General features: G+C 37.9%; 1 protein-coding gene and 1 long non-coding RNA gene across 2 annotated transcripts in view; one reads left to right on the top strand and one right to left on the bottom strand.

Moving 5' to 3' along the window:
* Positions 1-44,377: 44,377 nt before the first annotated feature.
* Positions 44,378-45,422, bottom strand: LOC142101458 (uncharacterized). The gene is made up of 3 exons (XR_012679020.1): positions 45,348-45,422; positions 45,083-45,145; positions 44,378-44,999 (listed from the first exon to the last, which is right to left on the bottom strand). It is a non-coding gene; the product is annotated as an uncharacterized LOC142101458 (long non-coding RNA).
* Positions 45,423-63,331: 17,909 nt separating this feature from the next.
* LOC142101487 (uncharacterized) overlaps positions 63,332-72,089 on the top strand; it is a 13,592-nt gene continuing 4,834 nt past the window's right edge. Inside the window, exons 1-2 of the mRNA XM_075185941.1 lie at positions 63,332-63,414; positions 71,525-71,608. Coding sequence (XP_075042042.1) covers positions 63,342-63,414; positions 71,525-71,608 — 157 coding nt within the window. The 5' untranslated portion in view covers positions 63,332-63,341. The remainder of the gene's footprint in view (positions 63,415-71,524; positions 71,609-72,089) is intronic.

Raw genomic sequence — 72,089 nt, forward strand, 5'->3', positions numbered from 1 at the left:
ACCACAGAAGGAAAAGCATTATCAATCACGGAAGGCACAACAGCAATTTCTACAGGAAGTAAAACTGCATCAAACACAGAAGGTATAATAGTATCAGCCATGGAAGATACAGCAGTAACAAAGGGAACAACAGTGCCAACTACAGTCCAATCAACAGATGCAACCTTTACATCACCAAACACTCCATTTATTAAACATGCTACAGTACAGAGTGTTGCTATCACACCTTTTAGAAAGACAGAAATGACATCAGAAGCAGCACATACAACACATAAAAGACTAGCAACTGCAAAAGAAACAGGTAATAATGCACTTATATATAGAGTATTTATTTTAGCAATGCATTTTGCTAAACTATTCTGAATCACATTATATATAAATTATTACTATGTGTCTATAAAAATGTAAGAAATAAGAACCTTAATATATATATATATATATATATATATATATATTATATATATATATATATATATATATATATATATATGATGCACACCCGAACTCAGCAGATCCGAGAATCTGAGAATTTCCCAGATCTCTGAACTTTCACGCGCCCTCGGATGTCTAAATAGACTTTGCTGCTGTTTCATCAGAATTGCACAAAGTGTTTGTAATCTGCACTTTACGTCAAAGGTACCTAACTATATTATAAATTTTTGTGAATTAGAGCTGATTCGAAGCTCAGTGATGAACTTGCGTTTTACTGTGAATTACAATGGCTCTTTTTAGTGCATTGTCTGGCACTCTGCATTGGACTTGGTCTGATAAAAGCACGCATCCCGAGGGGGAAGGGAGAGTCGGCGCTCGTTGCCATGTACTAACTGTAGAATTACCGTAGTTATCCAAGGAATGGGTGGAGCGATCAAATGAACCATAACTGATTTCATGATCCAAGAACAATTCCATCTTGCACCACTTTTCATTACTGACACTGTTGTGTGGCAATGTGTCCTAGATGTGCTAGGAACTGCTGTGTGTTTGCGTCATTGCTCTGTCGCTTAACATCCAGCCAGGTCGCTGCAGTCTTTGTTTAAAAGTGCATGAGAATAATATTGTGACCTGTGAGGTAGTCAAAATTGGCTGCAAATGACTTGAAATTAGTGTTATTGAGATTAATAATAATGTAGGGGGAAAAAAAGCAAAAATATGTAAATTTAGCAAAAAAAATAGGGATTTTAGAAAAAAAAATCGGGATCCAAACCCAAAACACGCGTGAGAAGTTTTGCCAAAACCAAAACCAAAACACGAAGTTAATCCAGATCCAAAACTAAAACCAAAACCAGAACACGGGGGTCAGTGAACCTCTCTAATATATATATCTTAAAGTTCATACTTAATATATATATAAGTTGCACAAATAAGTTTCAGAAATTAAATAAATGAAACCTGAGTCACTTACTTACTCGTTAAGATTTGGCGTGAGAGGAGTACACTTTGGGAGAGATGGCACACTTCAATCTAGATAGATTTCCTCAAAGAAATGAACAATTTTACTAGGTAAGGCAGCTGATTTAAACCTTTCTCACTTAGCTCTCACCCCCACCTTTGGGGTGGGGGTGAGAGCTCTCAATCAGGGCAGATTGACTCCCAGAATGACACAGGGCTTTCGAAGTGAGTAATCTAACCCTGAGATATGTCTGGCATCTCAGAGGGCATGATCATCCTCTGTATACATAAAATCCTCAGACATGCTTATCTGTCCCTGGGCCTGGCTCCTTTCAAAAGACTCTTTGTCAATTGCATAGGTCACTTAGGTCAGTCAGCAAAGCACACTTTGAATGGTTACATACAATATACACATTGTCATACATGAATATTAAGGGAAAACAACAATAATACATAATTGTCACATATATATTTGAAGATAATCTACTCAAATATATATGAATGAAATTTTAAGTACCTTGGTCATATTGGTCATTAAGGAGGTTAAGCCAATTCTGAAAAACTATTATATATCAGTTTAGTACAAATTGTGTGAACAGTTTCAACTTCACAGTTTATATACCATCATTTTTCTGGTGAAATGATTCATTGAAACCTTGAACTGAATTTTAGACCCAACTATGATTCTTTTATTCTATTTATGCACAGTTTCTATGACAAGTGCAACCAGACAATTTCTAATATTCTAAGTGCAGAGCTATACTATATGGACAAAAGTATGCGGATGCTTGACCATTATATATTTTATTATACCAACAGGGACTGTAATGACTTTGTATTGAAATACATATACTTTAATATGAAGTAGGTCCCCTTTTGCAGCGATAACAGCTTCCACTCTTCTTGGAAGACTTTCCACAAGATGTTGGAATGTTTCTGTGGGAATTTGTGCCCATTCATTCTGTAGAGCATTTATGAGGTCAGACACTGATGTTGGACGAGAACTCTTGGCTCTCAATTTCCGTTCCAGTTCATCCCAATGGTGTTCGATGGAGTTGAGGTCAGGTCTCTGTGCAGGTCAGTCAAATTCTTCCACACCAAACTCATCAAACCATGTATTTGTAGTTCTTGCTTTGTGCACTAGGGCACAGTCATGTTGGAATAGAAAAGGGCCTTCCCCAAATCGTTGCCACGAATTTGAAAGTATAGCATTGTCCAAAATGATTTGGAATGTTGAAGCATTTCCCTTCACTGGAGATAAGGGGCCTAGACCAAACCCTGAAAAACAGCCCCATGCAATTATCCCTCCTCCACCAAAATTCACAGTTGCTATAATGCAGGCAGACAGGTAACATTCTCCTGGCATCCACCAAACCCAGACTCACCCATCTGACTGCCAAACAGAGAAGCGTGATTTGTCAATCCACAGAACACTTTTCCACTGCTCCACAGTCCAGTGTTAGTGTGCTTTACACTATGCCATCTGATGCTTAGCATTGGTCTTGGTGATGTGAGGCTTGCATGCAGCTGCTCGGCCATGGAAACCCATTCTATTAAGCTCCTGACGCACAGTTTTTGTGCTTAAATAAATGCCAGTGGAAGTTTGGAACTCTTCAGCTATGGAACCATCAGAGCATTGGCGACTTTTGCGCACCATGTGCCTTAGCAGTCATTGACCCCGCTCTGTGGTTTTACATTGTATTTCGCTTCGTGGCTGAGTTGTTGTTGTTCCTAATCGCTTATATTTTCTGACAATATCACTTACAGTTGACCGTGGAATATCCAGCAGGGATGAAATTTCACAAACCTTCTTTTTGCAAAGGTGGCATCCTATCATATTACCATGCTTGAAGTCACTGAGCTCTTCAGAACGACCCATTTTGAATCACAAATGTTTGCAAATGGAGACTACATGGCTAGGTGCTTGATATTATACACCTCTGGATCTGATTGAAACACCACAATTAAATAATTTACAGGTGTGGCCAAATTATTTTGTCTATATAGTGTATCTTTAAATGGAGCACATCAAAAAGTGCAAATGAGAATTACAGACCTAAAAAAATGATGGTACTTCCCAAATATATACTTGATAAATAAAATGGTGTCCTCATGTGAAATTAATATGGTCATGGTATAGCCTTTCTAGCATAGCAAGCACATTATTTTTCACCGCTGTTATCTACACTAAATAGGGCAGCACATCAACAGTGTGCAGCATGCACTAACTTAAATAATGGGTTGCTTATATAGCTATCAGAATCAAAGGTTGATATATTTAATAGAATAAGGTTTGGTATATGAACTTGGACACCTCAATCTTTCTACATCATTAAGCAAGAGCCTCATATCACTGTAATGTGCTGTCGGAAGACCCTGGTCCTTCACTTTTCAGCCTGTGGCTTGTCGCTTGCCTCCATTCCCCTGTCCAAATCAAGAAAACTGTCCCTGTTACATATGACCCTGCCCTCACAAAAACACAGTAGTATATAGACTTGTTGCTCCTGAGATAAACATTGCATATATGCTAGTTTTATAGCTCTATGGAAAGGGTATTTCACTATCCACACAGGAGAGTTATAAACCTTAATGGACCTTCCTATATTTCAAGAATATAATTATCTTTTAACATGCCAGATAGGTGTCTATTCTTTTATTATTTAGATAAGGTGGTGCTCTCCCAGAGACAGAAGGTGTCATACTTGAGTGTTATTTTTAAAATGATCCAAATTACATTAACCTCACAAAATTTGAATGTGAAATAATAAAATTAGTGAGTACAGAAAAATAGAAAAGTAAATTAAAGTGATTGTAAAATAAAACACACACACACACACACACACACACACACACACACACACACACACACACACACACACACACACACACACTCTAGCAGGATTCAACAAATATTGTTATGTTTTTATTTACAATTTTGTAAAACTTGTAAAATTTCAGATCATGCTTATAGTGTAAGGCAAATGAGAGATATTAATATAAATGTCTTGGTGAATTATTAATCTAAATTGCAACATCAATCAATCATTTCTCGTTGCGGTCTCATAGGGCTGTGAGATGCGGCTGATTGAACATATGCACAATTTTCCATGCAGGCGTCTTTTCCTACTTGGGGGGATGCAAATGCATCCAACTCTGCATGAGCCCGATGGCCTGTACACATTTATAAACGTAATGAGGTCTGCATTAGCAGACATAAGGGGTAATTGGTAAACACAGTGGCTGGGGCATGAAGAATCTCCCAGGGCAATGCGATAGTTGGGGCCCATGAATAGTAGAAGTTAGAAGTACAACGGTGAGCTATAGTGGCACCAATTTAATTTCATTAATAGTTCATACGATAATAATTCAAATAAGGTTATATAAGTTTATATAAAAATAAAATTTTATATGTTATATATTTATCATACATATATATTATAAATTCTGTAAGGCTACAGAATACCCTTTGTTTCTCACATCGACTCCATATCTAAATCATGTTATGTACATCTAAAAAACATTTGCAGAATCCGCACATATCTTACAGAAGCCACTGCAAAAACCTGATCATCTCCCGCATTAACTATTGCAACTCCCTCCTTACTGGTCTTCCCTAAAACAGACTCAAACCCCTACAATCTTTTTTGCACGCAGCGGCAAGATTGATTTTCCATGCAAATCGTTATTCCTTTGCTGAATCACTCTGTATGTCTCTACACTGGCTGCCTATTTTCTACCGAATCCAATATAAAATACTCTTACTAACCTTCAAGGCCATCAACAAAGCTGCACCAACATACATCTCCTCTCTTGTCTCAATATATCTCCCAACTCGGCAACTCCGTTCTGCACAAGATCTGCGTCTCTCACCCACCCTCGTTACATTCTCCCATTCCCGATTACAGGACTTTTTTCGGGCTGCACCCACTCTATGGAATTCACTCCCTCGCACAATAAGACCCACCTTTGGTCTACAAACTTTCAAGCGTTCGCTGAAAACCCACCTCTTCAGAGAAGCTTATAATATTCCTCAACCACCCTCTTAACCTTACTAGAATACCCTATAACCACCCATTACACAATTTCACACAAGACAACTACCCCCTGATCAACATTGTTGTGTGACGGGATCATTTAGCTTACAAATCACTTTTACCTTTGCAGTCTGGCTGGACCGAAATGCAAAATGTAGACCTAACCAAATGATTGTAAGCTTGCGAGCAGGGCCTTCTCACCTCTTTGTCTGTTTTACCCAGTTTTGTTTATTAATTTACTATGTTTGACCCCAATTGTAAAACGCTACGGAATATGTTGGCGCTATATAAATAAATGATGAAGATGATGATTTTTAATCCTAAAAATATAAAATCAATATTATAATTATAATAGTAGTAATATATATATATATATATATATATATATATATATATATAAATACTGTAGGTCAGGAGGTCAGACTAGCTGACACGGGTATCAGGACTGAAGGTTTACCTGCTGGTATTGGTGTGGCTAAACTGAGAGGAGCGGACTCTAACACGCCTCCGGTCATCACCAGGTACCCCCGCAATGAGGTTTGGGTTTTGCTGCAAAGAGACGTGCAGGTCGCGGCCCTCCCAGTTAGCCACCAGCGATGTAATTGGTGAACAAGCGTGGTCGGTGCAATCCGAGGTCAAACCGTGCTGGCAAAGCAAGTACCAAAGGAGTAGACAAAAGCGGAGTCAGGAAGCCAGGAATCAAACCAGGAGATATGTATAAACCAGATGGAGATCCAAAAGCAGAGTGAGACAGAACCGGGTCAAAGTCAAAATAATCAGGTAGGATGCTTGGGAGCAAACAAGAGAGCTGGAGCATAGGGAAACCTACATACTTTGTCACTCTGTGTCAGAGGCCTCTTTAAATAGCGTAGGGAAGCCTCTGATTGGTGGCAGGAATTTGGCGGGCAGGACGCCAACAGAAGCATCCTGTTGCGTATGCGACAGAGAAGCGAGTGAACAGCACATGTGTCTGCTGACACCAGGCAAGGAGAATGGTCTCTAGATGACAGGACACGATTGCACAGAGAAGGAAGGTGATTGTCCTTGACACAGAGTGGAAGTGCGGGAACGGTGCTTGACACTAATGGCTGGCAGGGCTGAGTGGTGGCATTGGATGTTTGGCAGAAGGGAGGTGAAATGTGTAGGCAGGGCCAGCAACAGCATGAGTTGAATGAAAGCGGGGACCAGTGTGGAAGAAAAGAGGGTGTATAACGGTTTAGGTGTTTGGCAGCACAAAGAGGGGAGTGTGGCAGTTGTGGTGTCTAGAAGCAGAGAATGGGAGTTTGGTAGCAGCTCCAAGGATTTGTTCCTTTTTGATAGTGACCCCACCACTTTCTATCAGAATCAGTGCATTTACAATGGGAAAAAAAAATTGCATTTGAAAATCATAAATATGTTGTCCCTAAGGTAGAAGTAACCTTGTACCAACATAGAGTATTGATCAGATGTAAAGTGTGAGGGGAGCTGAAACGGCTGCATACTTGATCAAACAGTGTGAGCTGACAGGGAGTCTCTGTCATTCCAAATGATGGGGCAAGCTGGGTGGTCAGAGCAACCAGTGCTTAGCACTTCACATTGTTACAATCATAGAAGAGGTAGTTCCTTCAATCTTACGATGGTCCAGCAGGCTGGTGGGCATTCCTTTGGCTTTTCGGTGCATTGTTTGTAAATATGAAAGGGAAACATTAATAATTATAAGGAAAATTGTTGTTCTATGTAACATATTGAGATTATTTAACAAAGACACAAGGACACACACAGAAAATATGTACTAGTCACCAGCAAAACAGTTTTTCTTTAACCTTGTTCATATAGTAAGATATGCTTATCAATTATTATCTCTTAACTTGTTAAAGATATAAGTTACACAAACAGTTCAGAAGATTATGGACATTTTGCTTTTTTTAGCAATAATTTTTCTTTTCATTTTTAACAGAATTCAGTCCACTTAAAGGGCTCTCCAGTTGGTCTATTATTCTTATTGGCCTGGCATCAATGTGTGGGACAGTATTGACCTGTCTTACCTGCTTTGGGGTAAGTTCAATGATTTCCAGACATTTTCGTTTATTCAGTATTCTGTTCTGGAGGTAGAAGGATATCTGTTCACATTGCTGTGTCCTTAAAAACAAAATCGGACAGTAAGGGTTAAATATGTATGTGTCATATATTCAACCTGCTTTAAGATTTCACCGCAGTCCATTGCATGACCATAGCTGTGTCATTGGCTGGATAGCCTCTACAATATCCCGAAGAGGAAATACAGAAGGAAATTTTAACTACATGCCAACCCTGCCATGTTTAATCTCCCAGTCAGGGTTAAGGTGGGATACAGTGTATAATGAACAATAGAGACCCCCATCCCCAATGTTGTTGCTTACCTGTGGGAAGTTCTCACTGTCTGTTGTAAGTCAATGGAGCTGATATCAGCCTATGAAACAGAATGGGAATCCATAGGACGCTAGACTGGACTAGACTCCATATGACACCTGAGACTGGGCAATATATTGAACACTGCCCTCTTAAAGACAAGGCTAGAAAAGACACACTTGGCCTAGTAGCACCTATGAACTCTGTATGATACACAATATAAGAAGATCAGATTCTGAATTTGTTTTGGAACAAAAGTGGTTACAAATAGAGTGCATTTGTGTGGGGAAGGTTCTTTGCATTCTTTGTATGAAGGATCATACACCAGTAAATTAATTATAATTATTTTAGTTACTTGAACACAATGTTTTTCTTGTTTTCTTTACAGTGTACCTACCTTAAGGGACGATCTCCAACTATGTATTCTGTGAATGAGCCATGATTTTCGAAAGAACGGGTGAAATAGAGAGGAACATTAAGGAAATCTCTGAATTTAGGATGTGGCAGTACCTCCCAAGAACTTTTATTTCACTATGAAAGCATTTCACTTATTGCTGACTATGGGCCTAATTTAGAGCATACGACAATTTTTGCGGTGAAAATATATTAATTTCTGTACTGTTCATGCTTACCAAAATGTGTCTGTGTCTAGAATTCTGCATATCTTATACTTGTGGTCCCTAACGAATGGCGCATGAACGTGTAGCTTGCCCCCTGGACGTACGACCTAAATGGACTTGGGTGCATTCCCAGATACTCTTCGTAGGAGGTGTATCTTTTGTAGGTACTGGAGGACTGGTGTAAAATATGTAATAATAATGATGACACCAGCAGAACCACGTAGCCAGTTGTGATTGGCTAGTTGTATATACAACACAAATACATGATAATTTTTACAAATACATTTTGGCGCAAAAAACGCGTTAAACTCTAAATGAGGCCCTATGAGTACTTCTCAATCAATTTATAGCATACTTGCCAACTATTATAAAATGTCCTCTGAGATACAGGAGGTAGGAGTGGGCATGATGAAATTGTTGTGTCAACATAGCCCCACCCCCTACTATAAGATTCCAAAATCTGCAGCATTGTATAACAGGGGCGGGGCTTTATGACGCGATCGCACCATGAAGCCCCCCGCTATCCATTGCCGTGAATTTCGGCATTTTAAAGCAGGGGGCGGGGCTATGTTGAAGTAACAATGTCACCATGCCCCCCTACACAATGATCAGGGAGATTGCCTGCTCTTTTGGGAGCCCGGAAGGACTTCCCAAAACTTGGGAGCCTCCCACAAGTTCTGGGAGAGTAAGGAAGTATGCAAGTATGATTTATAGGTTCACAGCAAGTGCTTGAAAGGGTGAAGTTATCCAGAAAGGAGCAAATACAGAAAATAACGCCCATAGCACACTGATGTGAACCTGTAAAAGAGCTGTTAATCTACTTGTACACAAAATGCAGAAACCTCAGTTACAGACATTTGGTAACATAAGATGTAAACTTATGTGTGAACTCTTGTAAATAACAGCTGTATAAATGGTTAATTCTGATGCGATCACTAAGAATTAGTGAGTTCAGATTATCAGGGTTCATTAGGAAAACTTGTATAGTAAAAGAAATAGCACACCCCTACTGTAAATTATCACAAATATTATAAGTCACCTAAAACCAGTTTTCATGCAGCCTAATGTCTTTACAGAAATTCTCTTTATTATCTTTATAAATTTCAGTAGGGAGTGCATTATCCCATGTGTTAATTTATATTAACACATCAGCATAGGGCCTGAGTCATTAAGGAGAGCAAAGCAAAAAAAAAAAATTGCACCTGGACAAAACCATGTTGCATTGGAGGGGGAGGTAAATTTAAAATGTGGGAACACATTTTTAGTTGGGGTAGGGCATGTCCTAGATCAACTATAAATTTCACTGTAAAAATAAAGTTATCAAGTATTTGTGTATTTTTCTTATGTGCAAAATAAAAAAACTAATCTGCACCCCTTGCATTGCAACATGGTTTGTCAAGGAGCAAACTTACTCCTTTTTTTTTGCTTTACTCCCCATAAAGACTCAGGCCCATAGTATCTGAAGGCGTGTGCATGTGTGTATGTATGCCTGTGTGTTTATCTATGCATTAGAACATATATATATATTGTTGTATGCGTAATTAGTGGATAATGCATTGTATGTGCTGCAAGTGTTCAATATGTAAATATATGGATTTACAGATTTGTATATAGTTGATATAAGTGTGCTTGAACGGGGGATATTGAGAGCATTTAGAGGATTACAGGAGGCTGCAATCACAAATAGCAAAATAATCATTTGGGATTTTGATAGGCAAAATACAAAAAATTGTTCCATGGAATATTCTCCTCATTACACATTTGGATGAGGAATGCATATTACTCCAATGGGATTTGCTGCATTCCCCCTATCATTTTCTGTCCACTAGTAATTCCCCTAGTATCTTTGTCATGCCCAGACGTCTCCCTTATTATACACTAAGCACACCATAACTCAGAATTAATTGCTAACATTGCCTTCATCATCATCATCTATTTCTATAGTCCCACTAATTCTGCAGCGACATTGGAGCTTACAGTCTAAACTCCCTAACATACACGCACACAGACAGAGAGAGACTAAGGTCAATTTAATAGCAGCCATTCAACCTAATACTATGTTTTTGGCGTGCGGGAAGATGTCCATGCACACATGGGGAGAACATGCAAACTGCACACAGATAAGTCCATGGTGGGGAATTGAACTCATGACCCCTGTGGTGTGAGGCAGAAGTGCTAACCACTTAGCCACCATGCTGCATTCCCAGCTTTATTTATAGACAACAAATTCAGTTAACTGCATGAAGTGTGAAATGCAAAACTTACTAATACTGTGCATAAGGTCATTACTAGGTATCAACTTTACTAGTCTCTACCTGGGATGTTGTAGGAGTGAGAAAAGATCAGTTTCTGTAGTACCACTTACAGCCAGCAGATGACAGTGCAGTCCTTCTTTTTTCATCTATTTATTGGATTTGGGGGACTTGCTAAATAAAGTGTACAATTGCAATGTATGTATGGTGCTATACAGTATGTGCCTATTCCTTATGTGCATTGAAAATGTAAATAATGCCATTATGTTATATTTTGTAAATGCAACAGAAAATATTGTGTTCTGATATATTTCCATGTGTCTACATTTCTGCTTTATATTTATTTGATTTGTGTTGCTGTTATGAATAAAATTAGTGTTGACAGGAAAATACACCACGCTTTAAAGCTATTTTCAAAGAAATATACATTTTACAGCAATTTTTACCATTGGTTTAATAGAAACAGCAATGTATGATTTACTGACAGCCATCAGATCAACTCTACAGTGACTGTACATGTTTAAAATAAATACATAACTTAAAAGCGGTAATGTACAGGGGTGCACCTGAATCAGCTAAGACAGCAAATTCTGGGGAGCCACGGCATGAAGAGGGTTAACAAAAAGGATATATACAAACGTCTATGTTATTTATATATATATATATATATATATATATATGAGGCAGTAGACATACTTAGGTATACCAGATCTGCTACAACAAGGAACACAAATACCGGTATGTGCCACATTTTGTGTATAATTGCTCTGCGCATTTCCAGGACTAAAGCAGGGGCATGCAATTCATCTTTGAATACAAGGGACACATACAACAGCCTATGACTTAAAGGGCAGAACGAGGTAGGAAAGGGGAGTTTGATCATAGCCGAAGTACAGTAAAGGTGGCCCCAAGTGGGTATGGATGTTTCAAGTTCAGGTGCTCCTTGTCAGATGTAAGGTTTGCACCCGCTCCTGGTCAAGTGCAATTGACAGATGATAGTGAGGACTAATCATAAACACAAACACACACACACACACATTTTTGTCATGATTGTCAGTTCACCTACACACTTGACTCCATGCAGATAACATTATACCATCATGGCAGGTGGGTGTCATTGTGCCATTTATATTCTTAATAGGAAGCACATGAAAAGAATTTTCTGACTGTTTACTGAAATGAGCTTCTCTGTAGGATCAAAATTTTTCTCTTTCCAAAGCATGGTGTACGTTGTTAGTATGTGAGAAAGCTTTACATTGTCTAAGTTTTAAAATGTCGTTCAATGTGAGACTTAAAACAAGACATCAAATGAATTCTCATCTTTCATTATTTCAAATGTGTGGACAAAGATGCACACATTGTGCCATGCGGTTTTATATTTCAGAATGTTATAACTGTTGGCAATTTGAAGCAATTTTTGGGTAACCAAAAAAATGAAATATTTGGTATATTTGTATGGACCAAGCTATATTGGCTGGAAGTATGCTCCTTTCTATAATGTGCAGACCCCAAAACGAACCCCAAGATCTATAATGCAGAAGGAATGTTTTTCACAATATTGCCATCATTGGGTGGAAGAAGCTGAGGTTGCTGGCCAGGAGGAAGTAGATGTTGATCCTAGCCCTCCAGATTCACAAGGTGGATAGTTGCTGGTTGTCAGGGAGCAATCTATCCACCACCAGATGCACTAGAATTTCCACCTCATTTCTATGTGGAGTAAATACCAAGACAAAATACCAATATATCAGACAAAAAACAATATTCAGCCTGGATCACAAAATGGCAAAGCGTTATAATTGTTCCTTCAACTTTATATAGTGTTTGCTAAGGTGTCCTCTCCTACCATTGGTTGTGTTTGAACACCCAGGCATTGTAGCGGCCCTATTTGCCTGGGTACAGGCCACTAATGTGATTGAATAACATATAGTCATCGAATCCTCCAATGACAGGTGGGAGGAAATCAGCCATTTTTGATATGGTGTAGAAGGGATCTGTCACTAACATGTCTACACCCACACAGTGACTGAGAGCCAATCAGTGAGGAGAATGTTAAAAAGTCTAAATCACTTGCAAACTTGAGGGCTGCTACTTTCAACAGAGCAGAGTTGCGGGTCCTGGCCCTGACTTCTGTCCCGCTGCTCATTACCTAAGTAATGGAGCAGAAGATTTCAGCCTACAGGGCTGCAAGAGTGAATCTGAGGCATAGGTTTGGGAGCAGGCACACAATTGTGCAGCTGCAGTGTAGCTGGAGCAAGCTGCAAAGGCGCCAGCCACAGCTACTTTCAGAACTCAGGGATTAAATTGCAAAGCATAAGATCTCATATAAAAACAGAATGACGTTGACTCTACCTCCACCATCAGCGGTAGGAAAGGGAGGAAGCACCCCAGGATACGATTCTGTGCCCACACCTTCTGTCACCACCCTGAAAAGAGGCCCTGTCCTCAACCCTTCAGTTCCCTTCCCAGGAAAAGGCCCTGTTCTCTAGCCCTTCATTCCCCACCCTGGGAAAAGGTCCTGTCCCCAGCCCTGCTGTCCCCACCCTGGGAAGAGGTTCTGTCACCACCTATGGAGGACACTCCAAGGATGCCAAAGACTTCCTTAAATAGTGGTGTGCAGAACTAATTACCCACGCCGGTGACTTCATCAGCTGCCGCCAGGTTCCGGATCTCGTCCCGTTGCCTAGCATGCGCCGTGGAGCCGGCCGGTCAGAAATATCACGCCTGGTTGCGAAGCAACCAGAGACAGGGAAGCAAGAAGCAGGCGACCATTCTGAAGCGTGTGCGGAGGGACAGCAAGTATATCAAGTATTTTGGGGCTACATGAAAAAACAGTCAGCATTTAACTTATGTGCAAAACAGAATACTAATTTGCACCCCTTGCATTGTAACATGGTTTTGTCCAGGAGACTGAAATTCAAATAAGAAGATTCTTTTGTTAAGATCCTTAATGAATCAGCACCAATATTATTGTATAAAAAAATCATCTGATGCTCGGGCATGCAACCAGTGCATTTTCTAAGTGATGCTAAAGAATTAATCTTCAGCTTAATATAGAAATCCACTTTCCTAGCAAATGGAGAAAGTAGATAACAAAATTGTTCCCATGTACTGTTATTTCTTATCTGAATGAGGACACTGTCACCTGAGAAGCAGATCAGTAAGTTAACAAATACTCAGACTCTTTTTTTTTCATTCTGAAGTAATTCTAGAAGCTCCGTGAAAAATGAGCCGTGAGTGGCTCGGCCGCTCCCTGGGAGTGGTACTGAACCCCAGGCATTCAGGGGGAGCACGGCCAAATACTGCAGGGTTATTTATACCATTGTATGACAACATAATGAGAAGCAGCAGGTTTTATCAGGAATATACGAACAAGCATAAGAATAGAATGGAGAGAAAGAGATTTTAGCCAAAGCATCGCTCTCAGGGATGGGACCACTAAAGGGGTCCCAACATCTTGCACTCTGCTACAACACATACTGTGACACTAGTTGCTGCAATGCAATAATTTACATATTTTTTATAATCATTACATTTTGCATTAAGGAATAGATACAGTATGTATTGAATTTAGACAACACTGAAAGAAATTAAAGAGCTAGACAAAGGAGTTGGAGATATGAAATGAAATATCGCCCATACATTGTGGGATACAATTGTTCCAGGAAGTCATTATTTATTTATTTACTTATATTATTTCTATATACTTTGGGTTTGATGCTGAGTTGAACGTACACCGTTAGGCCGAGGATAGTAAGAGCAGGTTTACTGAAATGCAGTTAAGGCCATAGTTGCCTACTCTCCCGGAATGTCCGGGAGACTCCCGAATTTTTGGGAGTTCTCCCGGACTCCCAAGAGAGCAGGCAAAAATCCCGGAACCAGTTGTCGCCACTATTGGCGATGGCTTGGGGCGGGCCTAAACGCGCCATCTTGGCCCGCATCCCTTTTGGGATTGGCTAAAATGGGCTAAGATTGACAGGGGGCGTGGCCTAACGGTGCATCGCGCGTGGCCATGCCCCTCGATGGACCCACTCCCGGACAGCTGACACTAAAAGTAGGTAAGTATGGTTAAGGCAGACCAGCAGAGAGAAAAATTTACACTTGCACATTGCATAAAAGTCAGGAGTCATTGTTTTTGAAACCTGCCGGAGGGCAGGTGCAATACACGTTGATGATGATAATGGTCACCAGTGATAGCTAGCCACTTTGTATTGACTGATTGCAAATTCACCTCTGAAGCTGTCTTCATTGATCGTACATATATTATAGGATGTTTTTGGGTGTACTTAATGTATTTATTATATCATTTCAAGCCTAAATTTTTTTTGCTATCAAAAGAAATGTAAACAAACTTTTATTTTGCTTATGACCTGGTTGTGTGTATGTGTTTGTCGGTGTATGTAAAGTTGAAGAATATGATACAGGGTACATAGCTAAGCGCTTCTTGAGAAGCCTACGACTAAGTATATGGACGTGAATACGCTATTTTTACATGTAGCTTTTTTGTAGCGTAACTTACGTCCAACATGCATCCAACTCCACATCTGTCCTTTATGAACAAACTGGTCCTTCCGGTTTAGAATACTCTATGGTACTAAAGGGAAGGTATGCCTTTTTGCAGATGACACAAAGATATGCAACATGGTAGACACACCAGTAAAACAAATGATTGATGAACTAGGTAGACTAGAGGAATGGTCAAGAGAGTGGCAACTACAGTTTAATGCCAAAAAATGCAAAATCATGCACTTAGGTCTTAAAAACCCAAAGTTTAAAAAAACTATTAATGGCACTATAATGGAAACTACTGAGGGGAAAAGGGATCTAGGAGTCGCTATTTCAGGTGACTTTAAGGCAGATAAGCAATGTAACAAAGCAATGAGGAAGTCAAGTCAGATGCTTGGTTGCGCAGGGAGAGTAATCAGTAGCAGAAGTAATAATGTCGCTGTATAGGTCATTGGTACGGCCTCATCTAGAATACTGTGTCCAGTTCTGGAGGCCATATCTCCAGAAGGATATAAATACATTAGAGACTGTACAAAGAAGGGCAACTAAAATGGTGCATGGCCTACAGCACAAAACCTACCCAGAAAGACAGATATTAATATGTATAGTTTGGAGCAGAGAAGGTAACAAGGTACCGGAGGGAAACATTCTTTAAAGGAAGAGAAGTATTAGAACACGAGGACATGTACTGAGAGTGGAGGGAAGTGGGTTCAGAGGAGATTTGAGGACAAATTACTTCACATAAAGGGTAGTGGATGTGGAATAGCCTCCAATCAGAGGTGGTAGAGGCTAATACAGTAAAGCACTTAAAACATGCTTGGGATAGATATAAGGATATCCTTACAAAGAACTAAGAACCAAATAGGGTTTGAGGTTACCATAGGTTAAAAAATGTGCAGACTAGATGGGCCAACTGATTTTTAACAGCCGTCAAATTCTATCTTTCTATGTATGAATATTGATGGTCTGTATGACTTTGAAAAATGAACTACAGTACATTCAATTATTTATTCTTTAAAGCGGTCAGACAAAGGTCAGAGAACTTTATTGTATACAATTAACATCTCTTGATTGACTTGGACGTCCCCTTTTAATAGTTGATCAGATCATGGATTGTTCAGCAGCACAGAATTTTTCAGAAGATGAGTGTGCTGTTCTTCAGAGAGGCAGTGACCTGCACACACGTTGTTATGTTGGTGAGAACAGGGCTGCATGTGACAGGGCCAGAGTCATGAAATGTGGAGAGAATGTAGTCAAGCAGGAAGCCACAGACTGTGAGATAGTGGTCCTCAACAGCACTTAGTAGTATCCATCATCATCATCTTATTTATATTGCGCCTTAAACTTTGCAGCGCCACACATTCAAAAGTTGTCATAAAATTATTCTTTTACTATGACAACCAATAAAATAATATAAGAAGAAATAAAACAAAAAATGTGCTTTGAATCTATGGATAATAAAGTTGAGAAAGCATATACTTAATTTTTATGACCTCGAACACGGTATAATAAATTAGCAGGGATGAAGATGTCAGGAGGCATATTTTAAACCTCAAAGAGAGGGTGTTATCGTATTAGTCATAAAACACATGAGCCAGAAGACTAAAAATAAAAATAACACCAGTAATGTAAACATGATACTTTTAATAACTAACTACTGTATCGTAGATCATTGTGATATTTCAACACCATAATGTCCATTCCTGTAGGAGACAAGGCGGTTTAAGGATCTATTTACAAGAGATGATAGAGCTGTTTTTCTTATCACTAGAATTTAGTAAATATAAAATCAAATGAAATCTTAAAAAAATATAGAGAAACCTGGCGAAACTTTCCTCTGGCAAATTCTACCCATTATATCTATAGAGAGAAGCCTTAAATCTGACAAAAATGCCCATTTTTGCTGGATAACGATCTTTTTTCCCTATAATAAATAAGGACCTTATAGCCTTAAATAATGTAAAGCATAACATTTAAATGTCTTTTATATTGTTATTTGCAAAAGTACTGTACTTAAATATAAATGATATATTAAGCCTGAAAAGTGCGGTTTGATGACTTAATTCAGTCATCTCTATATACTCTTACACTTACAGTTTTGTCGGCCAATCTACATTCACTTGCATCCACTTATATTATACAGTACAATACACACATATTTTTTAGCTATTTAGGTAGCAATATATATATTGCACTGTTGAACCTATTACATTATTGAAATCACACTGACCTTTTCTATAATTTCCAACAGTAAATTTTCGGAAACGTAAGCAAGAAGATCTGGATGTTCCCACAAAACGTAGTGTTAACAGACCCCAGTAATTTCAACCAGTGCAGGCTTGTACTCTTATGAGTGTCTGGGGATCTTCTGGGTGATTTAACCTTTAATTTGCATTGATTATAGTTGAAGAGGTTATGTTTGGTGTTCTGTTGATGTACAGGCAGAGGTAGGTTGGGCTCAGCCCCCTCTAGGTCCTGGTACCAATTAGTCTGGGACAGAGGATCTCATATTTTAGTCTACCACTCTAATTGACTTCCAGGGATTGTGTCTGAGGTCTTGCGCCACCTCAGAACCAGCAATTTTGGATCCAGATCCCAGTCTGGGCAGCTGGAACTCTCTGAACCTTGCTGCAGCACTTTGCCTCCTTGGAACTCCCAGAAATAAACTGTCTGGTGCTATGGGAAGGGCCTCAGGTACTGCTGCCCTTTGGTTCCTAACTGAGGATTCAGACTGCAGCATCCCAACATTGATGCGCCCTCCGAATTAGAGCCCAATAAGTGGGGGATCTCCTGCGCTCTCATCCTCCAGTTTCTTAGATGGAAGACTAAAGACGTGGCATGAAACTTTCTGCAGATATATATTTCTCAAAGTGCTGCCTTTTGCTCCTGTCTCACCACAGCTAGATCGTTTCCTCCTGCATGTGCGAGGTGGGGTTTAGAGAAGACCGGCCATATATGCATAGTGTTAATAAACTTTCTGATAATATTGATACATGCTCATTTTATATGGCCTTAGTATGATTGGGTAAATTTTCAAACTGAAAATTGATAACATAGCTTTAAGCTTTTTACATTGGTTGATCCCACAGCTTGGCCCTAGCACCAGACAACATTCACATTTCCATTTTCAAGTTAGCCACACACACATAGATTACCAAATTAAACAATATGGCCGTTTGGCGCTCAGGCTGAATGAGCAGATCACGTGATGGTCTGCGAGTGTGGTTGACAGACAATAACACATACACACAGGTACGTACATAAATGGTCATCTGCAGGCTGGATTTAAGGACATTCCCAAAATTTAAATCTGGTGGTTTTTGCTTGGATTTTTCAGGCATGGCTATCATTTTGGGCAACACATTTGTTGGTATTGGGCCAGATAGCACAAGAGATATCTCAATGTTAGTGGTCAGTGGTTAGTGGCAACTAGTCTGAGTTGAGCATTAGAATCTGAATAACTCACTTTAACACAAGTAAATGATTCTCTGTTAAATTGTTAAATTAATCCAGCACTATTATAAGAGGGTACAACTTATCTAACAATAGGTCTTGTAGAACACACTTATATATACTGTATTTGTATATCTCTCTTCAACATAAACACAGCCCAGAAAACAATTCCATTAATTTAACCACATGTTTTTCTAGCATCGGATCTTGTTTCCTTTGACATTCTAACAACTGGCCTGGTTGTCAGCATGTCAATAAATCAGAGGGATAATTAGACTGCGTAATGAAGCCGTAGGGGGAACTTAATGAGGGTAGCGATAATCTTTAAATATCTAAACATCTCTGGATTGTGCCAGCTCCGTTCAGCCTCAGGGCTAGCGGCAGGAAAGTTGTGAAACAAAATTAATGAAAACTGGAGAAGGGTGGTGAAAATGGGAGAGTAGCTATAAGAAGAGGGGGGAGAGCATGAAAAAAAAACTAGAATATGTAGAATTTATATAACAAAAGGAGTAAGCTATGGAATGTTCAAGGGCAAAGTGCTAGCACTGTAGTCAAGAGCAAGAAGAGGGTCCTTTACAGCAAACAAATTGTATCTGTCAATGACACTTAAGGGGTAATTTAGGGTTTGAAGTAAGATCATTTTATTTAGTAAAATATACATTATCGTACTGTGCATGGACATAAAAAATGTGTATGTCCATATCAGCATTTTGCGTATTCCTGACTTGCGTCCCCTTAAACTTGGAGAGGCAGAATGAAGCAAGCATAGGCCGCGTTCAGTAAGGACGTATTCATATAAATATGCTCATAAGCATAGACGTTTGCAGTGTTAATATTGATAACTAAAAACATGTGTGCCCACTAAAAGTTTTTTTGTTTTTGTTTTTTTAAATATGCATTAAAATCAGTTATCATCATCTTCATAATCATCATCATTTCATTGTCACTGACACGATGATGATGTAAATACACTGACATATTTGTATCTAATTTTATTTTAATTTTCTTGCTGCATAAAAGACTGAAGAGTTTGTGTAAGAGTTTCTGGGAAATTAGCATCCTCTCAAGTATGGCAAAAACTTGCACCTGTTCCACTTGTATCATTTATCTAGCAAGGATGCGGTGAAATAATATTTTATTTTCTTGATATTTTCAATACATCTGTCGTTTTCATGCATAGCAGACTTCACAACCTACAAGAAAATATTCTATCTTTATTTAGTCATCAATAATCAATTCTTGACTCCCACCATCTATACCTATCTGACCATAAAAGTATGGGAGCCAATGGTGATGATTATGATGATGATGATGATGTTAGTGATGGTGAAGAACCTTTGGCTTCACCTTATTTTCAACATTAGAATCATCAATTCAATGGTGGATACAAACTATTAGCCATAAAACTTTAATTGAAACCTAATACTGACTAGAATTTGTCAAGTGAAAGGACTCATTTCTAAAGCTAACAATGCTGTTAATTGTACATTTAAGGATAGTGCTCTAGGATGCATTCTACTGTACTTTTTTGTTCTCACTCACATCAGTCCCTGCCCCATTGGAGCTTACAGTGTAAATTCTCTAATTCACTAATTCACACACACACACACACACACACACACACACACACACACACACACACACACACACACACACACATTGAGAGGTCAATTTAATAACAGCCAATTAACCTACTAGTATGTGTTTTGGAGTGTGGGAGGAAACTGGAGCACCTGGATGAAACCCACGCAAACACGGGGAGAACATACAAACTCCACACAGAGAAGGCCATGGTCGGGAATCAAACTCATGACCCAAGTGCTGTGAGGTTTTTCCATTTCTACGTCCTCCACTATGGTATTTCCTAACATAAAAACAGCAATTCGTGTCTTACAGAATAATAGGTTTAGATTTATAGATGCTTGCCAATACAATAGTTTTGAGGGGAACACAACAATGTATACTGTACTGCATCACGTGCATGGTGTTCTGAGCCTGGGGCAGTCTTACAGTGAGATATGCAATCATCTATTGCACATTGTTTATTTGGTGCATAGTAATATGGTTTGAATGTAGAACTTGTTTAACTTATATTTCGAAATAAACAATGGTAACCTCAAAGGACCAGGAAATTTCATTCACAGATTTGTCAAAGGGAACATTTTGAGAGGGCGAGGGATAGCTAAACATAGATTGTTGTTCTCAAAGAGGTTTCTAGAAAGAGTCAAGAGTCTCTTGTGTATATTACACTAGTAAAACATGAAAGTGCATGTTAAAAATTTGGCCTCCAATGAGGGACATATCAGTTCCTATATGACTTACTTTGCCATAATTTTATACTGAAGGTGAATCCAAATTAGCAGTATAATTTGAAATAGGTTCCTGTGATACTCTACTCTGATGTAAAATACATAGGTAATATTACTAAAGTCTGGATTCATTGAAGATGCTTTATTGTTCCAAGGCAATGTATAGCAAGGCAAAAGCAACTCCTGATGGTAGAGTCACTTACAACACACACCTCATAATGAGTAGATAAGTGTCTCTAATTTTCTAATATTTTAAGTGTGATGGCCTAGGATTAATGGTATGGACACAAGTGTTTAGGATAAGGTGTTTGATACCTTTGTGTAGCGTGGACCTACAGACTCTTCTTTCTCTGATTCTCGGCATCTGCGTTGACTTGTGGCTGAAATCAATTGGACCCGCACCACAGCAGAGAGGCAAGAGTTTCACCAGCAGTACACAGAGGGACAACTGAGAGTGTCACTATAAGGCTTAACAAATAGTTTTATTTAAAAGCCTGTGGACTCTAAGACTTGTCTCGGCTATAGGATTGAAAAAAAACCTAGCCCTTGGTTTGAATAGCATTCATATGTACATTTCGTAGTACTAAACCACACGCAATTATAAACAGAACAAAGCAGGTACAATAGGTATTCACTCTCTGCTTTTCCATGCAGAAAACTAAACTCCTCGTAAAATATTTTAAAATTTTCTTAAAGGGATATCCCTTTTAGAGGGGTCTCACATAAGCACACCTCTTGATCCTCACACTTTAAATTTCTTCAATATGGAAGTCTATAAAAAACAAGTCATAGTAATTTGCTGCAAAAAGTATTAATGAAGCACTAATTATTTGCCATATAAATTTGTTGCCTCATATGCTTTAACTTCTTGCTTTTAGTCCTTGGAATATTGATAAGTAAAGTAAAAGAATTATGGGTGCAGGCAACATTTTACCCAACCATGGACCACATGCCGTATCAACTATCGGTCACACTTCTCTTTCCTCCCCAAAACTTCTCATTCACCTTGTAATTCAAATCACTTCAATCATATCCATTTATCTCTGCTACCCTCCCTATTTTTTTCTTGTGCACTCTGTAACATGACATCTGTTTGTAATAAACCTGCAGCCGTCCTTGATGTATTCATCTCAAAATGCCTTGACCTCCTTGGTAAAACAGAAAGCTGACTTACCTCATCTGACACTTCTCCCCTGCGGCTCTCTTCTATGGTAGATGCACCATTAGCCACACTCCCAAACTCAGAGACAGACAAGGTGGCAAAGTATCCATCCATCTATTCTCACCGCTCCATGTTTGTGTTCTATCATTTTTCACATAGATCTCGTTCATCATCTCCCACCCTGACTACTAGAATCTCCTACTATCTTACCATCCTACTCACCTACAAAGTTCTTAACAACACCACCCTTTCATCAAATCTCACCTTCAAATATTCTTCCTAACACTCTCTTAAATTTGCCTCTGACCTGCATCCTGCCTCCAGTCTGATACGTTCTCTCACTCCCACCTACAAGAATTTTACTGTGAAGTCTAAGGCTCACTTATCCTTATACATCCTCCTGGACATCTCTGCTGCTTTCGACATTGTTGATTGTCCTTTAATCCTGAATACTCTGAACTCCTTTGGCCTGAATGATTCTTCACTTTCCTGGCTGACTTCCTACTTTTCCCTCTGCTCCTTCACTGTATTTTCCTCTGGAATATTCTCCCCTCCACTATATATATTGGGGCATTATGCTTTATTCCCTGTACAACACTTCTATTGATAAATCAATTTGTTTATACTATTTATTTGTACCACTTCCACGTTGATAATACCCAACTCTACACCTCCTTCCCTTACCTTTCTCCAGCTCTATTATCTTGTGTGACTGTCTCTCTGCTACGTAACAGAGTTTGACATCTTCCATCATTCCAGAATCCCCACCTACCTTTAAAACTTCCTCAGTCAAATACCACCACTCTTTCATCAAAACTTATCTTGAAATATTCTTCCTAACACTCCCTTAAATCTGTCTCTTACCCACAGTTGCCTCCAGTCTGATGCAACCACTCACTCCCACCTACAACAATTCTATTGTGAAGCTACCCACCTTTGGAATTCTCTACAATGCTTGATCAAACAATCACCCAGACTTCAAATCTTTAAGCACTCTATTGTAACCCACATCTCTATTAGAGCCTACCCTATTCCCACCAATACTACTCACAATGGCATACCCTCATTGCTGTCCCGATCTGCACTCTGAGCCACAGTCACTCTCCTTGTCTCAGTCTGCTATTTTCCCACTAAATTATAAGCTCTCTCATGTGCACCCTTACCATTTTTTTTTCACATCTGCATTTATGCTATGAGCGAAATGAAGATGGTTGTTTGCAGCGTTATACAACTTGTCCCAGCTGATGACATAGGTACATGTAATTTAAAGCTTGTTTTTCAGCTTTAATTAGCTAGACAGGTGGTCCACAGGGAAATTACTTCCCTTAAAATTGACAGTATCTTATGGTATTATCTGCTTTTATTTTTTTATCTTATGGTAGCTTAATGCTTTTCAAATTTATTTTGATGATTGATTTTAAATTTGCCCCCAGGGGAAAGATTAATGTGGTGAAAGGAATATGTGAATTGTTGCATGACATACTGAATTCATAATAAAATGAATAGGAAAATAAGAGCATAATCCTACTAAACACATTACCCGCCGCAGATAATCATCTAGTCATGTCATAATCATTCCAAACATAAACTTTAATCCGACATGCAAGTACACTGTCAACTGAACATACATTTCAGTGTCTACAGACATGGAAATGGTTCACAAATAGGTCCTTATCACTTATCAGAATGGAAACAAGTCAAATTAAAAATGCAAAGAAAAAAATAACATTACCTGAATCTAAATGTTGGCAATTAATGAATCCAATCTGCTTTTTGAGGGTTTGTTGCCATTAACTCACATTTAACTCATGTGGGCCAACAATTAACAAAAAATAGATAGATCATTTTCACACTTTTTCCATTTAAGTATATGTAATGAGTCTTAGGCTGATCCATTAAAGCAGAATTTGGTCTATAAAATTACATTTACTGGCTGTTTTAAAGAGATCCAAAAGAAAAAAAAATATGTTTTAAACTATGGTAGAAACCTATGAAATTATTAATTCCTTAGTATCAGAATAAACATATTGAGTTAATTAATTCATAGACCACACGACACATCCAGGAACAATCACAAAAATGAGCTATTATTAGTATAGAACACATCAACTATAATGTAAATACATTTATAATTATGCCGCACACATTCCGTTTACATTGCATCTTACCTACAGGAGTTGCCTTGACATTGGCAGGTTAGCTTATCCCAATATAGCTACATACCTCTCAACATTTGGGTAGATGGCATTGGAATGGGGGCATGGCTATGCTACAATGGGGTGTGGTCACATTACAATGGGGACATGGCAGTACCTCGGGGAGATGCCTAGCGCTTTTGATCTACCTCGTCCTCTCTTTCCCTCCAAACACCTTCTTTGCCCTGCACACTATGCAGAGCAACAGTGAACAGACAATACTTCCCAACTTTTTTATCCGCAGGATGGCGTCCCAAAAGATGGGACTGTCCTGCTTAAATTGGGACGGTTGGGAGGTCTGCAGTTACATTGTGCACACAAGTATTCTATCATCATCATCACCACCATTTATTTTTATAGCGACACTAATTCCACAGCGCTGTACAGAGAACTCACTCACTTCAGTAGCTGCCCCATTGAGGCTTACAGTCTAAATTCCCTAAAACACAGAGACTAGGGTCAATTTGTTAACAGCCAATTAACCTACTAGTATGTTTTTGGAGTGTGGGAGGAAACCGGAGCAACTGGAAGAAACCCACGCAAACATGGGGAGAACATACAAACTCCTTACCGATAAGGCCATGGTCGGGAATTGAACTCATGACCACAGGCTGCAAGGCAGAATTACTAACCACTTAGCCACTGTGCTGCCCATTTTACGTATGCATATGCTGACACATAGGGATTTATTTGTTGTTTGTTTATTTTATAACTCCAAACTATCTTTTCTTTTGTTCTCACATACACGGTGGTCTCAATTGTCCTGGCAGCACTTTCTCAAATAATTGTATTCATTTCTCAGAATAACTATAGTGAATAAATGATTTCATACACCACATCCAGGAGCAAGAGCAAAAAGGAGCTTTTAAGTCTAGAACACATCGCCTATAATCTAAATGCATATGTCATTATGCCACACACATTCAGTTTACATTGAAGTAATCTTTACCAAGAACAGTCTACTATTCATTATATGAGTCTACAAGGATGTAATAAATATGAACCTTATCATTAATACTAATATTATTTTCATTGCTTTTTAAGGCATCACAGTGTTCCACAATGCTACAGGCAAATAAAATACGGGGGATACAAAAAAAAGGTTGATAAATGAACATGATAAAAACATAGTATTGTCATTGTATAAGTCACTAGTTAAGCCGCATCTTGAATATGGGGTACAGTTTTTGGCACCTCGCTGTAACAAGTGCATAGGTACAATGGCAAAGAGAGTTTTGAAAATTAACTTAGAAAAACTCGGTTTGCTTAATTTTGAAAAAGGTGCCTTAGAATTGTCCTAATTAAAATGTATAAACATCTTCAAGTTCAATAGAAAGATTTGCCTAACTAACTTTTCATTCCAAGGACCACAGAGAGGACAAGAGGTCCGTATAACCAATGGAGGAAAGAGAGTTTCAACTTGACTATAGTAAGGGATTCTTTGCTATATGTATATATAGTAAATTTCACATTTCATCTACATCAATGTTTTTCAAACCCAGTTCTCAAGGATCCCTAACAGTGCAGGTTTTCCAGGTCACCAGTGAAATAAATGTGTCGATCAGTAATGAATTCACCTGTGCTCCAGCAAGGAGAGATAGAAAACATGCACTGCTAGAGGAACCTGAGGACTGGGTTTGAAAAACACTGAGCTACATCTACTTTATTGGAGCCTCAAATTACACTCTGTACTTTTGTTAAAATTTAGTTCCTTGGTTTGACTACATGCTGGCCTCAACCAACATGGAGTTATTTTGAAATACGCTGATTGTTGTAGGTAATTCCCTTGTGTATCCCTTGCTTTGATGCTAACAGTAGGTACCATCAACCTAGTTAAAGGCAACTAAAGATTTGTAAGAGGCATGAAATACATTTGACGTCTTTACCAATCACATGAAAACTACCTTTACTGCAGTGCCAGTAAACCAACGACTATTTGTACTGCCACCATGGTGATTGATTGAGACACTTCTTTCAGAAACAAAATGTTGAAATAATAAAGAGAACACTAAACACACAAAAATCATAAATGAATGTACATGTTCTACACCAACCTATTATGTCACAAAAGACACTTGAATAGTTGAGACGTCTTTAAAATTTAAAATGCAAGATCGATGGCTGTATGGTGCGGATTCTTTTCTTCTCTTACAGCCGTCTTAAGTTCGAGTCTCTGATCTTGCTACTAAGTCATAACACAAGAATTATGGCTTGAGATCTTGTCTCCGCAAATTCTGGCTTGAAGCCCAGATAGGACCTGCAGCAAAACTTACATTCGACTTATCAATTAATTGATGGCACCATCAGTTAATTACATGGTTCGTATGGCACTGTAAATGTGTATGAATGATGTGTTTTTATAATCTACTAAGATAGAACTGTGCAACAATTCTATGATATTAATTTAACCAGCACTCAGATATCTGGTCTCAGGTATATGAGAATGTTTTCCAAAAGACAGGAAATAACATAATCAGTGTCTATAAGGTAAGTACAACAGCAAAGGAGGAGCTAAAGAGAACGTTTGAGCTAAAATATTCTAAATATTCTCTATATGTAGTTGCCTCTTGGTAGCTGGTTTAAATAGAAGTTTTTGAGTATTTATTTTGATTATTTCATGTCCTATATGTGTGTAGAAACCTTCATCTTCTCTTATCTGTCATGTTCCTGCCTTTTAATCAGGAAAACTCAACGCTGGAAAATGCGAAAGTCTGAAATACACAAGATATTAGGGATGAGCAGCAGGGCCTCTATCAGGGAGGTACAGGGGCTACAGTTGTAAGGGGCACAGACTTAATATGGGGTCATTCATTTATTTATTGATGGTTCGCTACAGGAATATAGAGAAATACATGTCTATGCAATACCTCGCTCCAGTGCAGCGTCACTTATTAAACATGAGTCGGGTGACACCCCATCCCCTCCATTCCAGTCTAGGGTGATTATTAAATAATGTCATTAGATGCACTCACTGGCATTCGAGTATGTGCGTGATGTAGCATCATGCCCCAGCCCACCTGCTGGCACAGGGCACATGCTCACCTTGCCCACACTTCATGACACCCTGTGAGTATGTGACTAACATTTCCAAGCACCAGGAATCGCCCTACATCTCCAGATATACTTAAAATAAAACCTGTTGTGCTGCTATCTTAGAGCCATGGCCAATCACTTACATCAGTTCCTATTTCAATGGCTGTGGAATTTGTATACAAATACAGCAAGACATTTATCTAATGTTTACTATATACACTGTGGGCCTGATTCATTAATAAATGCAAAACAAACATAATGTGCTTTTTTAAAAAACAAAACAAAAACGCACATATATTGGATATACGCATGTCTGTATTCAATAAGGTGCGGATCTGAATATACTTCTGTTGGTGAATACAGGTCTAGGTCCACTCTGCTCTAACAGACAAGACACTGCAGGATACATCAAATACATATGTGGAATATCACAATTATCATCACTTGTTAATAATATAGGGCCTGATTCATTAAGGAACTTAGGCAAGAAGTTTTCTTACTTAGGTTTTCTGGACACAACCATGTTGCAATGCAAGGGGTGCAAATTAGTTTATTATTTTGAACATAAGTTAAATACTGACTTCTTTTTCATGTAGCACACAAATATCAACTTAAAATTTCAGTGTACAAATAAGCTATATTGTATTTGTGTGCTACATGAAAAAACAGCCAGTATTTTCCTTATGTGCAAAATTATACACTAATTTGCACCCCCTGCATTGCAACATGGTTTTGTCCAGAAAACTTTTGGCCCATCTTTGGCTGGAAAGCTGAGAGTGCAAACAAATGCTAGGATGTTGTAAAGCGAAGAGTGATCATCATCATCATTATCATCATCATCAACATTTATTTATATAGCGCCAACAAATGTCGTAGTGTTTTCAATTGGGAACTAACATTAATAAGACAATACTGGGTAATACATACAGACAGAGAGCAGCTAGAATGGAAAGGTAAAAGTATTGAGTTGGCTGTGTGTGTGACAATGTTGGTCAGAGGGTTGTTGTCTTGTGTTAGCTGTGTAGAGGGTGGTAATAGGGTAATCTAGGGAGATTAAGATGGTGGTTGAGGAATATCATAAGCTTGCCTGAAGAGGTGGGTTTTCAGAGAACGCTTGATGGTTCACATCTTGAACTTCACATTGCTGGATTTAACTGACAGAGTAATGCAAAATTAAAGTACAATCACAGGCTAAGCAAACACCATGGACTCATTCAAAGTAGAGATCTCCATCTCTGCCGCACTTCTTTTGGTCCAAAGACTGGGCTTACCAACCTTGCCAGCTGGAGATGGGCCCTCTGTTGCTGTGGAGTAATGTTACCAAGCATGTACAAAGGAGGAGAAGGGGTGACAGGAGTGTATATACATATATGATGATGGCTAGAGGAATATTCTTTTCTATGTTTTTTTATCTTTTAAGCTGTAAGAAGCCTTTCACATACTGTTCTTATGTGTGTTATAAAACTTTCTTTACATAAAGGGAAGACATATAATTTATTTAATTTGAATATGTTGGACAAAGGCCAGATAATTCATGTTTCTCTTCTTGTTGCTTGGCTGTAATATGAGCCCATATATGTCTTCTTCCTGGCTCCTTACTCTGATGGGCTTGGAGCCCAGATTTATCCCAAGGCAAAATTAAAATCCATTCTACAGCTAAACTCTACCCAACAAAAACAGATCGATCTATAGGTCCCCTCAAACATTTCACTCACAAATTAGCTACTGATATGCAGAAGAAACCGCAATTTAAGATCAGGGTCTCTGCATTCTGGACAATTTCCTGCTTAATTTTTTCTGCTGTCATATAAGTAATTAAGTTTTTTCCTTGGCTTCTTGTCCTTCAGTCATCAGATTCTGTCTAGCTGACTTCACCTAGGGGCCACTACCTGTGTGTGTCCAGTATTAGGGTCCATCACATTCTTGATGGGATAACAGATGAAGACCATTTAGAATCTATGCCTTTAATGAGCCAGCATCAACCAGTAGAACAGCTGTTCCCAAAGTGTGCGCCGCTGCTGCCTGGGGCAAAATACTTGTAAATATGGCGGCACCCAGGACCCAGCATCCTTCTCCCTTCTCATTCCTCCCTGTTCCCATCTCACTGATTGTTGGGTGTGACACCATCATGCCCAACATTTTCTGTGAGGAACGGCGCAGAGAGGAGTCTGAAGAATGAAGACAGGAAGAAAAAGAAGAAAGAAGGCCAAGTTAAAGTGGAAGTAAACCAACCGAGGGGCAAATGCACGATGGAGGGCACAGTGTGATCGTGAAGGGACACAATGTGATGATTTTTGTACATATTGTTGTTTTATTTTGTTCAATCTTATCCCTACTAATGAGTGCTCTAAATTGTTATTTGACAGAAATATAATTGAATGTATATATATATATATATATATATATATATATATATATATATATATATATATATATATATACACATTTTCCTTGGGATATATGTGTAATATTTTTGAAAACAACTTAAGTATTTGTGTCCTGACCAAAATAGAATATTTGAGACGACAAAACAATATTCACAAAGATCACTTCTTATTTGCATGTCTACCAACACATCTTTCTTATAACTCTAAGGAGAAGGGAGTAGAGAAAATAATACAGGGGAAAACGAGAACAGAGAAGGTAAGCCAAGAAAGGATAATCTGTCAGGAAACTGGAAGTGGAAACGGTGACCGCCTGGAGTCAATATGGTAGCTTGAAGCTTAGTCTGGAACCAATTGTTAGCTTAATTCTGAGGAGATAATATTTATTTGCTAGCCGTCCCCATTGAACCCAAATGACAGAGAATTTGTAGAGTTTGTCAGCCACTGCTAAGGTGATTTTATCCATAGACAGGTAGAATTCTATATGGCTAAACCATTCTTTAATGATAGGAGGTGAGGGGGACTTCCAATGCATTGGAATGGGTCCCTTAGCTCCATTATTTAGATGTTTGAGAAGGAAGTTCTTGTAATTAGAAAGGGATATATTAGGGAGAGAAATGAACCAAAATTGGGGATCTACTGGCACCTCTGTCCCCTGTGATTTCCTTTGGAGACTAAAAACCTTCTGCCAATCTGAAGTGAGTTTGGAACAATCCTACCACATATGAAGAAAAATCCCCATGCCGAATTGCATCTCCAGGAAGAAGGTACAGCAGATGAGAATTTGTGCAGTAAGCTATTTGTCTTGTACCACCTCTGTAAGATTTTAAACAATTTCTCCACAACTGATATACTAAGCAGACACACATGAGTCACTCAAAACTCATTTGTCCATTCATTGTCCGTTATGGATAAGACAGGTCTCTAGTCCAAGTATCAACAAATCGAGGTGTGGAGTGGAATAATTCTTCTTGGAGCAATTTATGCAAAATAGCAATAATATGTCAAGGTACTAGAGCAGTTGTGACAGGTTTGCAGATAGACCCAGTGTTCCTGTGGTGTAAGCTAAAATTCTTCACTGATCTCGGCTGGCTACCAGACACCCGCATAAGTGATGTGACTTTATATTGTACATACGCTTGTGTGTATACTGCACTCTGTTCTGTCTGTTAACATATGTTAAGTACCATTTATTCAGAGCGTGATTACACCCAATTGCAAATCAAAATGGATCTTGAGTTCCGCTTGGATTTGAATATGGTCGGACCTACACTTATGTTCTGTGATCTTTTTTAACCTGAAACTTGCATCTAGTTTGTGTTTCAGTTTGAATCAGGCCCACTATGTGACAGTTATGATACACCCAACAGTGCATGATGGCACATACAGTACATTACATTAGGCTCTGATATGCTTTGTATATGGTTTTTGTACATATGTTGGCAAGGGGTATCACCGAGCCCTCTGGCCCTTTAACCAATCCAGGTTAATTCACATATCGTGTATATGAATCAGCCTGGATGTTTTCACAGATTCTAACATTGTACTCAGTGAAAGGGGGGGGGTTCCCTCCCTAGTCCATGGTCTGTCAGAGTGAGGATGGTCTCATTGCCCACCTCCATCCTTTTGCCACTAATAAAAATTAATTTTAGGGAACCTGCTCCATGGTCTAGCTCCCCCCTCTGAGCCAAATTTGGATCCAGACCACTGGTGGCCAGAACCCAGGGTAGCAGCCTCCTTGTTACCACTGCAGGAGCCAATTATTCTGCTGCTGCAACCTCTCCACAGGACTACCACAGATGGAGGTCCACCTTGACACCACAGTGTTTTGCCACTGAAGCAAAACACTGCTAGAGGAGCCCAGATAACCACTAGACCACCAGGGTAATTTAAACTAGATTTTACTATTATTAAATATTTTTTTAAATTAAAATCAGCTTGAGAATGCATTTACACAATATTATTAGGTGACCAAAGCCAGGAGTTAACTCTTTAGAAACAGCGGCTCTGGACATGCCCTGCAGCATATGCAGGGTGAAGGGGGGACCCTTCCACAATAGTCCACATTTTCCCCAAACTCAGCCCCACTTTCAATTAAAAATCCCCCCCAGCATTAAATTCATTTTTCTTTCTCATCATTTTCTTACTCATCATAGAACTGGTTTACAAAATTTTACATTTCGAATGTTAAATTGATCTGATAGGGTGTTTCTGAGAGTATTATTTGCGCTGATTTCAAATCTGTTTACCAAATTTACATGGAGGGCTGGGTTTTTGGGTAACATGCTTTTTAAAATAATTTAAATTTGAATTTTTAATTAATATTTATAATAAAATACATATGCAGTTAATTCAAATAAAATGAACTTTTAGTGCTTTTTCTGCAGGATTTAGCTTGAGGAATACGTCTTTTTAGTGTCCAGCAGTAATCTGTAAGCATATTTGGATTGAATTTTCCTTGGTAGCGAGTTCCATCTTTGATATATCCTGGTGCAAGCATTCACCGTGTTCGTCACTTACATCTCCAAGATTTTCTGGGAAAAAGTTCAAGGGGTATATTTACTAAACTGTGGGTTTGAAAAAGTGGAGATGTTGCCTATAATGACCAATCAGTTTCTAGCTGTCATTTTGTAGGATGTACTAAATAAATGATAACTAGGAGCTTGATTCATTAAGGATCTTAAATGAAGAGGATCCTTATTTAAGTCTCCTGGACAAAACCATGTTACAATGAAAGGGGTGCAAATGAGTGTTCTGTTTTGCACATAAGTTAAATACTGACTGTTTTTTCATGTAACGACTATATCCAATTATTTGACTTTGACACCAACTATTAGGCAAACAAATATGAGGGACCCAAGATTTGTCCTAATCTCCAATTTTACATCCAAAGTAGAGCTCATACAATTTGTTTACCAAAGGAGTAATGTTTCTTCTTTGCGACTTGAAAGTTTTTTCCCCACACACGTAACAAAAATTGTTTAGATGCTATATACAACTACTACGAGGCATTTTGTGGAAGTATGCAACTGAAACTGCAAATGGAGGAGTGACTCATCCAGTTTCATCATATACGCAGCAGATTTATCTACTTTATTTTCTGCTTATACATAAATAAATGATTCATAGAAAATGGCTACAGCATTTACCATGATTGTTTACTCATTATGAAAGTTATGAAACAAAAATAAATCATTTTAAACATTTAAAAAAAATACCAATACACCAGGGGGTAAATGTATGAACATGCGGGTTCTTCAACACCCGCGTGTTCAGCGTTTTCGGCGTTTGTAAAGGGAAACTTCCCTGTACAATGCAGCGCCGCTTGAAATTTAATCGCCGAACACGCTGAACACGCGGGTGTTGAAGAACCCGCATGTTCATACATTTACCCCCAGATTGTTTTGAGCAAAATGTATAATTTTATAAAACAAATATGTCAGTTTAAAAAAAAAATGGAGACCTAGAACAAATTCTGACCTCATTTTTGTAATCAGCACCAGAAAATACATAACTATCAGTCAAAACTATTCATTTAACAAAACGATTGTTGACCAGAGTTATTAAACCCCTCCGTCACCCCAGCATTAAATTAAGAGCCCACGCACCCATCATTAAACTAAGAGCCCCTAAAGTCCTCCACACTTACCTCCTTCCATCCATCATTGGAGGAGGACTCTTCTGTCTTCGTTCCTTGCTGGCTGCACACATATGATGGTGCCCATGTGTGTCATGTTGCCAGCAGAGAAGTTGGACACACACATATTAGAAGGGAGCATCACAGAGAAGAGCGGTGGAGGGGAGATGACCAACAGACTGACAGCAGAGGAGATTAATATGGGGGATACTAGTGTAATGGTTAATACATTGGTAGAAGATGAGGCTTAGTTTCATGGAAGGGACAAATCAGATGGGAAAGATGTCTTAAGCAGTGAAGTCGCCTCCAGCATTTGACAATGAGAATACCAAGGACCAGCAAGAGAATTTGCAGTACATGAAGCATTGTGTGTAGTGGGGATAGAGAGGAGTGGAGAAGAGGATGTCTGGCCATACTGCTGTGCCATCCACACTAGACATATTGCTGGCCAGGGAGTAGGTCCGAAACTTCAGGACAGCTTTCTGTATGGGTCCTAGTGATGGTAATGGATGGTGAGTGAAGGGCAGCAGAGGTGACCTTTAACATCTTTACTGGTCCTTCAAGTGGGTGGTGATGTGATCCTGGTTACTGAACTGGATGGCAGCAGAGTTTTTGGGGTTATTTGGTGCATGGAAACCAGTGTAGGGAACTTTCCAAAGAAGCAACTGACTCCTAGGTCATTATTGACATTTATATGTTCCTTGCTCCTCAGCAGCACATTTGACTCTTTTTTTAAAATTTCACAATATTTTAGTCTGGAAATGATTGATGGATTGATGGTTCAATCTATGCCTTATCTCTAATGGGGCATAGTGAGAATAAAAACCAGGAGAGGATGAATACATTGATCAGCACTAAAATGGTTATGTTTTCTGAGGTCATACAGTAGGAGCACACGCTATTTGCATTTACGTAGTATTATATTGGCCAGATGGATGTGTAGATCTGTTTTAGCCTAAAATGATAAATCTCAAGTTTTTACCCAATATGTTGTTTAGCAGGTTCAAAATAAAAGAATTTGCTGGGAATGGATTTCAGTTTTTATATATGTGATGTGTGGAAAATAGGGTGATGAAGTCTGTTCAGAGAAGCAATTGGCTGTTTCTTAGTAGATGCATTTGTAGGCTGTTCACAGAAGAATATGGAGCACCTCATATATATGATTTATTCGCTGAAGACTTTGGTGTTCTATTTTTTGAACATGTTCAGAAACAGGAAAATGGTGAGGTGGCCATCTTGGAAAGTGTACATTCAATATATCACTGTGGACTGGGATAAATGTCAATATTTATATATATTTATACTATATGCCTACACAATTTGTGGCTTGAAATATATAGCATTGAATTTTATGGCTTTACACTTGAAGCGCTTGGAGACAGCACATATCAACATCCAGCCCTGACCAAATACATTATTATTTCAGTCCCTAGGCTCATTAGACTCAAGGACAGCAGTAATGTTATAAGGATAATTCATATACTTCCACCAAGAGATCACTGGAAGATTTCACACTACAGATACAAATAGGCAAATATGTTTGGCATTCCTAGATCTTGATAGCATTTGCTCAATCTCCTTTATAGTCAAGTTCTAAATGGTACTCTAGGGTTTCATAGCTCTTTTTAAAAAATGATAAATACAGTTTCTCCAGAGCTATTCTTGGACTTATAATTTCATTAACATAGATCCTTCTAATTTAAATCAAATTACTCAGGTAATAGAGGCTCAACATTTGGTGTGTCTACAAGACAGCGATGCTTCTCATGGGATTATTTTAACTCTGTGTAAGAGTCAATTAAAAAAGAATTAATAACAGATGCAATTAACATTCCCAGGAGGGGAGTTGATGACACAGATCATTGCTCTCAGTTTCATACTGGGAAAATGAATATTGCAATTTACTTGATGTAGAGAAACATAACATGTGGGGGCCCAGGGAGTGTTAACGGATGAGGTTAATATAGACTACAGTAAAGAGATGGGTTTTGAGAGAGTGCTTGAAATGTTGAAGGTTTGGGGAGAGTAGGATAGGGAGTTCCTTATGTGGGGAGAAGCATGGGAGAAGTCATGGAGGCAAGGGTGAGAAGTAATTATTAGGGAGGAGGCAAGGTGCATATCAGAGTCATATTTTAAAGGGTGTTGGGGAGAGCATCCTGTAACAAGGTCAGACATGATTGAAGGGGAGGAGTTGGTGGTGGCTTTGAAGGTGAGGAAAAGTTGCTTGAAATGGTTCCTGGAGGTAATGGGGAGCCAGTGTAAGGATTTGCAGACTTGCGCAGCAGATGTGGAGATGCATAGGAGGAATATCAGCCTTGCCACGGCATTTAGGACAAATTGTTGAGTCTAAAGAGAGGTGATAGTTACAGATTTCAATGTGATATATAATGAGAGAATGTATAAATGTTTTGGTAATGTCTAGAGTGAACAAAGTACATAATCTGGCAATATTTTGAAAGAAGAGACAACATGACAGCGTAAAGGACTGAATGTGTGCAATAAAGCTGAGGGTGGAGTTGAGTTTGACACTAAGGATGAAAAATTGGAGAACTGGGGAGAATGTGATGATTTTAACAATGAGAATGGCTAGAGGGGGTAATGACACTGGGTGAATATAATGAGCTCTGTATTGAATATGTTAAGCTTTCGGAAGCAATGGGACATTCAAGTGGAAATGGTGGAGAGGCAGATGAGCACATGGGATTGAAGAGAAGGAGAATAGTCAGGGGAGAAGAGGTAGATGTGGGTGTCCACTACATAGAGTGGAGTCTGAAAAAGCTTGTAAGTTCACTGAGAGGTGACAAATAAAGTAAGGGAGGGAGATATGTGGGTGAGTAGTTCCAGCTTTTGTAGGCTGGTGAGTTAGGAGAGTGCATGGAGCACAGTATTTGAAGGTACAGGCATGTGAGAAAGTGATTTGTTCAGGGCAATGTTGTGGAGTGTTGAGTTGAGAAATTGGACAGTTCATAAATAAAAAGAGGGTGGATTAATGTGTGCATTGAGGGGTGGTGAGAGGGAAGAATATATGTGATATGAGAGGGATGAAAACAGGTTGATTGGATAGGGCTAGTTGAATCAGCTAGAAAAGAGCAGTGGAGGAGAGCAATTGAAATTGGAAGATCACTAAGCACTTGTGGAAGAGGTGGCAAACGGTTACACACAACATTCAAAAGAAAGCGTAGAGGATATTAGAAAAGCATGGTAAATAACAGAAAATGTGCACCTGGGAGAGGGGGGAGTGAAATAGGGCATTATAATGGTATTAAGTTGAGGTCACAAAGGCTATCAAAAATAAAGTAGATTTAAGAAGCATGGCTTTAACAGTAGGGAATGTCTAGGCAGTTTACAAAACAATTGCATGAAGTGGAGTGTAACATGATGTCCCAGGGGAGGATCCTCTTGTAGCAGTATTTACAGGCACAATGTTCACCTCACCTTTACTCCCTGTTTAACTCCTGTATAACTTTAACTATACTATCATTCTAACACACTTGTGACAATAAAACACTGACATTCATATGTTGAGTTTGATGCACCTTAAGATGTGTGCCACTCAAAAACAGTAGTATGCTCATCTTCACTTTCCCAGATAGCGTAGAGATGTGGCTTGACAGTGTTAGTAGTAAATGGTAAAGTTGCATTACCATATTTGTACACAATAAAATAATGTAATGAAGAGCTATTAATACATTTGAAAGTCACCTTTTCCATATAAAATGTAATTAAATAAAAACACCCCCACATCTGTTGTTTAAAAATCAAATGGGAATCTTCTTTTCCGCAATAGTCCAAATGAAAATGTCAATTAATATGAATAGACAGCCACAATAATAATATAGCTGCAAAGCTAATGATTTAAGTATGACTGGGTCAATTTGCATTTGTGAATGGCTATATAGTGCTGTTAACAGTCACCATCAACATTGTTTATGATTGCACAGGTACTACAGCACCCACAAGAGATGAGTCCTAAATAGCATATCGGGGAATGCGTCCACATCTAAACATGTTGGAATTGAACACAGCTGTACTGTACTTAGCTTATGTTTGCACACCCCCGGAGTTAATGATAGTATTTTATTTAAGGTCCAATGTGCCATGTATGCAATTTACAGTAGTATATAATACATAGAAATCAACAATAAATAAATTCATTACATAATATATTACATTATTAAGCTAAACATAATTATCCAAAGACCAGACATCTACTAATTAACAGATTACACACAGATGACTTGGTAATGGAGACCATAATTATTATGGGACAGAGAGTAAGAGTGATGGCAATGTCCGGCATGAAGTAGGTCTGAGCTCAAGAAAACAGCGATAAGGAAGCATTCATAGAGGTACAGAGGGTGATGCAATGATAGGAGGAAGGAGGGCCCTACTCATGAGATCTTATGTCATAAAGGGAAGGGGAAGGCCAAATTGGGTGGCACAGAGTGGGGGGAGTGTAGGTGGTAGTAGAGGCAAAGGAGTTGACTGGCTTGAATAAATGAATTACTTTAAGAGCATGCTCTAAGCATTGGACAGTAGATGCTAATTTGATGTAGCATTTCTTTGTGCACATGGGTCATATGTAAATGTTGAACTGTAAAAGCACTCCTTGATCCGCACCCTACACTAGGCTTGTACATTACATTACAGAATACATTTGTAAGGGTTACAGAGACATGTGAGCAATGACTGGACTCACCGCCCATTAATCTCAGAATATAAAGACCTGAATAATGCTAAGACGGAAGTCCGTCTGTATGCCGTATCCTATGTGAAATAGCCCTACACATGCTCAGAACAGGGCCTTATGCCAATGAATGCAGTTTTATGCAATCCATGTCCAAATGCAAATGACACAACAGCCTACAACATGTAGTGCAGAACAGTGCTGGCCAAGGGCAGACAAACATAGGCGGTTTACAGAAAAGGTGTGCCTACACCGATTCAAATCTTGGGTTTGTCTTAAGTATGCCTGGTTATCATTTGCCCCAGCTACAGGGCAGGTGTAAGTGCCGACTGAGATTGATGACCAGCACAGCATAGACTTTGTTTGAAAAAGTGCTGCTAAACGTGTGCCACTAGCTGGCACAGAACATGCAACTGATATAGACCATAAAACGCATTGTATGCACAGTGCACATTGAGAACATCCCGATTTATGTATTTAAGATTGCATGCTTTCTAAGCTGACCTTATAATGTACATATGCTTGTGTGTAGGCTGATCTTTTTTAAACCGCAACTTGCATTACGATTTGATTCAGGCCCACAGTGCATAACAATCAGTATACCATTTAATTTAATACAAATTACATATCTGAATGCTGGCTATTGTACTTGTGCAGATATGGTATAATTGGTGTAAAGATAATTACCATTGAATGAATACAAATTGCACGTCTGAATACTGGTTAGTTTACTGGTGTAGGGCTAGTATAACTGCTGCACACTTTCAGCTGGATCCGTAACCACCGAAAATTAGGAGCAAATTGTGGTGTTGCATTTAGGATCTTGCACACTGTATGATATGCTGTAGTACAATGTCAGCTCCTTGTGATCTTGAGTAAATCACTTTGATGAGCGAACAAAACCAATTTTTGGCTTTGTTCCCAAAACCATTGTTGTGTTTGGCATTAGGTATGGCATTGGCAAAACCAAGCTGGTATTTTATTTTTGTTTTGTTTACATCTTTTACACTCATTTATAGATTATTTTATAATGATCACCTGACAATTAATAACATTATAAGCTGCAGTGAGCTAAGGAAAATGATTAGTATATGTCCTGTTGCAAGACCTCCAATGTCAAACTTTCTGCCAGTTTGGTGTGGAATTTTCCATTCTTCATCACACAGGAAAGTTCTGTAATTTTGAAATGAAAACACCTTACTAATCTGTTTTCCTGTTGTTTAAGGGGCTTGGTTACATCTTAAAGTGCTTTTCGTGTTAGGGTGGTAACAGAAGCCAAATTCAAATCTCAAAGGATTTGACTTTGGACAGTTTAGGTTATCTTGGGGTGTGATAGACTCTATCCATTTGGATCCATTTCTTGAAGAGATAGTTCAGTCTGAGATATCTGTTTTTTTTTTTTACTTCTTGATGCCATATTGTTTACAATCACTAAATGTTGAGCAATAATGGACCCAAATGTTGGTAAAGGTAACTTACATTTCTCCATCAGTGATTTTGGGCTCCAAAGTTTAAGTACAGATGAGGGGCCAGACAGGCATGATAGGGTGTAAGGCAAGATGTGCTCACTCACTGCAGCAGTGGTAGCTGGAGTAGCCCAGTGGCATGCTTGGCTCAGATGTAGGCTGTCCATCTTGTAAGATGAAAGAGGACATTCAGTAATGAAGGCTTTAATCCTTGAGGAGCCAGCTTGATTAAAAAGAATGAAGCCTAATGTTTTTCAGGCTGCGGTGGAATAACAGACTTCTGGTATCTCTCTTGCAAGGTGGCCTCAGTCTTTAGCTCTGAAAGTTCTGAGTGATATGGTGAGTAGTTACAAGCTGCACTGTCTTATTTAAGTCTTACTAGCTTAACATGTGTCAAAATATAACTGTAAGTGGACTGCAGCTGCCGTGAATCTTTTTTTCACAATACTTTTGTTTCTTGGGAGTCTAGTGCTGCTTGAAGAATATTTGTATGTTTGTAATTTAATATTAGGCAATTCTCCAAGTACATTCTTTTCTGTAACTTAGGTTTTCCGTCACCCTTTCCTGAGGGACTAGCTTTGTAGACATAGAGGATTTCTTACTATTCAGAGCCATGGATAATTTTGTAGATTTGGGATTTGCAACTAAGATGAAACTATCCCAGGGCAGTGTTCCCTCTAAGCTGAGCAGTCTGGAAATGATAGAGTTAAACCTGTATCTTACAAGGAAACATCCTGCAGATTATGAATACAAACTTTTCGGGTGGAGCCCTCATTAGAGTGACCTTTTAACTCTTTCCTTTCCAGATTGCTCAGCTTAGAGGGAACACTGCCCCTGGGTTCTGAAGATCAGGCCAATGACCATAGAAAGAGTGAAAAGTTAACCCATAATGGCAGCATCGGTAACCCATGAGATTATCTGGGTGCAGATGTGTGTCACTTCCAGGGAGCTGTCATTCAATTCCATCCACTCCCTGAAGTGTCCAATCACCCTGACTTACCTCTGACAGAGAAAATACCCCAGCACACTGCTATAACCAACAAAGGAGCTGACATTTCTACTTGTACATAAAAATGCAGAAGTCTCAGTTATGCACATTTACAAGTATATGGAAAGCCACTCGCCATTCCACTGCACTTCTGCTAATAAGATGGCCCTGACTCTACACAGTGAGAGTCCCTATATTGGGACATACATATGTGTGTTTTTAATTTGGGAGCTAACTTAACAAAAGGCACCCCAAAATCCTCCAAATGACAATAGAACACCAGCACTCCCCATCAGCTACTGATACCAACATGCCTCTCAAACAAACAATACAGAAGTGGAAGTTGCTCAATCAAATTTATAAGTTCATAGCAGGTGCTTGAAAGGGTGGGCTTATCCTGAAAGGAACAAATACAGAGAAAATCCCCCAGTACACTGCTATAATCAGCAAAGGAGCTGCCATTTCTACTTTTACATAAAAATACAGAAGTCTCAGTTGCATTCATTTGCAAATGTATTGGGAGCTAACTTATCAATCGGTACCCCAAAAGCCTCCAAATGACAATACAACAAGTTGGTAAGTTATCTCTCAATTTAAAAACACATATATGTATTGCCCAATATAGAGACCCTCACTGTTTATAGATAAGACCACCCTATTAGCAGATGCGCCGTGAAGTGGCGGGTTGCTCTCCATACATTTGCAAATGTGTGCAACTGAGACTTTTTAATAATGGCTGTTTTGAATTACTAACATGTGTCTTTAGCCATTACTTCTACACAGAAGACTGGAGCCATTACTTCCAAATAGGACTTGTTAACACATCGATTATGTCACTATTCTTGATTCAATTGTGATGCCTAGATCTTTCTACAGATATTAACGGCTTGTTTCAAATGTTCTAGATATTATCTCTACATTTATTATCTGTCACTTTCTCCTACCTGAGTGCATGGATGTCACATTTCCCAGAACTTAAAAGGAAGTCCTGTCACTTAATCTCTTTTAATCCTCAAGTATAACATTTCTGATCAGTTTACGAGTTGTACTCTCCGGCAGTATACACAATTACTATGGCTAGTTGAAGAGATCGGTGGAAAGTGCAACTTTACTCCATATGTTCTATGATTGCACAGAAATGTTGTTAAACTCATTAGCAATGTGGTGCAAGATAGAACTGATTTTTCACTTAATATTGAAGCATGAAGCACCATTCACCTCAATGGATTAAATCTGTGAGTCTGGTGCTTTATCATTTTATTATTTTTTTTGTACCCTTTGTGGAGATGTTGAACCTTTAAGGCAATCTGCCTAGAGACATTAGTGTAAATATAATAACACATTTTGGATTACTATTTATTTGATATCATCAGGTTTGCTAATTGTTCCATGTGAAGTTTTAGGGCAAGGAATGAATTGATTGTGGTGGTTTTTCATTAATGCTCTCTGATGATTCAAAGCATTCCCCTTGACCCAAGAAGCACCATTGCAGCCTAAGTAAGCGGCTCTACTCTTCTGCTGCAAGAAGCAATCCGTAGGCCTGGTTCGTCCAGGCGCCCTTTATGAGCGCCACCCGCGTTTACTATTAAACGCACATATTTTGGCTTTGAGCACTGAAAAAATCATCAAGGCGCGAATCTCAAGGTATGTGCGCTGTTGAAATTGGAGGCAGGTATGCAGTGCTTTACTACATAAAACACTGCAGGGTAAGTCCAATACCAATGTGGATCAAAAAATCGCCCAAAAATATATCGAATTCATGTCACCTGTTTATAATATAGGCATTAATGATAAAACAGTTTTAAAAATAATAATATTTTTTTCCCCCACTGTACATTGACTATGGCAAAACGCCCCTTCCTGGTCCCTTCAGAGATCCTGAAATTAGGAGCATCATTGAGAAAGCTCTAGGGTATGGGTAGAGAACAATGGAGATCTGCAGATAGAATATTAGGGACCATTGCTTGATACTAATGCCTCTCTTGTGTACATTGACTAACCCAGTGAAAGTGCCAATATTTATGGAAATTCTGAAAAACATTATTCAACCAATAACTGTTTCAATGAGTTGGAACATGCTGTTTAGCTGATGATTAATTCAGATTCTCTATTGAATTAAAAAAATACTGTTGTTTTCTAATATTGTTTCCAGATTATAAAAGAAAATGTACACTGATGTACTGATGTGAGTTTCCCCTTATCACCATTGGTAAAGTCAAGAATGAATGTAGCTAGTCTAAATAAGCCATTTGAGACAGTGTTCCAAAAAGGTTAACATATCACATATGTTAATAAATGCAATTGTGCAATGCAATTAAGTTGAAGTGACTCATGCCTATAAGTTGTATCAATCATTTATAATACAAATTTAACAAACTGATAATTACAGTCCGAGGATCAAACTTATCTACTCTCCTGGAAGGTTGTGGGGGAAAGGGGAGCGCTCTCAAATAAATACTGCAGCACCTCTAAAATTAAACTTGATATAAATTAAAGAAGGAGGGCGCAAAATGATTGACACAGACTAATGATGGTATGTTTGATTAAGTTTTTTCTCCTTTATGCTGATGGTTTTTTGGAATTTCCTATTCGAATTATCAAATTTTTTCTGGAAAGAGTTATAAACTTAATCAAACATACCATCATTAGTCTGTGTCAATCATTTTGCGCCCTCCTTCGTTAATTTATATCTCCTGGAAGGTTGTCAAATCTCTGGGAGTCCTCTCGGACTTCTGGAAGAGTAGGCACCCTCCCGGATTCCGAGGCATTGCTTAATGACTCGATTCAAGGAATCAGGCCCCGCCTCCCACTATGTAATGCCATGAAGCTCAGCAGTATTTAACAGGGGTGGGTGACATAAAAGTTGGCAAATATGCTTGCGGTAAATCTACTAAAGTCCGGTTTTGCCAAAACTGCACGTTTTTGGCGATATTTTGTGTGGCTTTGATAATATCAGATTTAATAAAGGTTCCCTGTACATAAATAGTATATTTTTAAACCACCATCAAAATGTTTTAAAATGGAATGTATATAACCTGTGTGATTTATGAACATGCATCTTGCAAAATTGCACCTGAAATCACAAGAAGACTGACAGCTTTTAAAGACCTGGTTCTGATACCCAAGATAGGTCAAACAGCATGGGGTTTCAGCTATGTTGCCATTCAGAACTTTAGAAGAAGCCACAGTAGAAGTATTAAAAATGCATGCAATCATTACTGAATAAGGGGGTAAAATGAATTATTAATAATCATTACCATTAATATTAGAGGGGAATATTTTTTTACATTATATTAAGACTGCAATATTAATATAACATTAAATTAAGTCGACCAGATTATTTTAACATTATTTTAAAAGGGCACTATTATTTGATTGCTTATGGGGGCAATATAAAATAATTTATGATGAGGACAACACTTATAATATCATGAAGGAGGCATTATTTATAGTATTTACCAGGATGTGACGTGGACAATATATAGCGGAAGGGGCATGTGAGAGAACAAGAAAATATTAATGGTATTCAAAAAGGTTTAATTATTAAAAGTGCAATTGACACATAGAGAATAAAACAAAATTGAAAAACATCACATATTTTTGTTTTTTAGAGGGTGACTGGTGCCCCATACGTTTTCATCACCCTATGTCAGTCCTCATGCATGTACTCCTTCTAGGTTATGTAGCATCTGACATGAATGTTCTTGGTGTGCTTACAGCACCACTGTCTGTAGATGTAGACCATACTTGACGACTTTTAGTTTATTAATTCCGGGAGATCCCGTAGGGGGGGAAGGTGGGCCTGATTGCTTCATGTTGGCCCCTCCCCCACCAGCAACATTGCCATTTTGTCAAGTGGGTAGGGGCAAAATGACGCGATTCCCTCGCAAATCGCATCGTGGAGGCTTACATCCTACCCACTTCCTAGTGAAGTGGACAGGAGTGGGAGAATTGTCTGCTCTCTCGGGAGTCCGGGAGACCTACCCAGAATTTGTGAGTCTCTCTGACATTCCGGGAGAATAAGCATGTATGATGCAGAGGTTACAGGAAGCTGTGACAACAAAGCATAAAGAAATTGACACTGCTCCAACATAGCTGTCATTCATTTCTCGAACTGCCACTTTCAGGGCATTTAATGCCCTAGTCATTGTGACAAATTGCTTTCCCTTCCCTCCAGTGCATTTGCTATTTTCATTTGTGCATTTCTTTGTTGTTTCTCATACCTTAAGCCATGTTTTAAACTTTAGACAATTTGTTCATCTGTCTGTTTTGGCCTTTCATAACATATTGGTGGAGGCAGTTTAAATCACCCACAGCATTGGCTATTTGAGTCACAGGTCTGTAGTTGGAATAGCAGTGGCTTCTTCAGCAGCCGCCTCACTTGTCTCCTTTTCATCCAGTGGAGCAGGTTGCGCTGATTCCATGTCAGCAAAATCCAGGATTATTATTATGTCCTCTTCGAGTGCCGAGGGGCTCTATCGAATCCTGGCCTCTTTGGTCATCATGATGCCATGAAGGTCCTGTAAATAGAACATATATATAAAGTACTTTTTGCGTCTCACGTGTTGGTGCCATAGTTTATTTTTTGGATAGGTGCACCGACCAGTTTCCTCCTTATCTGAAGGTGGCATCGTTGGAGTTTTTGGGGCTTATCTGCATGAGGGACCTGCAGAATAAAGCAACAGACAATAGCAGTATTATTTTATGACAACTCTTAGCAATGTATACCCTGTGAAATAAAAACATGTCATATTTCTGTACTTACATTTGGCAGCATGTTTGCATTAATTTGGACACATGCATAATTATAGATCTAAAGAAACATATACAGCACACACATTTATGTGTAAAATCATAGATATACTCACCAGCCTGTTGCTGTGCAGGATATTCATGTGCATGTACATTCATCCCATCAATCAATTCTGTTTGCAAGCACTAGGAAGTATGCTTCTCTACCACAAGTCTTTAATGAATGTAAATAAATTAGAACTGGAGTGTAAGAGGGGTGTGACCATATTGTGCAAACAAAAAAGTCTGATTCTCTGCACTCACCAAAGACACTATTATTGCTATTAATAGAATTTATACTTGATTACATTTTTAAACTGTATACAAATAGTGTAATGCGACCCAGCATTTATTACTAATACCACATCTCTACGCTATATTTACGCTATGATGGGGAGTAATTGTACACACTCATTACTTCTGATATACTCCTGTTGAAATTGCTACTGTCTTGTATCTGACTTCATCTTCGGATTCCTCCGACTAAACATATGCATGTATATACGCTTTTTTACATGGTTCTATTCCTACATATGTGTCCACCTTTAAATGAGCCCAATCAAAGTAGTTTATGCCCTGCATGTGATGAGATTTATTGTGCCAAAGCCACGTTTGCCCATTTTTCATGTCGTTGTGCCTTTTAAGTTCTGTCCCTGCATGCCATGATGGTTGTTGTGTCCACAGAGTTGATGGCTTTGTGATTATTTTGGCTGAAAAATTTGAATATTGCAGTGTTAGTCCTCAAAGGATACCCAGTGAGTGAGGGTAAAATTATGTTTGTGAGCAGAGGCAGGCTGGTCTAGGGGGGCAGGGAGGCATCTGCCACCTGTGCCGGTTCCATAGTGGGCTACCTTGGGCTGGGTCAATGGCCCACCAGCATTTTTTTTCTTTAAAATAGGCTGCTGAATCGAATCTTGCCCCACCCGGCAAAAAATATGCCAGGCCCCCCTTGTTTGTGAGCCTCATTACATCCATAATGGTGGCCCCCAAAGAAAGTGGATGACAGCGTTCTTGTCGGCACATCGTCTCGCCAGCAGCAACTCCTGAAGTGGAAGTGCATATATATATATATATATATATATATATATATATATATATATATATATATATATATATATATATATGCACTTAAAGGACTGGCACCACACACAGTTTTATTACTGTTGCTCCCACAATTTACATCTTGTGTGTGAATTGGGCTGATAGTCATAACTACATAGGCGCTGTTTTTAGCATGCTACAAAACAAAATGAGTATTTGGGGCTTGAGTAAACAAAGGGGAGATCACTGGCCAAATTTGGTGATATTCCGTTCTTGTGAATAGCTTTTCCAGACCCAAATTAACTTTTTATGCTGAATCATAAACTGTTGTTAAGTGGATATTCAATTCTCAGAACTGAAGACTCTAGGGTTATTGTCAGAAATTAAGCTAGAGGACTGAATTGTTATAAGAGCTGAATAGAGAAAGGGTTTGTGCTACATGGGTGCTTTGAGATTTTAAACGAAAGTAACTTTTATGAGAGAAAAAAGTCAGGAATAACTTTATGTTTTTGCAACCTGAAGAGTCTTACGCTCTATTGCAAGTAAATTGTAAATTTATCTAATGATATTATGCACATACATAATATACATAATATTATGTACATACATGGTCATTTAGTACTATTATATTAGCAAATGAAGAGGTCAATATTATGGCAGCAAATGGAGAAATAAAGTTTTACATATGTTCAATAGTTACAAAATTAAGTGCATATAAAAGCTGTTTACATACAGTATTTAGCGACCATATGCTTGTTGATCAGGAATATAGATGAGCATGATGATAGATACTGACAGTGACTTGAAAATCCAGTTTAATCAGATCTGCCTACAAACTATAAATATTTATACTTGTTATGTTTCCAAGCCAGGAAAACAACTTGGGTCAGTGTGAATCAAATATCTCTTTTTATGGACATGCTGTTCAGAACATTTATATGATGCTTTAAGTGTGTGTTTAATTAAGTGTTTCATTTTAAATATGTATGTACTTAAGCCTTTTCTTCTGATGTAGTTTTGGGCTTTTGCAGCACCTATGTAGACCCCATTACTGTGCCTTTATTGTCCAGCCTACCACATTTAACCACATCTTCCAAAATAAAAGACACAGGAACATGCTGTCATCTAACGCATGGGGATTTGCTCCAAAATAGTGTACTTTCTCATCAAAGTAAGCAAATGGTGTATTAATATGGTGTATTAATAATGATAGGAAATCTGCATTACTTTGCAAAGACAGTAGAAGTCAGACCTAAAGTTTGTGGTTTCTTTGAAGTTACAACACACTAGTGATTACGATGTATATACATGGCCACATTTCATGTATCATTAGCACATAAAAATGTCATTTCAGCACATGAAATGCTGTAGCTGAATATTGAAGACTGCAGTTAATTAATACATAAGTCAGTGTATTTTCATCATACTTATGAAATAACACTAAAGGTGTGGTGGGAAATTACCTCATTAAAATATAATTATTCCATGGTAGGAAATTATATAGACCATAATTTGTAAACATGAGTTGGATCAAAATGTCACTGAGTGCTAAAATCTAAAAGCAACCAAAAAGTTTGAAGTTGCTTTCAATAAAATTAGGTAATAAAAAACAAATTTGGGTGAATATTAATTGTCTACAAATTGTTTGAAAAAAATGGCCAACACATGTCAGCTCCTGTGCAGAAACTGGTAATCTGGTACAAAATCTGAAAAGGAAACAAGGCAGTATCTTGGGTAAGCTTGATTATATTAAGCTAGATGGATATAGTCTTTAGATGGTTTAAAGTTGTTTATCCAGTGACATGGGAAGCATACAAGTTAATTTCTATGCAAATCAACCCTTATAAGAGTAGCATGCTGCTTTCTGTCACTCTTGACAGATTGCTTTCTGCATCTCCAGCTTCGCACCAGACCTGTGCTTCTGCATTTACAAAACAGTGTTGCACACTCAGGGGCACAGTTTCCAGTCTCTGGATTTAGGTCGTCAAATCTGCACTGGAATGAAGTCACTCCAAAACGGATTTACCATTTACTGGAGATACTGCCTAATCCTGAACTCTACTCCATTCAGTGGAGATTCTTTGAAGTCATTCCTTGTGAAATGCCCTGTGGAATAAATATAATGTAATATATAAAAGGGTACATATAGGGAAATGAATATGGTTAATTTACTGTTCAATAACTGTTTTGAGTGGAGAACCTCAAATCAGATTGCTGCTGTTTCCGTTCCTTCATTTTAGAGCTGCAATAGTTATATCTGTAACTGTATTTTTTATTTCAGTATCTATGTATTGTCTCTCTTCATTGTGCCACAAAAAGCACTGTTTATTGCCAAGTTTGCTAGTAGAAGACCAGTCCTAAATGGGGTAATTAGACAAGAAACTGTCCATATTCCCACATGAATTTGACCTAAATTAGACCCCAAAAATACTTTAAAAAAATGTGATGTAAGCCTGTAGAATTATTTTGTTAAAATTAATCAGATGTTCCAGATAATTAGGTATAAACTTGAATAACCTTGCTCTAGACTCTAGAAAGGATAGATCAGTCTGGTGACTGTGATAGCAACATCGTTGTTAAAAAAACTTTAGCTTCAGCTAAGTCTTTGTCAGTCAGATAGTATAAAAATGGAGAAAATTCAACACCATCGTCTGCAGAACAGAAGCCCATGAAAGATCACTCAAAGAGCAAGGCCTACAATATTCTGGATGATCACAAATAATTAATTGGGATAATAATCTACATTTACAATTACTGTAAGGATTATTAGTGCTGTAAAAGGAGATTGCCCCTTTAACAGCACTAATAATACTGTCGCATTCACCAGTGACGTCATTCGTGGGCCGTCGGACACTTGGTGTGTGTAATTTCTTGCAGGTCAGCTTTTCCAACAGTCGGCCCGCTGAGGATGTCGGGATTGAGAGGTTCGTGATCACACTGTAAGGGTAAGTAGTGTCGTCTTTTTCACAATCTTAATTTAGTACCCAACCCATTGGGAAAATTATGAAAATTGAATGCAAGTACCCTTGCAGTGGTGGAACTACCATTGGTGCAGCAAGTGCCTTGTACCTGGGCCCATGCAGAAAATGGGGCCCGCTGCATGGCAGATGCAGAGGATCGGGGGCTCTGGTTCCCTCCTCCTCGCCTCCCTGCACATGGTCCCACAGTTCGCTAGTTCCGTCACTGCACCCAGGTATTTATTATTCTGCTCATCTGTATGTCTCTTGTCATGTTTGATTGCAAATTTTTATGTATGTCATGTAATCTGTTCTGTTAATTGCATCCATGCTTGTATTATTCTGCTGAATTATCTCCACATACCTGTGACCATGCTTACTGTTCTTATTTGTATAATTATGTCAGACACTATGGGATCTGTGTCACCATACAAATAAATGATGATGATGATACTTTATTTAAATGTGAAGTGTAATATTTGAGAAGAGCACTACATTCCAACAGAAAGCCACAATCAACAGTAAAGCACAAAGGAGATCTTTCTACAGTAAAAATGACCTACCTGTCTGCAACTCTCCTCTAGTTACATAATGCATTGAGTCCTGATAATGATTCTTTCATCTTCCCATGTCATTACCAGTTTACTAAAAACAACCATAGATACAGTATAGCTTGAATGACAATCCTCCTCCCTTCAAGGTTATATTGGTAATTGATCATTGATCAATTTTGCGCTATTGCAGTTCATTTGTTGATATTTTCAACCAAAGCTAGAGAATTGTAGGAAGGAGGCAATAAGTAATAACTTAATAAGCGGAAAGAGACATTTAGGAGGGCTTAATGCCATCTGTGACTACACAAAACTTTCAAGATTTGGATTTATTTTTTAATTTAATTAAAATATTATAGTGTGATCTGAAGTGAGCAGTTCACAAAAGACATCCCAAAATTAGTTATAAATTAAAACATAACTTGAACATTGAACCGTTCCTGTCCTACTCCACTCATACTATGATATTATAAGAACTTTTTAGTTGTGTTGTTTCCTATTCTTCTAGCATATCAGAATATATTGGTCTCCACTCTACAGTACGTTATCTGTTAGTGTTAATAAAAAAAGCAATATTACTATATCATATTACTTGTGAAATACCGATGATGCATGTTCCATGTCTATAATTTTCTCTTCTCATGTGTTGCTCTTGTATTTTTATTACCATAGTTGATTTATGTACGGTATTTACAATTAAAAGCCCTGGGCATAATGAGCTAACCAACATCATTTGAACAAAGCCCAACTAAAACAAATGCATTGCTTATTTAAAAAATTAAATGTATCAATCAATTGTGTACTATCATACGAACCATCAACATTAAACAAATTACCGCTCTATATGGTTAACAGCAAATTAAATCATAATGGTAAAGTGAGGGCAGCATGAATATTAGATTGTTCTCTTCTTTAAGTACTGTGAGTTGATAACTCATTTAGAAATGTTCTTTCTGCACCTATGAGTAAAGCAAGGTACACACTACAGAATTTTCCAACTTTTTATGCCGATCGATTTTGCATGCGATCAATGTTCTGATCGCTCGGTCCATGGACTGCATACACACTAGCCTTGTGTAGGACGGTAAAGGGAAGAGCGGACGTCCCTTTAGCGACTTTTTACAGCCATGTTGTCGTGAGCAATGACTGTAATTTCGTACTCACTGTTGTGGATCGGTCGGAAGTTTATACACACTACACAACGGAAACGACATTGGAACAAAAATATTAAACGGTACGACCAACCAAATGAGGCGACAATCGTCTATTTGGGCAGACTTTTGACCATCGTGTGACGACACACACTGACCCGACTTTTGAACAAGCGGTCGTATGTCGGCTGATTGAGCCGATTATTGGACGAAAACCGTGTAGTGTGTACCCAGCTTAACGTGGTGTGTTATGGTGCGCTAATGATTGTTTTCTGGTGTCAATGAATGGGCTGGCCATGGTGAGTTATCTTGACAATCTTCACAGTAAATATGTGATAATAAGAGATATCTTGAAAGGTATAATTTATCTAATATTCGAACAATAACTTTTCTAGAAGTATGATGTACTGTAGACTGCGAAAAATGATTATCATGCAAGAGTCGTTGATTAAAGATATTCACCGTTTACCATATTCACAGGAAACAGGCAAAATAAGATGGTGTCTAGTTAGTCTAGAAAGATTGATGTTATTCTCAGATGGTGCAAAAAGAAATGCTGTCACTGAGATACTATACTTAGCTTATCGCAATGTGTGGGTGTACTTCTATGGTGATGTAGATTCAGCTCTGTGGGTCCATGTGGTTGTTGTAATATACCTATACCATAAAGCATTTCTGTACTGCACTTAACATTGATATGTTTTTTTTCCAGCACTCTTCTCATGACTCATAACTTTTTCAGTATCACCCTACAACAATAATATGGATTCACAGCTCTGACTCAACATCACCATAGAAGTCCACCCAGAAGACAGCATCCTCCTCTTTCAGAGATGTCAGAAATATAATGAATCCAGTAAACTCATTAGAGATGTTAAAACAAAATGTTATAAGGTCTCGACATAGAATCTGACACCTTTATCCATTCTGACTAATTTATCTATTTTGTAATACGCATCACTTCTGTGAAAGATCCTGGGATTATATCCCCGATTAGCTACATTGAAAAAAATATGTTGGCCATTATACCAGTATTTACAGTATGGGATAATATAAGATATTTCAAAAGTGGCAATGGGTCCACTCTTTGTACAGTTTAGGGTAGGCATTGACAAAAGGGATGTGCTTTCCTTAAACCTGTATTTCATCATCCTCCTCCTCAACATCAGATATTTGTATAGCGCCACTAATTTCACAGCGCTGCACAGAGAACTCACTCACATTAGTCCCTGCCCCATTGGAGCTTACAATCTAAATTCCTTAACACACACACAGACAGAAACACAGACTAGGGTCAATTTGATAGCAGCCAAGTAACCTACTAGTATGTTTTTGGAGTGTGGCAGGAAACTGGAATGCCCAGAGCAAACCCACGCAAACACGGGGAGAACATACAAACAACTCACAGATAAGGCCATGGTCAGGATTCAAACTCATGACCCCAGCACTGTAAGGCAGAAGTGCTAAGCCACTGTGCTGCCCCAAGGCATTGAGAAAAGGGATGTGCTGTCCTCAAGGATGTATTTAGTGAACTCATAAATTTACTGTCACTGTATATAGCACATATACTGCAAATGTATACCAGCAATCATGTAGCTATTGTCCCCTGAACCTAAAGAAGAGGAAAATAATGCACATTAGCATGATTACAATGCAGGATTAAAATGGTGTAGTTATATGTAGATTTCTCCAAAAATGTATATTCATTTTAAACACCTGGGGAGGTGGCAGGATATCATGGAACACTTCTAGCCCCCAAGTTGCTTTGCCATCTCATGTCTGGTGTTCATAGTTCAACACCATAAAACATAATCAATATAACTCAATGTTAATAATAGTGATGAGTGGTTCCGATTCAGAGAAATCCAACAGATTCGAATTCTAGAAACACAACTTAGTTTCGTGCACCAAAATTGAATCTGAAAACAAGGCAAAATGTAATTTCCAGGTTAATGTTGGATCTTGCGATTTTGGGATCATTTATAGATATATATATATGTATATATATATATATATATATATATATATATATATATATATACTACCCCTGTTCTCATCTGCAATTTTAGCATGTGGATTGGTCATGGGCTGCAATTCTGTGCTAAGAAAATCGCTTGGAGATGGTTGGACAGGGTGAAAGAAGCTATTTATATTGCAATAGCTGCGATTTTTCTGCAGTTTATTTAGAGATCAGTCTGCTATAATTGTGTGCTGATAGCAAGGAAATAAAGAGTGACAGACAGTAGAGTCTTCCTCTGAAATCTATAGAGCCACATGGTAGAAGTGGGAGGGTGGGGGGAGGGCTCTTACTGTAGTAGGGGTAGAAGCTATTAATTTAATGGTGAGGGTGGCTGATAATCATTTATTACTAAGTGGGAAATATTAATTTATTTGTGGTTGGAAATTTGATGTGGAAACTATATCATTTAATAGTGGGTCATAGTAATGAGTACTCATATAAGGTGGTGTGATAGCATTATTTAATTAATTCCAGGGTGGTTTGGGGCTGAGTTTAGGAAGAAGGAGGGCTACTTATTAAATGTGAATACCAATTATTTATTATTGGGATAGTTTGTGGGCACATAGGTTTAATTATTAAATTGGAATAGTAATTATTTAATATTAGAGCTGTTCAGGGGGAAATAGTTGTATTTATTAAATGTGAGTACCATTCATTTAATGTCAATGCACCTTGGGGAAGTAGGTCTATCCATTAATTCTGAATGCTATTAATTGAATGTTGATGGTAATTGGGGGGAAATAGGTTAATTTATTAAATGCAAATGCAATGTAATGTCGGAGCTGGTAGAGAGGCAACAGGTCTATTTATTAAATGTGAATGCTATTCATTTAATGTCAGCACTGGTTTCAGGTAGAGAGGCCTAATTATTAAACGTAGATGCTATTGATTTAATGTTGAAGCTGGTTGAGGGGAAAGAGGCTTAAATGTTTCACTCACTGATAGACTTTACATATTTTATATATCCCTTTTTTCCAAACAGAGCCCAAACATTCCAGGATCCAGGCAAGCAACAACTCAGCTTAAGACATGGGTAGCAAGGATTAGTGGACCTTTCAAGAAAGGTAGGAGAGGCCAGAACAGTCTGTGAACTGTTCTGCTTCTGGTGGGGTAGTCTCAATTTTATGTTACTGTCCCGCTCAATCAAGACTTTGTCTCGACTGCAAGGATAGTTGTGAGGTATGTACCGTTTCCCACTGTACAACTTGTTAAGGGTCAGCTGTGTGTACTATTGTTAGATGCAAGCAGCTTGCCCCTTTTTAATCAGTACAGTGTGAAGCGGGATATTTTTAAAAACTATCCGCAGTCTGAAAAAAAGTTCTGACTGAGTGGGACAGTCACACAAAATTGGGACTGCCCCACCAGAATGAGAACAGTTGGCTACCACTGCCTGTGTATTTTAAAGGGATGGTAAGAGTTGGAGAGCAGCCTAGCACTGACTCAAATTATAGCCACACGCCTTGTGTACACTATGGCAGCATGGTATATTAACACTGCTCTATTAATCCTGCGTTTGCTCCTGAAAGTGGTTACTCGTTGTTGTAATGGTATACTATAATATATATAGTATAGACTTCTGAACTATTTAGTAGAGAAAAACATGGTGCTGCATGACTCTGAGCAGCACACCCCAAAACAAATTGATTTCTTGCTTTTAAAATCCCAAGTGTTTTATAATCTGCAAGCAATTGTGTGAGGGGCAGTATGAGTGACATTAGTGACCAAAACCATGTTGCCATATCTTCTATTATGTATTACCACGGTACTGATCGGATGGTAAGCTCTGCAAACTAACCCGCTTACTAACCCTCCCAGAATCTGCCTTACCCTAAAGGTAATAGAAGTGGATGGGAAACAAGATCCATAACTGTACTCATTGACCGGCATTATTATGGCGGACAATACTGAGCTGAAGGCACGCTTATTAAGATAATAGAATATGCCTTATCTGTAATCAATCAAGTAGTGGGACACCCTCTATATCTAATCAGTTTGCTTTTCTGTTACTCTAATATTTATTTGACATGTTAAGAGGAAACACACAATCGAATTTTATCAGACCCCAGTTTGTATCTCTGATTAGTGAGATCAGTCTGTAGATTTTTTATTATTCTGTCTACATTGATGTAATTTACATACAATTAACTACATTTTTTATTCTCATTATTCATAATTTCTTTCCCTATACATCTATCCCTTATCTTGAGTTCTGAATTCCTAGTTTATTAGCTGTACTCTTCAAATGGTTTGGACACATGTATTTTAGGTTTTCTGGCTGCTTTCTAATTTTGTTTCCCTTAGTATCTTGCTAGGAGAGCTGTTTTCCATACTTTTAGCCTTTTTTGTCTTTATTTTTAATAGGGTGCTCTTTTTTCTAAGCACTAAACCACTGTGCTGCCTCAATATATATATATATATATATATATATATATATATATATATATATATATATATATATATATATATATATATGCCTCTTGGGAATCATGGATTGCTTTAGGGGAGTCAGTTTGCATTTGAAAATTGGATGCTAGACTACATACTAATAATGAGGAGGTTGATGATGAAGGTATTGATGGGGAAGATTGCATGAGATTTCTATCCATTCTTCTGTTAGCTGATGTTGGACTGCTTGTTACTATACATGATTTTCCATCTTTTTATAAAATACCTCAATGAACTTACTGCAAATAACGTAACAGGGAGATTGTAAGCTTGCACGCAGGTTTTCTTATTGTGTTTGTTCCTAATTGTAAAGTGCTATGGATTTTGCTGGCATTATATAAATATATAAATAAATAAATGATGATGATGATGAGCATAGGTGATGCCTATATCTACTTATTGTGGCGTCAGAAAGGCTACAGATGCCTTGACAAATGTTGTCTGGGTTTGGATAAAAATATTTCCACATGCAAGAGGTGGATTTTTTTGGTCATAATGCCCTGGTCATGGGCATGAGGTGGTACCACTGGTGACTGACTTACTTGGACACATACATCATTCTCAGGGGCAGGCTGGGCTGGAGGGCAGGATTGGCATCTGCCCCCCGGGCCGGTCCCATTGTGGGCTACCTTGAGCCAGATCAGTGGAAACCAGCTCACTAAGAACTCACATGATGGTTTTATTTTACGAAAATTCCAAAGTGTCTCTGATCACTACATTATATGTGGTTGTATGTTGCAAAGGAAAGTGCTTGGTAAAGGACAGGATGCCAGAATAAATCGGTTGCAGAGATATAAATGTATCCAAAATAATATCCCACACAATGGTGTAACTACACCTGATACAGGGGATGTAACAGTTAGGAAGTTCACAGGTGAGTGGGCCCTGGAAATTCTAGTTTAACTGCAATGCTGTGCCCTGCTACACCCTTCTGAGCATGTGTGTGGGTCAGTTCAGGCACAATTAAGTCCTGTTTGGGCTTTTAGCACAAGATCTGTATGATCAGATGAGCAGAGAGGGGGCCTAAGTAGGGGATGGACACATAACTTTGATCTCCACCCCTAAATTTTGCTATGAGGGTTGGTGATTTTGTGTTACACCCCTGATCTTACCGTACATATTGCATGCCAAACTGACTAAAACAGGAGTGCCAAAACAGACCACATAAAGGAAATTTTTATTGATGTGTATGCAAACAGCTTAAGCAATTATGATTTGTACAGGCTTTGGACAATTCATGACTGTCTCACTAATCACAGGTAACTGTGATCGATGGAGCAGCCATGAATTGTCCTAAACCAAGTTACAATGCGGATGACATTCCACACTGTAACCATAAATTCCACATTTAATGGTATCAATCTGTTCTGCTCTGTGCAATAACTGTCATGGGCATGAGGTGGTACCACTGGTGACTGACTTACTTGGACACATACATCATTCTCAGGGGCATGCTGGGCTGGTCCCATTGTGGGCTACCTTGAGCTGGATCAGTGTAATACCCTAATTTTTTTCCTTTAAAATGTTCCTAATAGGCTGCTGAGTCGAGTCAATCCCCCAGGCTAAAATTTGCCAGCCCTCCCCTCATCATTTTCCTCATTGTCTTGTTCAAGTACAACACATTGCAGCATTTTCAGATCCACAATTATCCCCCTCATCCTGTTGCACATTAGCAAGTTTCAAAGCAGCATCCTCAATTTCTATGTCTAAATCATCGTCAGTACTACTCTTCCTCATATTACAAAGCTCGAGGACTAGATATTAATTCGGTTAAAATCGAGAAAGTTGACAACATTGCATCGACAATTCAATAATGACAGTATTATTAGGTCTACAACTCAAATGTAGACAGTATGGTATTGTTAGGGCTAGGAATAGGGTTCGGTATATTATTGTTGACCTAATAATACTGTCTACATTGGAATTATCAGTCTAATAATACTGTATAAATTCAAATCGTCAACCTAATAATACTGTCAGCATTTCAATTGTTGACCTAAAAATACTGTCGATGTCATTATTGTTGACTTTCCATCCTGTCTATGTTATGGTGTTGACCATATAAATGTTGATTATGTAACTGTCAAACTTATGTATCACACCCATCAAGAAGTAGGAACAAGGTGGAATTCTACAATTTATATGCTTCATCAATTTTCTGAAACCATTTCAGTTGTGGGGTAGCAGTTGTGAAGAGATCAAAAGAAAATAGACTGTAAATGTAAATAAATATTAATGCTATAAATAAGTAATGCAGTAGCAAAAAGAGCTCAAAATCACATGATTTCAACTATTTTTCATCATTTTAAATTAAATCCAGATCCAAAACCAAAACACAAGAAAGCTTTAAAACCAAAACTAAAACACAGGGGTCTGCGCACTTCTCTAGTTAAGACATATTGCGTAAATCAAATGGTGGATTTTAATAAGGACTTTTGGACAAGCACAAGGTGGCATCTTTGAGGTTGCAAAATTTTACATATATTGATTGGAAGCGGGCTGATTAGGATCCTTTCTTTCTGAGTTGCAGGTTTAGCACATCAATGCCCCAAATTGTATATGTGCTCACATGCAAAAATGAGATTTTAGGTTTGTGAAATTAGATTCTTTAAATTATAGCACATAGATGGAAAAAGGACATTTAAGGAAACATTTGTTTTCTTTAAAAAACTTGAATTTTAGGGGTATTCAAGAAGTGGCAGTAATCTGGACTTAAACTATATTTTCAACCAATATAGTAAAACATTGAAACACATAAAAGTGACATGTCACTTTATAATTGGTAATTACTTATGAGATAAATAAACCGAACAGTATTTACCCCCTTCAGTGCTAAGAACAAGTGTGACTTATCCTGTACATACACCGTAAAAGTGCTAGGTAAAATCTAAACTGGTGGAGAGGTGAGGCGCAATGAAAATCTGATCCAATTCTAATTGGATCCACAATCTGGCAAAGTTAGGTCATACTTGCCTACTCTCCCGAAATTCCCGGGAGGCTCCCGAATTTCAGAGAGACCTCACGGAATCCTGGAAGAATAGGCAACGCTCCCACATTTGCAGAAATTCACGGCAATTAATGGGGTGGGTGGGGCTTAATTGCGTCATTAAGCTCCACCCCCTCCATTCAATGCCCTGAAATTCGTCTTTTTATAGTGGTGGCGGGGTTATGGTGACGCTTCAATGTCACCACACCCTCCTCCTACCCCATGTCACATGACTTCTTCCCCGGATCTTAAAAGTCGGCATGTATGAGTTAGGTTCAAATTATTTTTCTGCAGCAGCTCCAAAAGCTGAGTGTGAGAGTGCATCTAAACTTAATGATGAAGTAAACGTATCATCCTTGCAATCCAGAAGATTACCATGCAGAACAAACAATTTACCATGAAATTCCAAGTTAATTTAGTAATTCACCAAGGCGCTTTCTATTAAGTGATTAATGCATAATATGTGAACAAATAGGTGTGGCAGGGCAGGAGGGAAGAAGAAATATTCTGCATATTGTGCACTTGTGCAATATATATATATATATATATATATATATATATAAAAAAAATATATATATATATATATATATACATATATATTTAGATAGATAGATAGATAGATATGAGATAGATAGATAGATAGATATGGGATAGATAGATAGATAGATATGAGATAGATAGGTATGAGATAAATAGATAGATAGATATGAGATAAATAGATAGATAGATAGATATGAGATAGATAGATAGATAGATATGAGATAGATAGATAGATAGATAGATAGATAGATAGATATGAGATAGATAGATAGATATGAGATAGATAGATATTAGATAGATAGATAGATAGATAGATAGATAGATATGAGATAGATAGATAGATAGATATGAGATAGATATGAGATAGATAGATAGATATGAGATAGATAGAAAGATAGATAGATAGATAGATAGATAGATAGATAGAATGATTGCTCCTACATTCACCACTAACACACTAACATCTTATAATTTTTAGTCTGTGCTATATTGACTTCTATTCATTTGTTGGACCCTACTTTAACTTATGTTTGCATTGTATACAGTACAGGAATATTTTTTGTATACATATAAATAACATGCTATAGAATAATTAACATGTTATTAGAAATAAAATATATAAACTTGGGCAAAACAACATGCAACGACTGAGTTATATATTATAAATAAGTATATTAAAGATTAAAAGATCTAATATACTTATTAGAAATATATTAGGAAAACTTACAAAAGTACCAATAATCTTTTAATACTAATTTGCCATCTGTGTAACCATTTTTATTTTCAAATCAGAATTTCTTAGAAACTGCAGGGAACTATGGCTTCAAGCAACTGCATTGCTATTGTCTTACTATCATGCTATTTAGCCAGTACCAGTTTACAAAGGGCATGGCTCCACAATGACTAATACTTTAATTGGTCAAAGTACCAGTCTACTATAGAAGTCTAATGACCTAGCAATAGTGATTCACTTTACACTGCATTTATTGAAGGCCAATTAAATGATATTTAAACTCTATAAAATATTTTATCGAAACTCATTGCGACAAAAAACACCACACAAGCAATAATTAAGATTGATATTTACATTTTAAGCATTAAACATATATTGATCAAAAATGTGTCTAAAGATGTATGCCAGTAAAATATTGATGACCATAGCAAAATGTTTTCAGCATTTGTAGAATCAGATATGGAAAAATTAAGAACAAAAAAGAAAAATCAAATTTATCTGAATTCATTGATAGAAATCTTTCTTGAAATGTATATTTTCATATAGTATATTGTCTTGTATAATAATTGTCTTCAATATCACAACAGCGAAGCTATACTGTACCCTTTTAAACATACAATCACATATAGATATTTTTTCATAGCAAGTTTTCTACCTTTTTAACATGAAGCTGGTTTTTGTCAGGAGGTTCTCCTATATAAGACTGTGCACTTTGCCAAATTGATCTGTGGGGCACATTAATATGGCTACTACTGGATAAAAAAGGATCTATCTCCTGGAAACATTTGGTCTCTGCTGGTTCCCATGGAATCTCATCTCTCAGTCTGAATCAGTCAGTCATCCAGCTACTAAGTGACCACATGATGGTTTCATTCTACGAAAATTCCAAAGTGTCTGTGCTCACTACATTATATGTGGTTGTATGTTGCAAAGGAAAGTGTTTGGTAAAAGACAGGATGCCAGAATAAATCAGTTGCAGAGTTATAAATGTATCCAATTTTGAAGATAACAGGGTTGGTATTTACTAATGGGTTACCTATGTACTCTGGTACTGAAGGGGTGAAATAATTTGTTTTTTATTTAAGATTCACACTGCACAATAGCACAGTTCCAATTTACAGGAAAGTGTTAAACCGAAGCTTACAATAAAAGGCACCAGCAATAGTTGCTAGATTGCCCATATCACTGCTCACACAGTATAGTGTGACTTAGCAACTAAGCAGTCAACATGTCAAGTGGAGGATAGTAGATGAGCCTTTTTGCTCACTGCAGTAACGGGGAATAGCTCTGTGTCTCACAGCTTGATGGATAGAGCTTGGATCCCTGCTCAGCCTTCCAACAAAGTATCAGCCTCTCTGGTTGTTTGCAACCCATCTTTATACTCCCAACTTAGCGATCTTTCTGATGGCAAGCAGACAGGTGTTCTGATGTCTCGAAAGGAATGAACCTATGTTTATTCTATCTTCTTCTACACATTAGCGCTCACTGAGAACATAATTAAATTTCCTCTCAACCCACACAATCTGAAAAGTTCCAGAGACTGAACAGAGGACTCCATTATTTCTGGCACCCACTTGACTGAATGTTAAAGAATATCAGATATGATTTCTACAAACAAAAACAAATCAACCATATATTTAACTATAAAAGTACACTCTCTGTCTATGCAAGTTCAATTCAGTTAATTATTAAAGATATCATACACATCATTTTGTTACAATGGCCACATATGAAATTACAGGAACAAACCCATAGTTACATACTTAGTAATATTACACACAACTTATCTGCAACAATATACATATATTTGCGGTTTACAGACAGGCGAAAAAACGTTTTTAATTTATCAAGATGGCCCTCCTGCGTTCTGCAATTATAGTAGATTTATACACTTATAGTTAGTAGACAGATTAGGAAACCTCCACGGCTGTCCCACCGACAACAAGATGGCTTGTCACTTTGACAATAATCCTACAGCAAGAGATGCTACTCTAGTAGATCATGGTAGATCCAGTTGATGGACCTGATTCATTAAAGAACTTAAATTAAGAAGTTTCTTATTTAAGTCTCCTGGACAAAACCATGTTACAATGCAAGGGGTGAAAATTAGTTTTCTGTTTTGCACATAAGTTAAATACTGACTGTTTTTTCATGTAGCACACAAATACTTGTTAGCTTATTTGTACACTGAAATTTAAAGTTGATATTTGTGTGCTACATGAAAAAATAGTCAGTATTTAACTTATGTGCAAAACAGAAAACTAATTTGCACCCCTTGCATTGTAACATGGTTTTGTCCAGGAGACTTAAATAAGAAACTTTTTAATTTAAGTTCCTTAATGAATCAGGTCCGATATGTTTAACTTGTAAAATAAGATCCCACACAATGGTGTAGCTACAGCTAATGCAGGGGATGTAACAGTTATGAGGCCCACAGGTGAGTGAGGCCTGGTAATGCTGGTTTAATTGCAATGCTGTGCCCCACTACACTCTTATGAGCATGTGTGGGGGCCAGTTTAGGCACAATGAGGTCCTGCTTGGGCTTTTCGCACAGAATCTATATGATCAGATGAGCAGAGAGGGGGCCTAAGTAGAAGATGGACACATAACTTTCATCTCCACCCCCCAAATTTTGCTATGCGGCCTGGTGATTTTGTGTTACACCCCTGATCTTACCGTACATATTGCATGTCAAACTGAATTAAACAGGAATAGACCACATAAAGGGGATTTTTATTGATTGTATGCAAACAGCTTAAGCAATTATGATTTGTACAGGCTTGGGACAATTCATGACTGTCCCACTAATCACAGGTAACTGTGATCGATGGAGCAGCCATGAATTGTCCTAAACCAAGTTGCAATGTGGATGACATTCCATGCTGTCACCATAAATTCCACATTTAATATTATCAATCTGTTCTGCTCTGGGATAACTGGGATAGTACTTGGAATTCTGGGAAGAACAAAAACGATAGAGATAATGCTGTATAGAACACTTAAGATCAAATCCTCCTGGAAAAACATAAAAAAAAATTACAGCCAAATGTGGAATGAGGTGAATAATCAGAGTGACAGTTTTGAAAATTTTGCACATCCCTAGACCAAACTAGAACATATAATTGGAAAGTAGAAATGAACCTTAAACATTATAATGCAAAAATGGTTCTTGGTCTTCAAATGATTTCAATCACTTCCATATCTGCTCTACTTCAGGTAAAAGATGGTTCCAGTGTTAAGGTGTTTAAATTGTATTACAAGCCTTTAGTAATCCAAAAGGAGATATTAGCATAAAGCAAGTCATATTACATCACACGCAAACAATCGTCACACTATTCCCATGTTTCTTTGTTTCACTACAATACGTAGACATAAGGAGCCTATTTTCCTACTAGATGCTCGTGATCTATTATAATTCATGCAGCTCCACCTTTAAACCTTGCCACCTTCCCCGCCAGGCCCTGCATTTTTCTGTCACTGGTCATTAAGGATATTGGAGGGCAAACAATAAATCATCAGGTGTCCCGCCCCATTGTCCCTGGAATGGTGTCACCACCTCTAACCGAGGCCTTAAAGTGAGAAAGGACAACATACTACCCTCATTTTTAATGTTAGGTCTATATCTGGAGTACAGAGGAGAAAGAGCAATGGTTCAAACCATGACTTTTGACATAATGACATCATGGAATCTTTTAGTAGCTGCATACCTTCTCACAAATGGTAAGAACATCCATTGTTTTGTGTTAGATGTGTCATGTTCCCTATAGTTCTTTTTGGCTGTCACATTGTATGAAGGCAGGAGCTGTGCTGGTATTGCTTTACAATAGATATATGACACAGATGAGTTGGAACCTTGTATAAACTGAGTGTTTTATAACATCAAAACTGTATAATTACAGTATGTGCTTCATCTTTCGTATAGCTCTGTCTGCTATGAAATTACAAGGAGGTTAAGTGTTTATCTTGAGAGCATGGGGAAGCTTTCAAGTACATTTTAAGGGAATTGAGCTACTTGGATAACTGGTGGAACTGTAGTCTGCTTCATGTACAGAAGGTAAAAATGACTTCTTTAACTAAAGAACTCCATCAGAACATTAATGAAGTTGCTTTGAGCTAAACAATATTTAATTTCAGGGTCACATAAAAACACTAATGATTATACTGATAATTATTGCATTTGCTGTGTGAAAATAATAGTTACATAAAGTGACTTTCTGTAGCAAGCATTTGTCCTAGGAGCAAAAAAAGGCAGAAAAGCAATTAAAAGAATAGAATGTATAAAGTAAAAAGGTTGATGGAAAAATAGATAAAATAATTAAAAGAACAATTATGACAGCTGGAACAAAATGTCCACGGGGGAAAAAAATATTTTAGACAAAAAAAAAAATGTAGGTAGATAAAGATCTGGAAATTATACAGATGTGAACTTAATATCCAAACCATTCGAATAGAAATAATTGTTCCCAGTTAAAATGCTTGGCAAGCTAAATTAAATTATTTCACTATTGTCAGTTGAGAAAGGTGTCTTTGTAGAGAGTAAAGAAAATGATAGTAGGCTAAAAGAGATAGGCTGTGTGGACGTGTGGCTGCATGTACATCGTAAAATGAGGAGGATCTCCCAATGTCCCACAAATTAAACTGTATAGAAAATGTTTCAATTTAGGAGAGAGGGAGGGATGGGAAGAGTGAGGTTAAGAGAGAAAGAGATGGAGGGAAGGAGGGAGAGAGAAAGAAAGAGAGAGAGCGAGAAAGAGAGAGAGAGAGAGTTTTAAGAATTGTTTATTAGTTTCATGGACAGGGGACGTGTAAAGAACATGAATAGAGCAAGAAAAATAAGATCAAACAAAGCAATAAAGATACAATCTGTCACAAATGGAGCATGTGTTAAAGAAATATAGCACAAGCCAAAAAAAGAGAGAGAAAAATGCACACTAAGCATAAAATATAACATTTATTTAATATATAATTAAATTACTGTAAATAGAGTTCAATTGGAACAACTTGGTTAAATACAAAAGAAATACATGAGAAGAATAATGAAAAGTGTTCTAATTTAGAGGTTTTGAAGAGACCAATACATAATGATTACACACGTAACAAAATAGCCATAAATCACAACCCAGATCAAATTGAACAGCATGAAACACAAAGAAATAAAATAATTAAGGAAAAATAAATTGAGAAAATCTAAGCATAGAAACAATTTCTACAATTTATGGTACACAAAATGAGTAGCATGCTGTATACAGTACAAAATATATTGAGCATATGGTAAAATGCTAATAATAATATAAATACTAATTATAATGTATTCAAATGTTAAAAATGCAACACATAACTTGAGAGTTTTGTTGTGGAAAGATGTAAGATGAAAATAATTAGCTGTTATAATAAATAAAATATATATATGGGTCGGGAATCTACAAACTCTGTCATGCATTTTTTTGAAGCTTAACGATGAAAAAAGAAATGAAGAGAGTTGAGGTGATTTTGAATGAATAAATTTAAAATAATTGAAAGCAGTAGAGGGTTGGTACATGTGTAATGTTGTTTAAAACTTGAAAACTGACTACATATTTAACATTTTTGGAAACATAATTTTCCCTAAGGGGGGGAAGCATGGAACGACTTGCAGATTGTGAGGAAATCACAGTGTAGAGAGAGAAGAGAGGGGATTAACTATATTAAAGACACAACAAGAGTGAGTGAGTGAATAGAGAGTAAATCAATAAGAGGAGTCTATGAAAATAACATAGAAGATAAGAAAAACATATAAATAGGAATTGTTGAAATGTTTAGTATCAAAGAAGAAGGGAAGAAAATGTGCTGCTGCACTGCAGAACATAACATGCAAGAAATTATGGAACACAAAAAGTTAATACAATGAATTCTGTGAAAGGAGAATAAAGAATTAAAAAGAAGAATTAAGTGACAGTAGAATTAAGACACTCACCTTTGCTGAAATGAATGTTTGGGGTTTGTGAAAATGAGAAGGTGAAAACGGAGAACCTGTAGACAGATCGTACACACCCTGGTTTGTGAATTATGTAGACTATCTCAGAGATTATTGCAAGATAAAATTTAACAGGAGCTATCAGTCTGTGCAGCTGCATGCAAAGTCTGCAGCTGTCTATCACTGTACTATCTTGTTGCGTTGGTTGCATTTTCGGGTGCATTGGCATTGTATAGCGAATGTATTGCTCTCTCTCTTGATCAGTTTTTCTCTCAGTCATTTTGCATTTCAAATTTAACTTTTTAAATTTTACTGATTTTTTATGTTGTGAGTATGTATGTGTGTTTTTGCTTTGTGTTATGTCTCTGGACACCTTAATAATAACCTACATATGGAGCAGTGTTTATCGCAATAAACTAAATGATTAAATGGGGAATCTGTGCTACCTTGTATCAGATATCTGACTGGTTTAGTTGTGAATAGCTGGAGATATATGAGTTCAATGCAAAAAAGAAAAATGATGGCACGCTCTTCACCTCTGTATTACCAAAGTACCATTTCGATTTTCCCTCTCATTTCCGTTTTCATAAATAAATGTTTAAAAGGTTTGGCTTAACAGTATCGCTGTTTTTGCACATCAGTCAATATGTTCCATCTCAGAAACAGAGATAAATGATATGTGCATTATATATATGTAAAACTGTTATGTGAAAGATACCAAAATAGAAATACACTGCTTTATGAGATAGTATTTGCCAGGAATGTTAGTAATTACATTAGTTCTAGAAGCACCATGATATCCAAGCAGTTTATGGCTGCCAGGGCCTGTTAGGACCAGTAATTCCACATATTAAAATGCAATCAATTTTAAATTTTTTATTTATTTTATACTTTTAATTACATTTGACAATTATTATCACAGCATGCACCACCCAGGGGTATTGGGATGAGCACCTGTGCTATCAGCTTTACAGATCAGGCTGGTGCTAAGTCCCAAATGACAGTGTTGACAGGGGTGGGAAGATAGCACGGTTGGTATCCTCTGGCGGGTTCTTTAATCAGGAACAACTTTCAAAAGGGTGAAAGAAGTTAATTTTTATTTTAAAGATCACATGGTACATCGAATAGTTCCAGTTTACAGTCATAATCACTAGAGTGTTCGTATCACCACTCTGATGAATTAGTGGGAGCGAGCAACCAAACAGTCCATGATGGCAACTGTAAGACTGTAACCAAAGCCTTTGGTTTGCAGTCATAGAAGGCAATAGCACTGTGGCTCACATTCTGGGATACTGTCTCACTGATTGGCTAAACCAAAGATGAAAAGATCAGACTGATGGGAATAATGCACCCTAGATAAATACCCCTGCCATTACGATCTTTCCCATAGTGAGTTATACAGTGCCATGATATCTGGACTGGCCTTGGCGTATGCTGAAACTATTAGGAGTGTGAATGAGAGATGTATATGCTGGGCAAAGCAAATAAGTCTAGTTGGGAGATATTTTGAGACAAGTGCTGAGTTGTAGGTTGGTGCAGTTTTGTTAATGGCCTTTAACTAAGTTAGTAAAAGTATTTTACATTGTGTTTAGTAGAGTACAAGCACCCAATGTAGGGGCTAGCAGTCTAAACACTGTTTCCTCATGCTAAGTTTAAAGCATCCTCAACTGAATAGAAAGCCCATCATCATCATCATCAACATTTAATTATATAGTGCCACTAATTCCGCAGCGCTATACAGAGAACTCATTCACATCAGTCCTTGGCCCGTTGGAGCTTACAGTCTAAATTTCCTAACACACAAACTCAGACAGACAGAAAGAGAGAGACTAGGGTCAATTTGAAAGCCGACAATTAGCCTACCAGTATGTTTTTGGAGTGTGGGAGGTAAGCGGAGCACCTGGAGGAAACCCGCGCAAACATGGGGAGAACATACAAACTCCGCACAGATAAGACCATGGTCGGAAATTGAACTCATGACCCCAGTGCTGTGAGGCAGAAGTGCTAACCACTACACCACCGTGCTGCATCATTCGGTTTGTAGTTCATAACGGCTTGCACAACATTGCAACATTGACTCTTCCGATGAGATCCAAATAACATTTTCCCATATACAGTAAATTCTATAGGGAGGTGGTACTTCAGTACATGGAGGTTTTAACTAACTGTATGTAATTAGTGCTTGTAATCCTTTAATAGTACACTTACACAAATTAGAGTGCAGCGAGTACACATGGAAATAAACCCACATTGCAGTCAATTGAATCCTGTCAATGTTTAGGGATGTTTTTAGAAAGAATAGGTATTAATAATTTTTTGCAGCATATGTTAATTTGCACAGGGTTAGTGCAGGGGGAAGTGTGATAGCAATATATTAAATATATCTAAAAAATCCCTTAAATTACCCCACAGTCATTTTTACTTTATTACAATAGGGCTACTATTATTGAGTAATGCTGGCTTTACTGTACTATCCAGTGTTGAAAGTATATAGAATATGAAAGCTGGTTTATATTCCCCTATATAGCCTGTCTCCCACCGCTGAGCACTAGAGCACTAACAGTTTGCGCTATGTTTGCCTATGGCTGTGGGCTCCAATGGCCATTTTTGTTAAAAATTTAGAAGCTTAGATAATAGAGATATCTGGAGTTTTCTAGGTGGGGTGCTGGGGTGAGCAGTATAGGGATCTTATATCTAGGTATAGAGTGTAAGCAAAGTGAAGGTAAGCAATAAAAGAACGTGCTAGGAGAGCAGTGAACAGGAATAGTAAGAAGAGTGTAAAGTGAAAGGAGCAACTACACTGCAGAACAAGAAGCCTGGAGAGTAATGAGTGCAAGAGGAAAATAAGAGAAAAAAACAAAATAGACTAAACAGGTAGATGAGGAGATAGGTCTGTAGCTTCTGTGAGTTGTACAACATTCTATTCAATTGCTCAGTAAGAATTTCAGAAAAAAAGTTTGTTAGTAACTGTATCATTGCTGTAGAGACTGCATCTAAATTGGAGGATATTTTTATTATTAAACATTTCAATAACTTTTTTCACGTTTGCCAACTATTAAATTAATAATTACTTGTATTCATTGAGATGGAGTGATTTCATATGAGCTTATGTTGTATATTGCATTGCATAGACTTGAAAGGTCTGCAATATTGATGCATGAAGTGATATAAATTGTACCTGTGGACGTAGCTCTTTAGAGATTATTTTTTTTTGCCCCTCTTGTCAATGAATTATGGCATGTTGTCTTTCATCTGCAATTTTCTTTAGTATAGATAATCTAAAAACAACACCTGTCTGTTTTATGTTCACAATTGCAGATTAGTCCACCTAAGGATATATGTATGCACACCCTAGTCAAGTATTGTGAGCTTACTTCCAAAATGCCTCTCAATACTTACATATACATAGCACAGCATGTAAGGGAGTTTGTAATCCCCTGCATAGTCATCTCCCTGCTGCTGAGCACTTGAGCACCAGCAGCGAGCAATATGTTTAATTTTGACTGTGGGCTCCAGAAGCCATTTTGTCGAAGACAAGTAAATGAAGTAAATTCACAGTGAAATTCTTTTTTCAATGGAATAAGCTGTTTCACAGACGTACAGTCCTTGAGATCCACTTTTGCTTAGCAATTCCACACATCTCTAAATGCAATATATTATGGAGTTGTAATAAGGACACTATCAATTCATTCTGCTCTTTAGTGTGGCATATGTAAGACTATGAATTCTAGGCAGAACAAAAATAATAATGGGATTCCCACTCAGAAGGCTTAACGACAATTTCCGCTAGAGAAGTGTGGGAAATTCCACAGCCAAATGCACAATGTATCTCTATTCTCCATTGGTAAAAAACAAAATGACATCTGAATAGTACTTGACTGTCAGATTCCAGGGACAGTCCTTGGTTTTAACAAGTTGTTCCTGATAAATGTTGGTCCTGGTCCATCTATAAAGTTTTGTATTTTGTATATGTAATTCAATTCTCACTATATATTCTCACTCTCTTGTTTTGTCATTAATTGCAATCCACTAGATTGTAAACTCTCTCATGAGCAGGCATCCCCTGACCCTTTGCTTTCACATCTGCATTTATTTTGGCTACCTTGTTTGTCCCTATTTTATATATGCCCAGTTTTCCCCACTGTCCTGCTCTATAAAGCATTGTGGCACTTTACAAATCAATGACAATAATGATATTGCTATTTCTAGAACGGTGAAATTTATGCTCAGCACTAAGACTCCCTAGAAATTATTTTGTAATGTTGGCAACAATGCATCCGTTCACACAGATCTTACATGTGAACATTTAATATTTTTTGGTACGACAGTGCTTTAATTTATCTTTGTTCCGCCACCCAGTAAATGTATAATTTTACCAACCACTACCAACTCTTGAAACTAACTATGAGTACTATTAGCAATTCATAAAAATGTACAGATGACCAACATTTTTCTACTGAGATGCATAAATTAAAAGTAAAAATATCAAGAGGTCTCAGTCAATGGAAATACGACTGTTTCAACCATAAAATATATTGTAGCAAAAATGCTACACTCTGCAAATCCCTACACTAGCTCTCTATGTTCTCCAGAATCCAATTAAAATAACCTTATAGACAAAGCCCTCAAGAACATCACACTGCGCCTCCCTTCATCTCTCTTAACCACCTCTCACTCCTGCCTACAAGACTTCTCTGGGCTGTAACCTATTATTATTATTATTATTATTACCTTTGACATATACGGCGCCACAAAGGGTCCGCAGCGCTGTACTTTACATGTACAGAAAACAGAACCAAGACACAACATATATACAAACACAGGTGACAGGGTAAAGCAAATCTGATTATATCTGGGACAGATAGTGAAAGGGATGGTAGAAATCAATAAGAAGAAGGCCAAAGCTTTAGAAAACAGGGAAAACAGAGCCAAGAGGTACAGAGGGTAATGGAACAGTAGAAGAAGCACACAAGGAAAGAGGGCCCTGCTCATGAGAGCTTACATCCTAAAGGGAAGGGGGAGACACAAATAGGGTGGTACTAACTGGGTGAGAGAGCCAGGACAAGGAAGTTAGGAGGAGGACTGATAGACTTGACAAAAGAAATGAGTCTTAAGGGCACGCTTGAAGCCTTTGAGAGAATGCTAACCTGATGGAACGTGGAAGATCGTTCCACAGCAGGGGAGCAGCCCTGGTAAAGTCCTGAAGACGAGAGTGAGAGGAGTTGATCAGTGAAGTAGTGAGGCGGTGATCACAAGCAGAGCGGAGGGGGCAGGAAGGAGTGTAGGTAGAGATGAGATTGGAGATGTATTGGGGGAAGATTGACTAAGAGCTTTAAAGGTGAGGGTGAGGAGTTTAAATTTAATTAACTTACTTATGGAATTCAGCCTTTCCCACAGCCTTAAAATCTTTAGATGCCCTATAAAGACCCATCACTTTATTAAAGCTTACCCTTCTCCCACTTATACAACCCACACTAATGCATCCTTACAACACCCTCCCAATCTCATCTATGAGCTACACTCGTTCCACTTGTTTCAGCTGTGCGCTCTTCCAATTAGAATGTAAACTCTCTAATGAACAGGCTCAATATCCCTAGTTTTCATGTCTGTATTTATTTTGTCTACCTTGTATGTCCCTGTTTTGTTTGTCCTGTGTTTCCTAATCTATGGCACTGCGGAGCCATAATAATATTATGTGCTGTATATAGTTTCATATAGTATATAGAATGTCATATTTTAAATAATGGTCTTTGATTTTTAATTGACAGATGAAAATGTGACATTTTTATTAATTGAAAGGCAGTAAGCACGGTTTTGCAAGTTCATTGGTTATTGAATATGTGTAATAAATTAATATATTATATGTGTTACTTGCAGTACCTGTTGTGCTGTCTCAGCCCACCTGCATGATCCAATATAATGGAACTTGTATTTCACCTAGGAACTGTGTCAATTGTGCAAGTAAGTTCTGTCTTTTCATCTTGTCCATTGTAATAAATACTTTGTGAAAATACAATTATTTTATTTATGTATTTAATATTTTTATATAGTACCTATAATTGTACACGATGCTGTACACATAATGGCTCAGACGTCCTGCATGTAGAGCTTGCAATCTAGTTTTTAGCTAATGGGACCAGAGCTAGATTTGATGCAAAACTTAGATTGTGTTCTAGTGCAGCAAAAGTGCAGGGGTAACCGTCGGCGCTCTTTTTGTACCAATGTTATTATTAAAAAAAAAAATATCTGAATATTATAAACATTTGGACATGAGCTCACATAGGGATTAATTATTTCAATTTATTTAATTTATACAAATGGATGTAGTGTCAGTTAGTACCATGGACAGCTATGACGTAGATGGAGGATGGAACAGCACAGAAATGTGGTCTATGGGCAGCGGCGCACGGAGGAATGTCGAATGTTCCCCCCGCCGACCCCA

The sequence above is a fragment of the Mixophyes fleayi genome, chromosome 9 (genome assembly GCF_038048845.1).
Source record: "Mixophyes fleayi isolate aMixFle1 chromosome 9, aMixFle1.hap1, whole genome shotgun sequence".
Taxonomy (NCBI): domain Eukaryota; kingdom Metazoa; phylum Chordata; class Amphibia; order Anura; family Limnodynastidae; genus Mixophyes; species Mixophyes fleayi.